We start from the raw sequence: 72,089 nt of genomic DNA on the forward strand, positions 1-72,089 counted from the left end.
CCGTAGATTCAGTCTAAATGGGCCAGGTATAGAAATTCTAAGTGGGCAGTATTTCTGCGGCTGAAGCCTTCGTTTGCGTTTCACCCTGAAAATGCAGCGTTTACAGGTGAAGCATTGTAACTGTCTCAGATCCCAGCATAATCATCTCCACTTAGTATATGGCAGCTGAATTTGATAATCAAAGTCAGGTCTTAAAAATGATGAATAATTAAATCATCAAGAGGGATCTACAAAAAATTCCTCAATAATGTCATTCTTTTAAAAAGGTTTCCCAGCTTCTTTTAATATAAATCCAAGCATCTGTTGAGATATTACTAAGAAACTCATATCAGAAATAGGACAGAACTGCTAAGCATAAAATACTGGGTGAAGTCACAAAGGAAAAGGAAATATATTATATATGCATATATATTTATATTAGTTTGGTGCAAAAGTAATTGCAGTTTTTGCAATTATTTTTAACCTTTTACACCACAATTACTTTTGCACCAAACTAATACATATTATATATGTATATTTCAAAAAAATAAAAGCAAAAATAAAAATAGTTTAATAGAAACAACATAAACAAATAAGAAAAATGGAATATTTGCAACACATTTTCAATTTACCAAAGAAAAGCACAAATGGTCAATAACTGTATAAAAACCCACTTACCTCATCAGCGATCAAACTTATGTAATACAAAATTCTATCAGCCAGCAGTTCTGAAGGTGCAGAAAGAGATGCCATCAGCCTTACTTGTGAGACTGGCAAAATTATTCGCATAACCTTCTGGAGGGCAAGTTGCTGACATACATTAAGAGCTTCTCAAGACCATTTCGTCCCTTTTATTAAAGTATTATTAATATACAATATTGTATTAGTTTATTCAACATTCACGTAACTAACAAAGCGATCACTACAGCAAGTCTGGCAGCCGTGTGCCACCACACGAGGTTATTACGATGTTATCGACTGTATTTCCTCTGCTGTATTTACATCCTGTGATTTATGGGTTTTATACCTGGAAACTTATATCTCTCATTCACCTGAAGGTCATTGTCCATATAACAACCTGTGAGTTAGTGACATTCTCAAATTTGTTTGACTTAGAATGCGGGGGAGGTAGAGTTGTTGTCCAAGTCACAGGGGAGGGGACCAGGAGTCGGGGCAAAACTGGCCTTTTAATCTCAGCCCTGTGGGCCCAGCACTCATGCTGTCCCTCCCTGAGCTCTAGCCTCCGAGGAAGAGGGAAGAGTCGGTGCAGGCTGGGGACAGTACCCTGGGGTCAGAGGGAAGGGCTTCGGGAGATGGAAGGTCTAATTAGAAAAATAGTGCTGGACAGAAGATGGTATTATTTGGGGTTTATGAGACAATCAGTGGCAGGAAATGCCACACCCAATCCATTTTTACCCAATCCATTTGTAAGTTTCAGTTTGAAGTGTTGGCATATTTTTAAAAATCTCTGCTATTGCCCTAACAGCTACCTTCTTTATATTAACCATGCTCTGGAGGATACAGGAGGAGGGGTTATGTTCATGTGAGGAGCAGTGGCATAGAAGAGAGTCAGCATCTGCAGAGGAAATGCAGAGAGCAGGGTGAAAAGTGCAGCCGAGGCAAGAAGTGGAAGAGGAGGTAGCATGGCTGAGTTTCCTGGGAGATGTGGAGCGGGGTGCACTAGCTTCCTCGGAGTATGTGGGTTATGTCTGTGCAAAGCGAGGTCCCAGAGGACGGAAAGATGTGGGGGACATCCCTGTACCTTGGGTTAAGGAGGGTCCGGAAAGGCACCTGGACTCAAGATAATATGCAGTGCATGGGTCAGACTCCTTCATGGCTCAGCGCAGACACTGGGTGAAGAAGGGACCACTGACTCTCTGAGGAAGTTCAAAGATCCACCCTTGAAATGTCTGTGAAAACGAGGCAGATAAGCCTTTCCAGAGGGGATGCATCTCAAGCATGAAGATACATTCTGATACTCGTTTGTTTGTTTTCTTTTTGCTGAAGCAGTCTGTGCTCTGCTATAAAGCTTTACGGAAAAGTGAGCTCACCCCGAGGCCAGTCACTGACATATCACGATTTCCCTGTCCTGAAACCACCACGCTAGGTTGGCCATTATTCTGGGAAGGTGACACATACACTAAACAGGATTAGTGTTAGGAAGGAGAATGTGAAGAAAACTCTGATGATCAGAAAGGGACAACTGATGACAAGTAAGGGTCTGGAAGTCTTCCTGGAGGAAATGATGCCCAAGTTGATGTTTTTCAGATATGTACAAAGTAGCAAAGTGGGAACAAGAAATCGCACACTCGCAGGCATGACAAAGCAGAAGGAATCTTCTTCAAAGCAGAGGAAGTCACACGTTCAAGGGCATGAAAGCGTGAACACTATGTGTGGATGACGGACCAAGTGTGGTTTGGCACTGTGAACAAGGCCGGAAGTTTTCGCTGAAAATGTCGGGGGCAGCCCCCAGCCTGGCCTGCTGGAGTGCCCAGTGAGGGCCCAGAGCATTTGAACAGTCGAGAGGTGACATGGGGACAGAGGGCTGGTCAGTGACCTAGCAAGCTGTCAACACCTAGACACCAGTTCATGGGGGAGAGAAGAGATGAGCCCTGGGTAGGATCCTATGTCCCTAGAAATGACACATCCATTCAGCACAGTGGCAGTAGCAGGACAGTGCAGATGTCTTTATTTATTTTTGTTTTTCCATGAAATTCTTCATACTGTTGGGTTTTCTTTTTGATTATGAAAAAAGAGACTGATGCTTCTGATGACAATGGGAATCTAAATGCTGCAGGCTGGCAGCCTCACTGATGCAAACGGCTCTTTGGGTGTCTGATCCTGTCTGCTTAGTGACAAAGATCATAGCGGGCTCCTCCAGAGGGAACCCACAGGCTCTGACGCCAGACTGCCCGGGTGTGAACACAGTTCTGCCATCAAATTGTGTGACTTTGGACAAGTCCCCAGCCTAGTCTGCCTCAGTTTCCTCAGCTGCAAAGTGGGAATCATGGGTGCCTACTTGGAAGGTTGTAGTGAAAACTAAGTAGGTTAATATTTGTAAATCACATAGAACCGACCTTGGCCATATTAGTATTTTAATAATATTTTATAAGGTTTACAAGGTGATGTCTTCGAAGGAAAAAGCTTATTTTCCCTGCTTGTGTCAAAACTGTCGATCGTGTTCAACTCTTCGTTAGCATGGGAGGTTTTATTTACATATAACATATATACTTAATTTGTATATTATAAAATTCCACATGCGTTTTTCAGATTATTAATTTCTGAAGTGTCTGCTTTCACTTTTACTTTAATAAGCACTACTCTCAGCCTTTATTTGCCCATTTAGTCAATGTTTTGACTTTCGCCTCTCACTAAAATGCAAGTCCCCTGAGGGCAGAGCCTTTTTCTGTGCCTGCTGTTCCTTGGAAAAGCGTGCCAGGCGGTCGGTCCCCTGAAGCTTCTGTCCAATTAACAATTAGGCTGTTTGAATGCAGAGTCATCCTTAGTGGATGAAGGCATTGTTTCCTTGGCCATGGGAGTGGCGTCATTACTGCCACAGAGATGTTTTCTATGTTCTTAAGGACAATGCCCACCTATTAAAATATAAGGAGATCTAGAAAGTTGAGAAACTGTCATCTGCAAAGTTTTTGCTTTATTAAAACGTACTGATTGTGTTTGATGAACAGCTGGACTCTCACCGTATGTAGAGTGTACAAGCAGAAGGAAAGTATTGGTCTTGTTTTTAAATAGCGAAACTTCCACAACAAAATCCATTGGACAGAGTTGCCGCAGAAAAGTATGCTGAAGCCAGGAGACTTGGGAGCATTGTACTAGGATGCGGGGCATGCTGGACCTGCCTCATGACAAGTGCCAGCTTGTGTGGGTCCAGAGGGACGAAGGGGCACAACCAGTAATGCATGTTTGCCATGGAAATCCTCTCACAAGCTTGTTACGTAAAGCCTTTCAAGGCTCCCGGGAAGTGGGGCCCGGGTTTGACAGACTGAGTAACTTCTAGAGCTGTGGTTCCTGCATCTCCTTAGCTTCACTCCAAGTGGAAGAGGTGTCCTTGGTGCGCCCACCTGACTCAGGGAAGGCGCCAGATCAGCGCCATGCTCAGGGGTCCTGTTTCACCCGCGTGGAGACCTTCAAACACATGGTCCCACTGAGGGACTACGGTGAGGGGAGAAAGCTATGGCTCTCAGAGCAGAATCTCTGACCTCTTCAGGGACAAGGACAGACAGGGATTGAGGAGCTCCGAGAGCGTCAGACACATCAGGTCCCTCGACTCACGTGGTTTGTCATTTTGTCCTTTCACCCGCCAGAAAAGGCAGCCCACTCACATCATGTGATACTCTGAAATGCACGTGTAATGCGGCCTGGGGGGCAGGAGCTCTGAACGGGGTCACTCCCCCAGCTGAGACAGGTGCAGGCTGTGAGGTCGCCCGTCCGGGGCAGCTGGTCGCCCGGGTGCTGAATGGAATAGTTGTCTCGCAGATTTCCTTGTTTGTTTTTATCAAGTTTGTTTGTTTTTACAAATCCCTGGAAAAACCTTCAAGCTTGACCATTGTCTTCCTTTTTACAAAAGGTGGAATAGACGTCTGCCTCGTATTCTCCAAGTGTCGTCACCGACACTCTGTAGAATGAATGAGGGTTCAGAGGTAGTGCGCCTGGCCTCACACCCCGCCCAGCACAGCACCATCGCTCTGTCTGTGGCCATAATTCTCAGCCACCGTTCCGAGCAGGATTCTGGGCTTTCTCATCTTTTAGCACAAGCGTCCCAGACCCACGTTTATGACTGACTTTTAACAAAATGGCTAAGGGTGGCAATGTTGATGTTACAGTGCCGTTGTCACACAGGGTAGGAGGCAAGCATGGTGAGGACAGACACTCTTCTCGCAATGTCCCGCTGTGGAGTGAACACCTGACAAACAGCGCTGGAGCTTAGCAGGGGGTGAAAAACCATCTGCGGGGTGCCTGAGAGAATGACATGGTTCAAGACGCCGTTTAATGTGTTCATAACCCATTTCTCATAGAAGCCTTGTCTGTAGCAGTCCCTGCTCCCCTGGCTGGACTGTGACCAAGCCGGCGAGGAAACGCCAGTACACAGAGGAAGCCAGCATTTTCTTTCCCTGGACAAGCACCCCGTATCCGCAAAGGGAGCTGGGCGGTTTACTCACAGTAGAAAAGCTTTACTATTCGCAGGCAGGCCTGGAGCTCTGAAAACACAATATTTTACTGAGGGCACAAAGAAGGAGGGAGTCAGAGAGGAAAACCATGTCTTATTTATCCATGCTTTGTGAATAACAAGGGAGTTTTTGTCACTTTTAGAACAGGGCAAAGAAACTGGGGGACGGGACAGCATAGCAGAGCCAGGAATCGTGGGTTTCATTTCACTCCGATCTGTGCTCAGAGTTGATCATCGCTCTGCGTTCACATGTCTTCATCTGCCAAAGAAGCAGGTCGAACGGGACAATTTTTTAAATGCTTCCCAGCCCTGTTGCCCTAGCACTTTTTGTTAGGACGTTAGTGTTTGCAAAGCAGACAACATGGTGGATTCTGTTTTCACCAGCCCCTGTGAAGGTAAATGATGACAGAAGTATCACATGTAACTGTGGGTTGTCTTCGCGTGAGCATTGGGTGATGGGATCAGGGGGAAAAAACGAGGTGTCCTTGTGACCACACCCCTTCTGTAAACTTAGATGTAGGTGGGTGAGCCATAAGGACAAGCTCCATGCCGTTATATGGGCTGTAGTATAAAAATACCATGTACTTTGCTCACTGATCAGAATAAAGAGGGGCAGAAAGCTCACCACCAGTCCCGGGACTGCCCGCCTCACCATCAGGCAGAACGAGGACAGGTACACGGGCCAGCACTGGCAGCAGTCTCAGGAGGGCAAATTACTTAAACCTCACTCCCTTCCTTAAACACAAAGGCAGTGATCATATTTGCCTCAAAGGTTATTGACAGTTTGGGGTGACATTTGACTCACAATAATTGTTTCCATTTACAACGATGGGGCGAAGGCTTTCCTCGTCATGTACATATTTTAAAACATATGCTTAAGAGTTGTGGAATGAGCTTAGTTCTTCCTTTCTACTCAGCAAAGAAAAATGCTTCTCATTTGTGAAGACAGATATGAATTCCATGGCACCCCCATGAGAAGACAGAGCTCCGATTCGACAATTTAATGGGAGGAGAACTTTGGACAAATACACTTTTAACCCAGCGGGCATATTGGCGTTTATGGAATTTTAGCACAGCTCATAGGAATCCAGGGTTGATCATACATAGTTGTACGAAAGCCCCTAATGAAAACCAGGCCAATGTTTGCTTGCGTTTTTATCAGATACAAATCTGAAAAGCAGTCTTCAGTGAAATAGCTCCACGGGCTCCCTGGGGTGAATCCACACCACTGATGGAGGCCAAGGTCTCCTTACGCGCGGAGGCCATGAGGTCCAGCCATGCAGAGGCTTCCGACATTCTTCCGATGTGTCAGGTAGCCGCCGGGCTGTGCCCCAGCCCCAGGCCCTCCCCTGGCTCTCTTCTCAGCACGCTCTTGCTCCGGGCTGCCTTGTCACCACCCACCCATCTGTCGTGCTCAGCTCAGACGCCGCTTCACTTATGAAGTCTGCTCTCCAGAGACAGGATATCTGTGTAGGCTTCTGGCACTTTATTAAACTTCTGGGGTACTGCTCTTTCTTTCTGTCCCCTTGAAAGAGGGATTATTTTGTATATTTTGTTTGTGTCCCCACTGCCCCTCATGGGGCCTGGCCAACATGTGTATTATGCCCTCAGGTAATAATTGGATGGACAAAGAACTGGATGGATGGATGGATGGATGGATGGATGGATGGATGGATGCAAGGACCAGAGTGAGGGCTTTCTGTGGCTTGTGTGGGCTGCAGATGGGATTGAGGCTGAGTGGGAGAAGACCTAATATGATCCCTTTAGAGTCCATAGGAACAAACTTCTTCAAATATGTTTTTTAAAAGTACTTCCCAACACAAGATTTCAGGACTAAGTGGTGTGCGGTTTGTGTAAAGGATTTATCCCCAGGGGAAGAGGAGATGGCCTACATTTACTAATCCTACATGAACACCTCTTTATGGGTACACTGGCGTGAGCACAGACTTGCTGGCTGGCATACCCGGGTTTGCGTTCCGATTTAGAGCGTCTTGGCTGTTTTAAGGCTGCCATAGTGTGTTTAGTACCACCAATATGCCGGACTGTGCTCTTTCTAAGTGCTTGCTGTAACATTTGGTGGAATCTTAAAATGCCTTTCCGAGCGAGGCACAGTTCTGCCCCTTATGCACGTGTAGAAACGCGGTTCCCAGAGGAAAGGAACTGGTGCCACGCAGCGTGTTTAGTGAGCAGGGAGCATGGCCTTGAAGCATGGCCATGATCTGAAACCTATGGCTGAGCTCTGCCACTGCACCTTGCTCCTTTGTGACTCCTGCAATGCTGCTGGACCTGGGGCCAAACTTTTGTCATTGCTATAATTCAAGGGAACTAAGAATTTCAAAGCTTCTCCTAAACACTTACTGTTTCAGTTTGTTTTCTTTTTCTTCTGGAGTGGAGATTGCCCAAAGTTGCTCTCACGCAAATACTGTAACTGAAAATAGAGGCACATTTTTGTCACATATGGAAACACTGTCAGAAGTGGCCACATTCTCAGACACTGTGATCATTTGTTTACACAGGATTGATGAGGCTTCCACGTACTGTCAGGATAACGATCTTTGATCAACTTGCCCTTACAATTGCAACTTAGCTCGGTCTGTCTCACGTTGGCTGGGAAACCTTGCCCATGCCACTGCAGAAGTGTCCCCGTGACAGTTAGCGTGGGAGGGACACGCCTCAGAACACTGGTCAGCACCGACGGTGGGATTTTGAAAGTACTAGCAAGGATGGGACTCTCATTCCAAGAATTTTGTATCACTTGATTCAATTAAAATATGAAATTCATTAAATGTCATGTCTGAATTATGGTAACAGCTATGAAAATCACGTCTTTGTCTCCAGCCCTGTGTCTTTCTAATTCACTCATGACACTGTAGATAAAATGGTCTTTTAAAATGCAAATAGGACCATTCCATTCCTGTGTTTAGAATTGATGGATAAATCTATACTAATTGATACAAAGTAATATGTTCCTTGATTTAGTTAAGCTTTAAATAAATGGGATCATCCTGATCCCAGGCTCGCTCACATTTATTAGTATTGTAGTAGCTTCTGTTGGAGGTATAAAACAACATCTTTTTCTGAATCTTGTTTGTCAGTAATTACCAGCAATTTTTAAAATATCCAAATTTTGCTCCAGTAAATCTATGGCTAAAGATTTATGTGCTAACATTTAGAAATTACATGCATAATAGCCCAAACCTGAAACCTCCAAAAGGTGCAATCTCAGCAGCTTAAGTAACTCTGGCATATCCATACAAAGAAAGAATACAATTGCTCAGAATTTTGTTGATGATAAAGTATCTAATGATGTGGAAAAATAATTATGATGCAAGGCTAATTATGCAGCAATTTACCACCCCCATATGGAATCACACGTAATAATAAAATAAAATAAAAGGCCAAACGCTGATTATCCTGATTCTGGGGGAAGAGACTTTGCAGGGCATCTTTCTTTTCTTCATTTTTTGTATTATTAGCTCTAATGCTCTTTTGTCTTTTCCAAAACTCCTTGCCTTTGGTTTTCACTATTTTGACAATTGTGGGGGGAAAGTAAAGTAAAAAAATAATGCCAGTATGAATATAATTGTTTTTCTGTCAACACTTCCTTATATCAAACTAGGGTAAAACTATTGTTTTCATGAGTCCGTGAAGATGCCTGGTTTAGTAGACGAGAGAGTAGACTCGATACACAGCGTCTCCCACTGCTGGGGTCATGGGGAGTTTCCCGAATGAAAGAGAATTGCATTGGATAAAATATTTTCAGTGGAGAGTCGGTTCCTTTTACTTTTCCCACTTCACTTCCTGTTACGACACGTCTTCATCCCTCAGTCATGAGGCGCTTTTGTCTTGAAAAATGTACTAACAGGTCACACTTCCAGGAATCGTGGACTGGAGGTTACTGTTTGCTCTTAGCTTTTTTTTTTTACCAACCCAGAACTATTTCCATCACTCAAAGGTCACCTTTGTACAATGGATCCAAATCTGAAAAATCATCAGAAGCTCCTGGGAAGATTAAAAATAAAATCCCAGAACCATCAGCTACAGCACTGCATAGCTACTCAGTCCCCTTGGGGACGTATTGTGGGAAGCTTCCACATTCTCTGATCAGCAAATGAAGAAACACCAGGCTTAGCTGCTGGGCCGGTGCAGGGTGGGTCATCCCAGCAGGTTGTGCTTTTCACGTTCTGATGAACAAGTGGCAGACTGAGGGCGCTGTGCCCATGTCACTGGAGCTCTGGCATCTGGGTCTCAGCCACAGCAGTGAGGCCATTTGCTGTGTGTTGAGGTGGCGGGTGGGGAGCCTTAGCCTCCAAGCTCAGCCTGGAATCAACAATTCTGCTCACCTAATGTCTCTTCATAGCTGTCTTTGAACTAGAAAGAGGTCTTGTTGTAGTGGAGAATTCTGAGAGATAAGTTGGTCAAACACACTGCAGATAGAGATAGGAAGCCCAGGGGATGTTACTGCTGTGGAATTGTTCCCACGTTCACACAGAGCCAATCCAAAGCATCCATCCCAGAAATAAGGAATAGGAATAGGAAAAGAAAGCATACATATCCCTTCCTTCCTGCCTGTTTTTATTTTCCTTTCCTTTCTTTTCCTTTTCTTGCCTTCCTTTCCCTTTTCTTTCTTTTCCTCTTCTTCATAAACTGGGACCACAAATTCAGAGGTCCACTATGGAAAAGCTGAATATCCACATCACACAGGAAAAGCGTGTTTCCATATAAAGGTCTTGTTACACCATCATAATATTCTTTCCTAAATCTAGTGGCTGATATGTCCTGTTCTAGTTGAGTCAAGGTGAGAGCTCTCCAAATGTGTTTCAAGGTCGGGGACGGGATGAGTGAGGAGACCCAGAGCCAGTCTCGTGGAAGCCCTGAGGCAGCCCTCCGGGTGTGTGGCTGTTGCCACATTCGGGTGCTTTGCGGAGAGGACAGAAATCCTGAACCACTAAACTCTGGCCAGGCAGTCAGAGTACAAGGATACTGCCTCTCTTTCAGAGAGCTGAAAGTACCTGTGGAAAATTTAAGGAATTAACCCATAAAGCTTCCAGTCCCTTCAGGCACAAAAATGGGAGGAGAACAGCCTAAAACTTACAGCCAATTTCCCTGCCTAGGTAGCTGTGGGCAGATGGTGAGGTGTCAGGCTCCAATACCCCCCAGTGTTCTATTTTTGGATTACATATTTCCTCCTAAGAATAGAAAATTTCTATTATTAGTTCCCATGTTTCGACTTGGACTTTAGATGGGGGACACCTTGGGCACAGCCAGGGAATATAGTCCAGTCCTTCCATTTTCTAGCTAGCAATTCCATTGAATTTTCTAAGCCTCTGTTTTTCCATCTATGAAATGGGGAACGTAAGCCTGACCTCATTCAGGTGTGAAGAACAAGTAAGATAACCAATATCTGATGGCTGGCCAAATGCAAAGTCAATTAATGTCCATGATCTCATAACCATGATAACAAAAATATATAAAATAACAGATTCCTTGTAATTTTTAGTGTGTGCATTAGTTTATAAAGCAGTGTCCAGAAAAAGTGTGGTGTTGGGGGGCACAGGGCATTTTATAATAATTTAAGGGAAATGTTGTAACGGAGACCCAGGAGGAGAAGATTGCCAGCACAAGATGGCCGGCCAGCCACAGCGACCCTCACGCAGCAGCATTCTTCTTCCAGAATAACTGCAGCATCAGTCGTTCCGGGGCTAATGAGGATCCCAGGCTGTCCAGAGGGCAGCTGGAGACAATCAGGGATGGGAGTGAGAATATGGTAAATGACCTTGGCCACAGCACATGGACACCACCTGAGGCAAACAGGTCACCCGAGACTGGGTTATTTGCTGCTGTGAAATGGCCAGGCAGAGGATCCCCAGGTGGGGGGCCGTGGCTTCTGTGCTGGCTGCTCCCCTCCCCTGCGGCGGTGCGCCAGCGAAGGCAGAAACTCATCCACTTGGAATTCACATGGCTGCAGGAAAGATCTGGGACTGTTTAGACACTGACAAACTTGTAAGTAAAGCTGATTTCTCCTTTCTCACAACAACAGTCCAGAGACTGGTGGCGATACATGACCCTCCAACTCTCCTATTCATTAATCCATCTTGTCACACTTATTTCATGGGGGGAAAAATTAGAAACATGGAGAAATGGAAAGAACAAGAGAATTGAAAAGCTGCCTATTCCCTAATACCAGGCTGGTCGCCACCTGCAAACCTCCAGAATCCTTGCTTTGTTAAAAACAAACTTATTTTCACTTGAGACTTCATAGGGTGTGTTTTCTGTCCCAAATGCATCATTAGCAAACACTCCTGTTGGAGGAGGTCACCGAGAGTATGTGACCACTGGGTGACAATCAGGGGCTCCTCACCCCCCCCCCCGGGATGGATGGTCCACCTCCCGTTCCCACACTGGCAGCCGCTTCAAGGACACAGCCTTGAGAGAAGAACATGTTGCTGAGACTGGACTGGACATACGACTGAACGCAGTTAGGCCTCTAAATACACGTGACAGCTCTGGGGGCAGGTATTCTGAGCACCTACTGTATACTGACCCTCACACGGGTTCTAAGAGTATAAAGATACCATGCCCAGGGTCTGATCTCATGAAGTTTGTGATCTAGGTAAGCAGATCGTCAGCTGCAGTGCAGGTTGGTGCGTGTCGGGATGCACTGGCAGATTCCTCAGCTGACGTGGAGGACGTGTCCTTGGGGAGGGCGCTGGAGGTGCAGAGGTGAAACGGTGGAGAGGAGAGGAAAGGTTCCGACAGGAGAGATCGTGTGGTGTGAGGTGTGAGAGTAGACCAGGTGTTGCCTCACTTTTCTGAGAGAGAAGAAGGGACAGGCCCAGCGTAAGAAAAGGACGGTGATTCCCATGCATGGCTGCCCAAGAGACTGCTCACCGCCCGTGAAACACTGAGCCCTGTCTGGACCATAGTTGTGAATGGAAAACTATTGGGAATTAGGAAGGAAGAAAGGCTGTGTCTCGTGAATCTTAAAACTGGAAGGTCCTTCAAGGCAAACACTAGCTAAGCAGGAAGGTCATCAGAAGGGATGCTAATGACTGAGTAACAAACACAGGTCAGATTTACTCTGGACCTCGGGGACTCAACCAAGAGTGTAAAATTCTGGAAGGATTAAGGTGCCATAAGAATGACCTAATGATTCCTGTACATGGGCTTGCATAGAGCTGGATTCACATGCGGCTTTGGATCACGGCTTTGGTCTCCTAGGAAGGCCCAGTTTGAAAAAACTGGGTTATCACTGGAATGACTATTTCCCCAAAAAAAGAAATTAACCCAAAGCAGTTTTGGTTAATTCTTGTGGATATTTGAAGTGGTGTCCACGTTGTCTTGTTGGTTTCCCCCCAAGAATTTTTCTGTTGTTTGGCACTTAGTAAATATTTCTGCAGAACTGTCAGTGTATTTGGATACTGTGAGAGGAATAGAAAGCAAAGTACAAATTGCCCAAAGTACAAATTGCTTAAGGATGCACTCAGGTGGCCACAGCCTGAGCAGACGGAAACATTCAGTTATGCTGCACAGTGGGACACCTGGCCCAGGTGAAGGTGCGGAAGATGGTTGCTTAATTCTTCTTTTCAAACTTCTCCTTCTCTCTGCTCTCCTCGCAACGAAGACTGAGACTTCTTGTTCACAAACACCCGTAATTTTCTGCTGCCACAGTTTGGTTTCACTTTTACTAATATCGTGTGCAAGATGTATTCTGATGAAGCAATGATAAAGTACAAAATACATCACGGTCCAAAGGGGATCGCCATAATTACTTTGAGCTTTTCTATTCTTTTACCCGTTTGGCCATCTTTTATGCATAAGGGACTAGTTGTGAGAGTGTTAGGTGATCAATCTTGACAATGATTTGCTAGAATTAATCAATCAAGTCGAAGAATGTGTAATAGGGTGCTACCTCAGAGAGATCAGTTAACCAAATGGTGCTCACAATGCCTTCTGGCAATTCCAGCGTTAAAGAAAATACGTGGGTTTTTTTTATCTGAACAAGGAGTTTTAATTTATTCCATACTCTGCTTTCTGACATATATGGTAGTTCATAACATTTGGAAGTGCTAAAGTATAAAATAAAAACTGGTTCACAAGAGTGGCTAATTGACCAGACTTAACTGGCATCAGCACCAGATTCACCTCTGCCTGGCAAGGTTGGCACAGGTGTGTTCTCCAGTGGTAAATTCAAGATGTCAAAACATGGTAATGCCGCATTCTTTTTTTAAAAATTCAAATATTTGATATCTATCAATAATGCATGCTATAGATGTATGTTACGAAGCAGAATACGTAAGTACAGCATGGCATTTATGAGTTTTTTTGTTTTGCTTTTTTTTCCTTTTTGCTTCTTTCTTTTTTTATTTTTATTTTTTAGTTTCAGGTGTAAAAAACAATGTAATAGTTAGACATTTCACCCCTCACAAAGTGATAACCCCCTTCCCCCAATCTATTGCCCCTCTGACATCGTATCTATTACAATTCCATAAGTTTTATATATCACATAATATAACCAAATACAAAGTTGTATTCATGAGGAAAGTAGAATCCAAGACCAAAATAAGAGAAAGGCCCTGTAGTGAGTTTCCATTGACATTTTTGCTAAATTTATCCTTCCTCCATCAGAGCAGAAAAATAATTTTTTTGTAAATGTCTTATTAATTCTAATTACTGTTCTATTAATTAGCATAACCGATTATTCTTAAAAATTTACCCGTAAAGCTAGTAATTCTCAATGATCAAAATGCATACTAACAAATAGGAATAACCCTAGAATTTTTTGATGTTTCCCAAAGTAAAATATTTTTTTTAATGCTCAAGTAAAATGTTGTAAAAACTGGATATCACAAATGTGGAGTCAAACACCTGGTGTCAGCTGTTCTTTCATTATGAAGTTCAGACTTAGCAAGCCGGAGGTGCTATTAGGACCCAAGAAGGATTGTTCTCATTTTGTAATAAGTTATTTGGGGACCTCAGAGGTATAGCCGTTGCACTGGATAGGCAAGCCACATCCAGATGCTGACAACGTTTGATTTAGGGCTTCTGAAAATGTGAAGGGGTAAGACGAGGAGTCAGAAAATAAGCAAAAACTCAGAGTCAGACAGGGTGAGGGGTGTGGAGAGACCAGCTGCACTCGGGGGGCCAGGTCCTCTTCTTCCCAAGTGAATCTTTGGGTTGCTTAAGGGTCCCAAGGCTCCTATGAGAGGGACGCGGTCACTCACTGCACACAGGGTGCCGTCAGGCAGGAGGACAGTCCACAAAGTGCTCTGACACCTGCTCCCACACAGGGCAGTGACTGACAGCCTGCAGCCCCCCAGCACAGGCCATGGGAAGTCGGAAGTGGGGGCAGCTGTGGGCTGCATTTGTGTCTCCTGCTCAGCAGGCCACACTCAGTAATATTCCAGAATGCTGCGAAGAGCACAGGGTTTGGGCCCTGAAGTTGAATTTTGACTCTGATTGCCTCTGACTAGGTCATGAGTTGCTTATGGATCTAACAACAACAATTTTCAGACTTTCACGGAGGTGGGATGTAATATGCTCAGAACACCTGGCACAGGCCTGACACTTGGTGGCTGTGCAGGTGGCACCAGCTGTTGGTATCACTACCTCGCTGAGCTCAGCGACTGGCCTGGCTCAGGGTCTGCTTTGAAGGTTACCGCACCCACAGCCAGGTTTTGACAAGGCGAGATTTAACTTAGCCCGGGCTTCCATTTCCCCACATATCCTGCCCAGATAGCAACAGCCACCCTGCACTGTTCCTACAAAGGTATCACCCCAATTGTGGTGACAACACTGACAGAGCACAGCCCGCACGGTTGCGTCCTGGAACCAGACTGCACAAAGGACTAACCAGACTATTAATGCGACTGAAAAGACTATTAATGGGACTGAAGACAGTGCCAACGGAATGAGTGAGTGGGTGACCATGTGAAGAAGAGATGCTGAGAGAGGTTGACCAGAAGAGACTCAGAGGAGAGTGACCAGTGACAAAACGATCAGGATAAACGCCAATCACCCAGCGACTGGCCAGGAATAGCAGGTAATGCCTGAGACATGTGCAGAGGACTTTCCGAGGAAAGTCAATGTGGTGACAAAGGAAGGGGAAACCTCTATCCAACCAGGTTGGGAACAGAAGGCAGAAGGGACGCTGCGAAGTTCAGGCCTTGTGCATTCCCTCAGTAATGCTGCCAGCGTGTGCGTTCTGGGCTCAGGCACAGCTCCTCGCACGATTCCTAGTGTCAAGAGTAGACACGATCCCCAAGTCTCCTGGTTACACGACCAGGTGAGCAAGGCCTGTGTTAGGTTTGCTTGGGGATTAGATGTAATCACGCAGATAAAGCAGCAGGCAGGCCATTATACAGCAGGTCCCTTCCGTCCTTCACATCATAACCTTGAGAAGTCAGTAAACTCCAAAAGGTGAAGACTCGGTGTCCTGCCTCTGTGACCTCCCGACCAAATCTGTAGAGAGTAAAATAGAGCTGACCCTTGAACAGCACGGGTTTGAACTGCGCAGGTCCACTTACATGTGGATGTTTGCAGTTGACCCACTCAGGTCAAACCCGCGTTGTTCAAGGGTCAGCTGGGGTCGGGAATCCACATATGCTGAGGGCTGACTTAAGTGACAGGCGCCAGCGCTCAGTGCCCCTAATCCCACATTTAATGTTCTTCTCATGAATTTCAAAATTCCCTTTACCCGGCCCCAACAAAGCTCCACCACTGCAATTCTGTCTATATGATCACTCCTCCAGCACTACCCGCCATTGACAGCTCTCCAGTGCCTTCAGATAGCTGTGTGTGTGTCTGTGTGTGTGTGTGTCTGTGTGTGTGTCTGTGTGTCTGTGTGTGTCTGTGTGTGTGTGTGAATATTTTTCCAGAGTTTAAAATTATCTGTTTGAGGCTTTGTCTCCTACAAACTATTTCACCCTCACCAGAAGCAGAACCACTGCATTTTTTTAAACTAAATGCTATTTATTTTTAATTATCAGAAGTTATTAGATTAAATTTTGTTTTACATTAGTGTTTCTTATGAAAAAGACATTTTCTGAAATTAAGACTAAAGTAGATAGAAGACTTTTAGAAGAACCACTTGCCACAGAGCCTTTGAAGTCATATAACAATTATTTTTCTGGTAATTGGATTCAGTTGAATTTAAATATTGATTGACTATTTGCTCTGTTCTTTTCGTCAGGCACTGAGCTAGCTGAGGATACAGAGATGAATAAGATTTAGCTGCATCTTCAAGCAGCGCAGATCTTAATGCATATATCAAGCATACCCAGAGCTCAGTCTAATAGGTATCACAACGTGAGCTGTGCTATGGATATTTGGAAGGCAGAGAAAGTAATTTTCACCAGAATAATAATATGAACTTCCACAAAGTGGGGGACAAATGGCCTGGGCAATGCAGACTGTGTAGGATTGGAAGATTATGGAGAGTATTCAGATTGAAGATAGGTCATGAGCTTGTATAAATACCCAAATCAACTCATGGTAATAAGAAAAGTCAAACACACTGAAATAAGGAGACACCTCAGGGCAATCTGGAGTCAAAAGCCACGACTTTTGTTTCCAATTGGCCTTGAGGGAGTTACCATCACTTTGAAAGTTGTAGTTTGTCTCATTGTGAGATCTTATAACGATACCTGTGTCGCACTGTCACTGTGGAGACTAAATAAGAGCATACGCATGTTAACTAGACATAAGTCTCTGAGCCATATGTAAATCCATCATCCCACCGCGCACACACAAATATACACACATGCAAACACACATGTACATGCTACTGTGGAAAAAGCAATTGCAAACATTACTATTTTTATGGTTGTTACTTCAGACACTACACAAACCAACCCCCACTCCCCACGTCTGGGTCAACAGCTCTGGAAACAGAACGTATGTCTGCTGTCGCCTAGTCTTCAGCCACACCCTAAAAGGAGTCCTTAGACGGATGCATCATTAACCTGCTGACTCAGCCACTGGGGCCCAGAAGCAGTGACATAAATGTCCTTGAGAAAGCACTTGGGGACAAAAGAGCCCTAATCTTAACGGTGGCTTCATAAATAACTGTGCTCTCATTTTATAGCTTCACACGCACACCGTTCTCAGTAGGATACCATCACAGAGGACCAATGACAAATTCCCGGGGACCTGGGAACCGTCACTGCATCTCACCCTCTCAGGGAAGCTGTGCTGAAAACACTCTGACAGAGGGCTCTCCTCTGGGGGCTCATCAAACCTTGCTGGTAGAGTTTGCTTGCTTTAAATATTTCCTTCCCTCGGGTACCCGAGAATAACGTGTAATTTGTAATGATAACTAGGATAATGAATGCACACTGTAGCCAGCTATTACCAGTAGTAATGAGTGTACCTTTCATCTCCCGTCAAGTAGACTGGTTAGGATTAGAACCAAAAGGCGGCTATCATCTCTCTCATTTCCTGACTCAGACAAAAGGCAAGAAAAGGTGCCTGTCTGTGCTGATGGGTGTCTGATCAAAGCAGCTGAGAGCTGCGGGAGCCACAGCCGCTGCAGCCTGACTGCGGCTTAATGCAGGTCTGCCTTTGATGTGTTGGCCAGCTAACCGCGGCTCTACTTGTGCAAAACAATAATAATCAGGGTGTAATAGAGCAGAAGGAAGGGCCATTTTCTATTTTAAAGCTGGTTCTGCAGTCTGATGAAGCTGGGAAATGCGGACTAAGTCTGTCATGTGCGTGTGTGTGTGTGTGTGCGTGTGTGTGTGTGCGCGCGTGTGTGTGTATGTGTGTAACTCATTCAATAAAATAGAAGCTACAACCTTTGAACTTTCATCAAACAACTTGGACAGTGAGCAGGCGTCAGAACGCTGGTAGAAGTGAAGCGTCCCTCTTGGAAGGTTAGAATAAAACTTAAGTAAAATACTGATAGGGTTCACATCTGCATTTTGTCTTTCAGATAAATCTACCAGTTATGGCTTAGGAAAGAAGAACTGGTCTCGGATTTCAAAGGTTTCTGGGCAAGGTTCAGATCTGTCACTTTCTGGCCACACGAATTTAGACTATTGCTACTCATGTATGAGCTCTAGGTTCATGGTCTGGTACATAATACGTGGGCTGCTTCCTATGTGCCTGGGAGACTGGGAACAGAGCATGGAAACCACTGTGAGCATGTGGTTGTAAAGGAACAGAGAAAGGTTCTGGCCAAGTGATAATATCACTGAACCCCTCTTTCCCAGATTTCAAACGTCTAGAATACATTTAATAGTATACAATTGAATTAAAGTATGAAAAGGATTTATCTCAGTGTCTCACACATGATAAGAGCCCCGTAAATGTTTCACATTTTTGCTGTTGTTTTTATTAATTACCATTTAAGGTATTTTGAATCTGGACACTGTCCCTCGGGGAAGTGCTGCCATCATTTCTCAGGACCCACAGCCTCTCAGTGCATAGACTCAAGAGTCCTTCATCTCTGTAATAAAGTTATTAAATGAGTAAATGAATAAACAAATGTGAGCAGGTGTTAAGAGCGTTTTTAAAAAGGAGAGATGAACTGTGCTCACAGAATAAGGAAAAAAGAAAAAAGGAGGGTTTGGTGATTGAGATGGGAACTGGTGAAAAGTTGGGACAATAGACTGAACCACAGTTTCCGGGTCTTGAGTGCCAGCTTGGAGAACTTCTTAAATTGTTTGGGTTTCAGGAGGCAGAATGATTGGTGTACAGAAGTGACAATCAGACTGAGGTTTTGGAAGGTTTATGTTTGAAGCAATCAGGAAAATTATTTGGAGAAGAAAGGCTGAAGTAAGAAAACCCTATACTTTTTTGAAAGAGCAATTTAAATATGAAACAACTCAGTAATTAACGTAAAAGAATGAAATTATGAAAGGAAAGGAGTGTAGCCCGTTGTGGCAATGGATAGCACGTAATAGGGACAAAGGAGGAGTCAGTGTGGGGACTCAAGCCAGAGGCAGAGACAATCCAGCCAGGGAGGTGGGAAGGGTATGTGCCTGCGAGCTCCCCCTCATCCCTCCTCTCTCCACCGATGAAGAAATGTGGAGGAAATGTACAAGAACTGACACTGAACTTTAGTTTGGGTGGATTGGACTTGAAATGCCAGTTAGAAAACCATGTGGATAGGTCATGAAACTAATGGTACCTTGGAAATGAGATACAAATTTTCGTATCATTAACAGTACCCAAACAAATAGAGTTGCATGTGCATAAAAGTCCTGACACGCAGTGTCTGGTAGAAATATAAAAGCGGGGCTGAAGAGTAAGAGGGGAGTGAAGACACAGAGAGACTCAGAAAAGCCTAGTAAATGTCAGATCCATTCTCTTGCCCCTAAAGTCCCTCCCACCATGTTCAAGGTCTGACCCACCCCCTTGGACACACTATAAAGAATTCTCCTCCAAATAAAAACAGGTCCTAGAAGACACTCAAATAGGAAGTATAGGCGACTCCTAGGTACCTGACAATGGCAGTTCAGCATATGTCTTCCTTTGTGCCATGAAGCACACACTTCTGTCCCAATCACACACCGTAGGGATAACCTACAAGGGAGATGATACGGGCCCATGACCAAGCATTGGCCAGTATCGTAGAAGAGAAGATCCCAGGCAACGCAGCCCTTCCTGCTTATCACAGAAACAGATGGGGCAGGATACCCCCGGGACTAATGTAAAGCCGTTTAGTCTTCATACTTCTGATACTAAGATTCCCACTGGACATAAAAAAAAAAAAATCATGGATGTTCACTTAATTTGCTAGCAGTGACAAACTGAATATAATCACCTAAACATACTTTGGAGATGAAAACAATAACAAAAAAGCCCCATACAATTCTACCCAGATTTGGTTGTTGAAAAGCATCCATATAAAGACTAATGTCCCAAATCAACAAAAATAGATGAATTGCTATAGTAAGATAGAAACCTAATAAAACACAAAGACAGTATGTGATCAGAGAAATATATTCTTAAGAAAAGAATAAGCAGATAGAAAGGACATGGATACCTCTCAGCTCTAACTTAGAGAATGGTCTGAGTGGGCAAAAAGAACATTCCAAGTTCTGACCACAAGACCCAACAGAGAAGACGGTGATGTTCAAAACCAGACGCTTTGGAGTCACACCAGTTAATGTTTCGTTTCTCGTGAGAAGAATGTCCACAGCTATTTTCCACGAAAGACCAGATAGCAGTTTGCACTGTCTACTGAGACTAATTTTCCCAGGAAATCTCTAAGGTGATGGCGAGGAAGTTCACTGTTTTGGAGAGAAGTTCTAGCAATATAAAAGAATGGCTGGATGGGTACCATGAATTTAACACTTAAAAATTTGCAGCACGTTTAATTAAATGATCCTCAACCCATCTGTTGACCCCAGGAAGTATTTTTAACCTTTTCTTGGAATGTTTGATTTAATGGTTGGAGGTTTCCATTTCCCTAAAGACACAGAGCACATATGTGCCTCACGCACATTTTCAATGTCTTTCCTCATCAGCTCTTTCAAACCTAGATAAACTGAGTGCAGAGGAAATAACCCACTCTTAGCTTCTTTGTTGGAAAACAAAGATAAGGCTAGTGAAACAGTCACAGTTTTCAAGGTAATAATTACCTGTACTTAACCTGATCAAATGTCTCCCCGTATTCTACATGGTACTCATTTCACAAGAAAGGTCTCTTTTGGCTTTTGAAATTCACTTCACTTTGATCTCCTTAACCAATGCACCAACCGTTGGATGTTGAATACCAAATCAAACATCTAGAAGAAAGAATGAGTCGTCGTCTCGCCTTTGTCATGAAGCACCTAAAATGTCCCGTGAAAAGATAATGCGTTTCCACTAGTAGAGAAAGTTGATAAACGGTTTTAGTAGGTCCAGAATATAAACTTTTATGTCTGGATGAACTGCTAGAGCATAAAAGTATCTTATGCAAATAGTCACTTTCACCAAAATCGGTGACAGGAGAAAGCATGGTGCTGTGGAGATGACTCTGCTCTTCTAGCCAGACTGGGCTTCCACTCAAGACCCATCTTCTGTTTTCTTTGTGCGTGACTGTGGTCTACATACTTAAATTTGCTGAGCCAGTTTTCTCGTCTATTAAATAGAGTTAATGACACTTTCCATATGCACTCCATAGAGTATACAGTCCGTAAAAGGTTGCTAATCTACAGAGAAAACGAAATTCAGCATTCTTAAAGTAGTTCATAATTACTGTGATTCTGAAATGAGTCGAGAGGTATTTCTAATACAGAGGTGTCTTTGAAAGCATCTCCCAATGAATACTAACATATTCCATAGACGGGCAAATTGTTATGCAAAAAAGAGTGAGCACACCACTGAGAGATTCTGCCCTTTTCATATTTATTTTTATGGAATGGCCATGCAGGCTATTGAAAAAAACAGGACAGGAGACTGGAGACGGAAGACTGGGCTGGGACGTGTCCTTGTGATGCCTCATTTTGTCCCTGTACCTGGCAGTGAGGAGTGGCCAGAGAGATTGGAACTGGAAACAGGAATGTCTGCCTCCAGCCCAGGTTCTGCTCTTAAAAATCTGTGTGACTACAGGCCAGTCTGACCTTTCCTGCGCTGACTCGGGGTGAGACGTCGGTGGAACTGAACACGGGGGATGAGACTAAATGGCGACTATGATAGTTGCCCGGGGAAATATCTAACCAGATGGTTAGGAAACTAGCCACCATGGAGAGAAGATCCAGCAAACACTGGGGAGGGCCTGGCTGACCACCATGCACTTAGAACATCATCTCCCCCCCAGAAGTCTATAATTTTACAACGCTAATTTCAGTGGATTTCCATATTCCTGGAGCAAAGATGTTAGGGATGGAAGTGGATAAAAATAACATCCAGATCATGGAGGGAAACAAGGACCCTCACTGTGGGTATCTGATGCCCTCCATATGCACCTTCCTCACTGGGACAGCCATGGAGCAAACGGTGATGCAGCCAGGGAGGGGGGCGGGGTTGAGTCTGAGGGGTGAGGGCTGACACGCAGAGACTGCTGGCCCCGCCGTATAGTCATTCAACAAGCTCTTACTCATTGAATCTGTTCTATGTTCCAAACCTTGTCCTAGGCACTGGGGGTGTAGCAGTTGCAGAAAAGCTCATCACCCAGCGAGGGTTGATAATCATGTGGGACATCCAGAAAAATAAGTGACATAAAAGTCATGTAAGTGTAAAGGGAAGGATTTTCCCTCTAAACAGCGACCTACACATTTGGATTGCCATGCTACACTAGTTAGTATCTGAAAACGGGGATTTCACAAGTTCTTGAGATTTATTTTTATTGAACGTTGTACTCCCTCTGCCCCACCTCTTTGAGTTTCTAATTTCAAAGGATAATTTTACACAATTTAGATCCATCCACCTCCCCAGGGACAAACTCAGCATCCAGCCGATAGTAGGGACACAATTCCTATTTACTTAATTCCCAGTTTCAAAGTGCCGTCGTTAGTAGTGATAATATGAATGGTGTTGCTCCTGGGCCACGACCTGAGCTCTCTACTTATGTTATTTTTAATCCTCACAGATGCCCAGCAAGAAAATGTTTTTCTTCCAACTTAACATGGGAGAAAACTAAGGAGATGGGAGTTAAGCACCCTGAGTTAATAATCTGTCTTTTAAAGAAGCAACAGAGCTTCGAAGACCTCTTTCCACGGGCCCTGTGACAGCCTTTTCTGCTCAGTAGCTGCTGTATGACTCTAGCTTTGCTCCCCCAACGTCTCCAGACTGCTGTCTGCTCCAGGAGAATGAGTGGCACAGCCCCTGGTCTTCTGACTTCTGGTTGTGTTTACTCATTAGAGAGGAGGTGGGAGGGAAGAAGAATTTCCTGGGCCATCTGTTTCTGCCAAGATTCAACTCTCATAGATGAGGGTCCAAATCATGCAAAATTAATGTCAGGTTGAATTTTCCTGAGAATTACTCCCTTAGAGTAAACTCTCTAAAATTCTACTGCTTTTCATCCCACCCCAAGCCCCGAGGCCAACTAATTCTACCTTGAACCTACTGTTTCCTTGATCTATGTACCCATTCACTTCTTCTGTACGTGTCCTTACCATAATCTCTCTCTCCTAGCTCCATTTCTTACGTGCACGCGCACACACACACACACACACACACACACACACACACACAACTGTTTTGCTTACAAAACAGCTCCTAGCACTCAACTTATCCATTTCCTCTAGAGATAAGTGCCGTCCATTCAATGTTTGGGTAATTATTTCAGAATTAATCATTTTGTCTGATACAATTTTAATATCACCTTGAGAAGAGTTTTGTTTTGTTTTGTTTTTTAGAGTAGCTCCTAAAAGGAAATATAAATTACACTCGGGGAAACAATGTACTGAGTTATCTCAGTTGCGCAATTTCTAGAGGTAGTTCTATAACCAGTGAAGTCTGATCTTCATTATCAAGAAAAACACCGTAGTTCTTGAATTGTTTATCATGACGACTTACAGATCACAAAAATCGGTCCTATATTTAATGTTTATGATAATCCTGCCAGGAAGGTTTCAGCAGAATCCCTAGAGCTTGGAGAGTTCATGTGACTTGCTTGAGAGGGCATAGCAAGGAGTTCTAGGCCATGGGCTTGAACCTGAGTCTGGCTCCTGCCCCAGTGCCCAGGGGCTCTGTGATATCAGCGAGGGGAACTACAGAGTTTCCACTAAAAGAATCTCCCTCATTTGTCTCAATATGCTATCATAATGTCAACGTGGCTGTGATTAACACGTCAGGTGAAAATTGTCTTTCGTTCATTCTCTTTACTCTGCGAGAAAACCAGACACAATGTATTATTAAACAAGGCTGAAACCAGTTGACAGTCAGGCAAATGATGGTGTTGGGAAGGGAGGGAACCATCTAAATCTGTGTTGGTTTGTTTTTAAAGAGGACACACAGAAAGACTCCACTCTTGGCCACAAATCTTGTAATAAATGGAGGCTGGATTAAACAGGATAAAGGAAATATGCACCTTCATTTCCAAGGTTGAGGTTCCTGGCATTGATAAGGAAGAAGAATCCTGTTTAATCCAGCCTCCATTTATTACAGATAATAGATCCCCTAGGTAATCACAGATCCCCAGCTCAGTGAGGATTCCTTGCAAAACACTCACCTCTTTACACTTTTTCTCTATTGCCACCCGTGCAGAAATGGTAAACATTCATCACCTGAGGAGATTTTGAAATTTATTTAATTAACATTTGAAAAGAATGTTATGATCCCCCCAAATAGCATACTTAGAACTGGAACGTGATCATTAAGATTAATAAGTAAGAAAGGTTCTAACTTGTAATGACGGCTTCAAGACGAGCTACCTTACCTAAATCAATCAGCTCAGGTTGGGTTTGTGTTCATAAACTCCTGTGCACACATACAAATAAAGTCTATGAAGAGAAATTCTTTTCTTCATTCTGTTTTTCTTCCTTTCTCAGTTTTCGCAAAGTATAATCCTTTCCTTATCAAAGCCTGTGATCTCCAGCCAGCTACGTATTTCTGGGTGGTATCCAAAACCACCACAAGTCAACAAGGCAGAATGAAAAGAATCTGGAATTCGCAATCAAGTAATAAGAATGTCTTGCCGAAATTTTCTGGGCATAAGCTTATTAGCACACGTTCTTCTGGAATGTCTTCTCCCACACCATCGGTCCTCTGTGCAATAAGTCATCTACTCTGGAAATTCAAATAGTCTGGGTGACCCCTAGGACTTTAATGGTGTAACATCCCACCTGAGTCTACTCAGGCTCCTCTAACAAAATACCACAGACTCGACAGCTTATAAACAACACACATTGATTTTTCTCAATTCCAGAGGCTGGATGTCCATGCTCAAGTCTCCTACAGATTCTGTGTCTGGCGAGGGCATACTTCCTGGTTTCTAGAAAGCCGCCTTCTCATGGAGGAAGGGCTGAGGGAGCTCGGTGGGGTCTCCTTTATAAGGGCACTGATGCCATTCACAAGGGCTCCACTCTCATGACCAAAGCATCCCGCAAGGGCACCACCTCTGATACGATTACAATTGGGGTTAGTTAGGTTTCAACATATAAACCTTAGGGGACTGAAGCATTCAGTGTATGGGACACGCCAAATGTTTTGTATCATCCTGAAAATGTTTTCTCATCTATAGAACAAAGACCTTGGACTAAATCATCTCTAGTCCTCTTCTAGCTGGAACTCCGTACGCTCTCAGAACTTTCCTCCTCATCCCTCATCTCCCCACCTCCTCACCTCCTCCTTCCATCTTCCCAACCCTTTCCCTCTGCCAGGCTCAGGACAATTAAATGATTGCCCAAGTTCATGTAAGTGGAAACTCTCTGAGCCAGAGTTCCAGTCCAGGTGGATGTGACTCTTCCCTGGTGATTCTGGAAAGCAGCAGAGACCCTCAGATCGTCACGTGCCTAACATGTTTGCATTTCACAGACATATTGTAAAGACCACATCTAAATTGTACATGTAGTTCTATGTTATCTCCTGGGGCTAGAACACTTTTGCAATAATTGATCCTAACAAGTTCCTGTGTGCTACCAAATCATCCCACACTGCCTTATCATCATCAAAAATATACATGCTTTTTATTTATTTATTTATTTATTAGTTTCAGGTGTACAAGACAAGGTAATACTTAGACGTTCATCATTTATATCCCTCACACTGTGAACCCCCCTCCCCCCATCCACTATCCCTTCGACCTCACACTGAACCATCACATTATATATATAAAATTATAGTTGGCATTCATTAATGTTTAGCTTCTGGTGTACAATGCCATGATCAGGTATCCACAGTATCCCTGAGGTGGTCTCCCAAATAGGACGCATGTCCATCGGATACCCAACAAAATCTTTACAACATTATTGAATACCTTCCCCAAATTAATTTTCAAAAAAAACCCTGAGGCCATCTTGTGGTTACCAGCTGCTTCCAAATCCCTTCACCTTTCCCCTTGTCCCCAACCCCCCCCCCACACCCATCTAACAACTCTCGGTTTTTTCTTTGTGTCCCCAAAACTGTTTCTGATTAGTTCATTCACATAGTCTTTTCTTTAGATTCCATATATAAGTGAGATCATATGGTACTTGTCTTTCTCTTTCTGACTTATTTCACTTAACATAATGTTCTCTAGATCCATCCATGTTGCTGCAAATGATAAGATTTCTTTCTTCTTTATGGCTGCGTAATACTCCATTGTATAAATGTACCACAGCTTCTTAATCCAGTCATCTACCGATGGGCATTTTGGTTGTTTCCATATCTTGGCTATTGTGTAAAGTGCTGCAATAAACATAGGAGTGCATACAGATAAAAATATACATGCTTTGAAATTAGTACCTATGGTTGGCTCTCCTTCTTCGGAGGCACACTAGATATAGTCTAGCTGATAATATTCACCCCACCTAACAATGGACTTTCTAAGTGGCAACTGTATACAATTAGGTGACATGAGAAGTGATATGAGGCCTGACACAAAGAATCTGAAATGATTTACTCATACACTGAGGAAGGATTTTGCGTCCTTTAAGCTCCTGCAGTGGAAACCTACATGTTTGGTTCTTCTCAGTATCCCTCCTTCCTTCTTTGGGTGAAAGCCCTCGGTTTACTCTCTGGGAAACGACCTCTGCTCCTTTGAAAGGGTTTTGGTGACACCAGAAGTGACCTTTACTAAGACACCCCTGGGCAAGGAACTGGGAGACGACTCTAACTACCCAATCACTTCCTCTTTTCAGAAGATTGGGACTGAAACTTGTTTACTTTATCTGCAAAATGGGGATATTAAGGAGTCCTTCAAGTCTGGCTGGGAGGATTTTTAGATACTGTGTGTAAAGTACTGACATCCATCCATGCTCTTCCTTTTGTGGCTTTCGCCCACAGAGCAAAAGGGGCTGACAAGCTCTGTTGTGAATGAAGCACTTTCGAGATCAGCTATGGACATGACTTCCAGGCATCCAAGCATCCAGGTAAAATTCAGTGTGAACCGTGTACAAAGATTCTTTATTCTCTTTTCTTTTTTCTTTTGAAAGCAGATTTTTACAAAGTTAGATGAGAAAGAATGAAGCATATTTAAGTGACCCCAAAGACAAGTTTTGCTCTTTTGAGAGTATTATCTGAAGCTAGCTGTGTTGAGAGGCTTATGAAAAATCTAGGCATTTAGATAATTATTTTCCCCCAGGCAAGTTTTTCCAGGTTCAGCAGAAACCGTCTGCTTTCTACCACCAAATAGCTGACCCCATCACTTAACATACGTGCAGCCAGGCACCCAAGACAGTGGGATGCACGTATTCTAGCTAAGGCCACTGAGGACGGCATCATCAGAGTCACCCTGAATTTCGGATGTGTCTAATATGTGCCATGCATTCTGGAGGCACTCTGATTACAGAGACGAACAAAACACTCGTTTCTGTGGACAAGCTACGGCTTGGTAGCCAAGACTGATAACAAAGCCAACACTGACAGGGAGCTTTATAAACATGAAGAAGAAGGAACAGAAACTCTTCTAAGTTTTCCTCCCCAGGAGAAGAGTGCTGGTTTATAAATTAAAGACACTCAGATTCAAGATATAATTCTGCTGTTTCCAACCTGTAACATTCTGGACTAAGGCGTGGGCTTTGAGTTACTTCATCTGAAAACAAAAGGATTATGGTTTTGTTTACTTATAGTTCTTAAATCGTTGATCATGAGTACGAACTATATAAAATTTAAATGGAGAATATAATGTGTGTGTGTCTAAGATGATTGTAATAAAGACCAAATATTTAAAATATTTATAGAAAGCAATTTTAAAATATGAGATGTTAGACAAAATTTTTATTGTATCAATCAGCAGTTAGATTTATCAAGTCTTTACCCGCCCTAAAATATTTTTGTTTTATTTGTGTATACACACACCAGTTGGTTTTGTTATGTTAACTAAAATAAAAGTATTTCGTAGAATTTTTGAAACTTGAAAGTTCTTCTAGGTTTGTCTCTATTCTGATTCTTGACTTTGTTGATTGAAAAGGAAATTTCCAGAACATGCAATACCTTACTGCTTCTCAGTCAGCTGACTCTTTGTCCATGTCTTTTGTCTTATTTTGACTTAATAAAAATGAATTTTAATGTAAAATCTCTGAGAAAAAGGTTTTTTTTTATTTGCACACTAATTGTATTGCAGCATTTTTCTCCTCTTGACATTCATAGCGTTAAAATCTACTTTAACATGAATATACTGTCTGTACCTTAATTTAAATTTCCCAGAAAAATCATGTTTTCTACACTGATGATATTTTATGTGCCAAGTTTATTCCATAGCCGTGCTTGGAGAACAAGGTGACCCTATTTATCTTCAGGTTTTAGGCTAAGAGAATCCGCTGCATATCAATTACTGTTGTTGAGACCACTGGTGAATACTCACGTCTTCATCTTCTAATGTGACCAGGCACGACTCTTCTGTTTTGTGGGCGTTCACTCTCAGCATGGTGACACTGGCTTTCAGGGACACGCCAGATCCAGAGAACAGTAACAGTGGAACGAACGATAGGGTAATCCTAAGAAAGGGAACCCTGGGAGTGAGGGTAGTAATGTCAGGGCAGGACTCGAGTTTACACGTCTTCCTCTTTCTCATTTACTTACGGTTACTCATATAATCAATAGTCACTGAAAAGCCGGTGAACTCTTTGCAAAATGTTCGTATGTTGACGAGTCATTCAATTAGGAATGGTCCCAAAAATGACAGAAGAGGGGTTCTAAGTGGGAGAAAAGCCACAGTTACAGGAGTGAACCCAAGGAGGACATCACGTTGTGAGGGATAAATGCATTTGGTGGCCCTGGTTTCTAAAGAGCTCGTAGCCCCATGTCCTTGTAAGTTGTTTATGTGTTTTTCAGGTTTCTATTTCAAAAAGAAATCATTGTCACTGGGTTATCAGGCTAATGTTAGAGACCTGTGCCAGCCAAATGACAAACCTGATTTCTGCTTTTGACCCAGATTGGGTGAGCATCTCACTTAATTTCAACTTCTTAAACCAGCAAAAGAAAAGAAAGAAAGAAAACATTTATTGTTCAGTGTTCTACCTGGAAGAGAAGTCTCTGAGAAAGGAGGTTTTTTTCTTGCTTTTTTGTTTTCTTTCTGCATTAGAATCCTCACCAAATTGCATATCTTTCCTTCACTGTCTTCATCCCCTATCCAAAAAATGGGGTAAATGCATGGATTCAGCTGGACCTGACTGCCTCCTTCTCCATGACCATCAAATATCTGCTCTCAAAGAATGACAATATCAGCATTTACACCACCTTCTGACCTTGCCTTTTCTCGCCCTATCTGGTGGATTTGCACTATGAAATTCAATGTATTTTTTCTTAGAAAAGATTTTGTGTCCCCTTTGAAGGATTTCAGAAAGAAGCAACTGCCTGGGCCGGATGAAGGCCCCGCTGTGGCTTTGGGGGCGTTGTAAGGAATAAGTCCCACCACAGGGAGACTGTCTTATTCTGGGCATCCTTGAGGCCAGCTCTTGCTTCTCCCGACTCATGGAAACTTCCTAAGAAACTGTATCTGTTTGGACTTTTATTTCAAATCCCAAGTTAACTAAAGGCTAAAATCTCTCCAGAGTAACGGAAAGGTGTTTTAAATCATCCCCATTATGTGTCCACTACTTTGAAAGTTCCACTCAAGCAGCGACATGCTCCTCAGTGTATTGATAAGAGCTTCTGAATGCCACCCATGAAAAGTCCTTTTAGACATGAAATTATGACAGTTTCAGGGGGAAGAAAAAACATGGTTATTCTGTGAGCACAGGTGTGCTCACACATACCAGAAAATTGAAATTCAATTCAGAAGTCAATATTGGAAACAATTTGAGCCTGGATCCAATCAGACCAGCGCTGAAATAGCACGAGAAATTACTCTGAAGATGATTCTGCCACTTTTGCAGTTCATTCTCTATGACTGGGGCCATCAATATGGAATGAACTGGAAAACTCACATTAAATTCCTGCTTATATCATCTCAGCCAGAGCAGAGGTGCATGTTTCTCCCAATGATCCTATTTAAACAAAATGTTACACATAAAGTTGAAATATTAAAAAGGAAGCAAAATTAAAAATGTGCTTTACTTATAAAAATGCAATTACAGAAAAAAAAAAACCACAAGTGTAGTTACTTTTAACTAAACAGGAATACCTAATCCAAACATAACGTATGCCTCAGACATTCTCGTGTACTGTTACAATCTGTTCTTTGATGATATAAGAAAATAGTGTTTCATGCAGTAAGTTCATTCTCAAAAAGGTGCTGTTCTCATTGTTTTAAACATTGATTTTTCACAAAACAGAAAATGCGTCATGCACCCATGATATGAGAATTGAGTAAAAGAAAGCTTCCTTTTATAAAAGGAATACTCCTTCTGCCACATAAACAATCAGTCTGTGAATTTGTTTTTAATTTGTATTTCCATAAAACCATTACGGCTCTATGAGAGTGGCTAATGTCTCTGGAAGTTGGTTGCCTAGATTCCGTTGGGGACATTGGGGCTCCCCTCCTTGTGTGTGGCCCCTGCCAGCCTCAGCGTCACCTCTCTGAGGACCAGAGAGACCGAGGGCAGCCTCCAGAGCTACTGACGGGGCTCAGGGTTCTCTGTGTCTCCTGCTCACTGGTAACCTTATGCCTCAGGTTTCAGTGTCCTCTGCTGTCCAGTTCTTTTATCCTCTGAAGTAGCGGGGTTGTGACAAGAAGCCTGTACGAGTGACTGTCTGACCCTCCAGGCTTGGCGTGCACCTGCCCAGTCTGGCTCCGCATCGGTGCAGTTACTGCCTGTCAGGCTCACACCTGGTGGGAATTACTGCTGTTAGGCGACATTCATGGGCGTTTACTTGAATAAAGCTATGACCAATTTTATAGTCTCCTCTGTTAATTATCTATGAAGGGAACGTTGTCAAAAGTGGATAAAAACATGTGGTATCCAGTGGTAATTTTTGGTGTTTTTACTTACATTTCTTTGTTTCATTTTGTTCTGTTTTTAGCTTTACATAAATTACCTTCTATCTTTCTGATACCTCAAATTCCACCCAATTTATAAATTTAAAGAGAATTGCTTCACTGGATGCACCCAGAATGGGTAGTCTAGAAAAACCCAAATATATGCAAAAGTGAACTGTCATCTAAGAGACATGGGTAAAATTGACCTCAGTGAAAGAGGAGGCTTAAGGAGAGTAAGGAGCCTCATTCACAGGTGTATGCAGAATTCAGCCATGGGCTTCAGGGATTTCAGGAGTATAAGCGCCCTGGAGGGTGGAAGATTCACCTGCCACACGTGCTATTCGAAAACAGACTTTCTCAACGAAGACGTGGGATGCTGGAGCCGTGGGTCTCACTGCGAGCTCTCTATTTGCCCCATCATCTCTATCAGATTAGGTCAAAGGTGCCACCTTGTTTGGTCCCCTCCAAATGAAACCTCCAAGGTGGAAATGGAGTGCTCCTTGATCACTTTTCTATAAAAGGAATCTTACTGCGTTCTGCTGAAGACACTGACTTTTGAGCACTTGTAGATTTAAGCTACCCTTTCTACTCTTGAGACATATGGACATCATCTGCTAAAAACAGGTTCTCAGCTCCCATGAGTCATGTCGGCTTATGTTAAGTTAAACGATTTCACCACAAGTGGCTTTTCTGATGAGAGATGTTCTTGATGTCTTTCTAGTCTGCTAAACTACCAACCCATTTCATTACTTCTTCTGCCTTTGAAAGAGCAATTGATCCATAGATCCATCTTTTAATACCTCTCCTTTGTTGCTGACCTCTGGCTCTTTATTTGGTTGAGCTCTCACCAGGCGGGAGTGGGGGACTATGGTTCCCAAGTAAATACCATGTCCATGCAGCCTGGCCAGGGAGCTATGGGCCTCAGAGCCCTATGCCAAGAACCCTGCAAGCAACTGAGCTCAGGTAGAGCACGGCTTCTGGTACTTTTAAAGTTTCCCATATGATTTTAACATTCTACAATGACTGCAATCCATTGCCCGATCGAATCCTCCTTGTCACAGTTCTTACAAAACATATTCTAGCTTTGTAAACTGAAACAAAATTCCAATAATATATATAGGTGCCCTCACTTTCATAGAGATTCCTATGTCCCATTTAATTTCCACTTCCTAAGTTAACATCTTCAGTATTTTCTCAAGTATCCTTTGCAATAACTTCAACTTGTGACAACAATAATGTGACACATGATGTTAAGTGTAACTTAATCATATTTGGAGAAAGAAACTCTTTCACGTCCCTGCTTTCCAGGTGCCAACACCTTGGACTGGGGTGTTATATATCAAGTAATATCAAAGGGTTTGATTACACTAGCTTTTGCTGAAGGAAACTAACACTGTTAATTTTCATATGATTATAGGCAACAGAAGTCTCTAGTTGTTAATATTGCAACTAAATATAACTGTTAACAATAGAACTGGTAGAAGTTTGTTTTTGTTTTCGGGTTTTTTTTTGTTTGTTTGTTTGTTTTTGTAGTTTTAAATTAGTATTTTCTTAATCTTTCTGTGTTAAGCCAGAGTGGTGAGCTATTTATGTAACATTCCTTTTACCGCCTAGTTGGAAGATTTAGGATACCTCTGTGATAGCCTACATTTTCCTCCTCAATAATAGTATGAACCTGTGATGGGAACCAAGCTTACCCTAATCAGTATGTAAAAGTTATGTAATTCGGGATCTGAAAATCCCATTGTCAGTTTTAAACTTGGTAGGTACCTTTGAAATCTAGGATGCATGAAAGAGCTTGGAGATGAAAGCCTTAAGAAATCCCTGCAGAGACAAAGGCAGGCATTTTCCCTGACTCATTTTAAGATATGGACTTCTAGGGAATTTGGCAGGAAGGACGGATGTGGGAGGGGGTTGGAATTGGAGATGATATTATACTCTTGGGTCCCAACTGTAAATCTATGTTTTCCATGAGCCTTATTGGAATCAGGCTTTGTATGGGACAGCCTGCTCCTGCTATTGCACTGGGGAGGAGGGCTTTCTCTTAGTCACACATCCCAGGGTTCGTCGGTCTTTAGGGCCCCAAAGGGTTCTCAACAGGGTAAAGGTAGTCACCCGCGGGGCCTGGGTAGCTGGGACTGAAGGGCCCCAGAGAGCATTTCTGATGCTGAGTCTGCAGACAGTGGGACAGAGGAATCCACAGACACCCGTGAGTCAGTACTGGAGGAACATCGTCCAGCAGTAAACGGTGACAGAGGACAGCAGCAAAGATGTCCACCATCACGGACTAGGCTCCTGGCCTCTCCCTAGTTTCCACCCCACAGCACAAGTTCCCACTGACTCCATAGAGAATAAAGGATGAAACCTCACTAATGACTGACGTCGACCTACAGCTGAGACTTTATTTATCTGCACTTAAAAAAGCAAAACTATTGTAATATTTCTTGCTTTTCTCTCTACACTTTTCATCTCCCCCTCACACACACACCCCAAAGTGTAAATGAGGCCAAACTCTGTTTTCTGTAAAATGTTCTGGAAAACTAGAAGTTCCCAGACCAGACTCTAAATATTTTTGTTTCTATATGTTGTTGGATTTCTTTTTTAGAAGTAGTGACAGGATTTTGTGTTTCTTTCTGTCAATTTGTATGCCAATTGTTTAGGGTTACTAAAGTCTTTCTAGATTTTTTTGTTTTCTATTATTTCCCATAATTCCATTAACATACATTTTATTTATTTTAATTATTTTATGTGTGCTGTTAACATACATGATACATAAATAGAAAGCTAAATGCATAAATACATTCATAAATACTTGCCTGTTTATTCTTGACAAAGGGATATCCTTCCGGTTTGATATCTATCCTTTGGCTAAGTTTTCAGTCATTTTTCAGATAGTTATGGAGCCACTAAATTTTGCCAACATTCAGTGCATATTTTCAGTGTTTTCACCAACATGTTATGGCACACTTTGGCAAGCATATTTCTAAAATAAATCCAGATGTATTTTTGTCTGTAACATTTCCCTGAATCTACAAGTCTAGTCATGTTTCCAAAATCAGGACAAGCTTCTGACAACACCACTTTCTTTTCTAAGGTGTGATAAGCAAAGTGATGTCCCCTTCCTCCTCCCCAAACCCACCCCTCCCCCTGCCCAGATGTTAAACCTTGTAACTTGCAAATATGTTTTGCAACAAAGAAGATTTAAGGTTGCAGATGGAATTAAGTTGCTAATCAGATAACTGGGGAGATTAAATTGAGGAGATGATCCTGGGCTAGTCAAGAGGGCCCAATGCAATAGAAAGTCTTTAAAGTGGAAGAGGAAGAAGAGTGAGAGTCAGAGGGCAGTGTGACTATGGAAGAGGAAGTCAGAGCAATACCACTAGAGGAAGACTGGGTCCCTCATTCCTGGTTTTGGAGATGGAAGGCACAATGAGCCAAGGAACATGGGCAGCCTTTAGAAACTAGAGAAGTTTACGAAAAGGATAAGGATTCTCTCCTGGTGATAGCAAAAGGAAGCACGATCCTGTCAACCTCTTGATTTTAGCCCAGGGCCACCCATTTTGGACCTCTCACCTCCAGAACTCCAGAACTGTAAGATAATAGATATCTGTTGTTTAAACTGTTAAGTTTTTGGTAATTTGCAGCAACAGGAAACTAATACGTAAGGTAAGATATTCCCTAGATTGCAGTTGGAGTAAATTCCATCTTCTATTTTCATATGTAGGTAAGTGAATACATACTACGTTTTGTAAACCATTAGTTAATATTTCTCCTATTTAATAATATTTAAACATAAACTATAGATATGAATCTGGCAAATATGAAAAGGCAGACTAAAATTGGAGGGTGCCAGATGGAAAACTCGGGAGTTTTCAGGATGCACTGGCAATCACCGATAGAAACACAAATAATAGAGAATATCTAAGTGCTTTGTTTTCCTTAGATAAATGGATTCTTAAAATGTCTCAAGTGGAAACTTAATCCTTGGAGTCCTGGGAGATAAAGATTCTAGGCAGCACTACTGAACAGTCTGAAAATGTAATAAGGAGGAAAGTAAACTAATAGTAAACTAGATCAAAGTATCTGATAACCAGGACTTGAAAGTCACAGAGAGAAGCGCTCCCACAGGAAGCTGGACGCACAGAAATCGTAGAGAGAAGAAAGAAATGCCTCCCCTGTACCTAAGCCAGATTTACCCCTGTGTTAGTAATGAGTCTGGGCTTGACTGGGCTGGTTGTAGGCTCCCGTGACAGGTAAGTGAGAATAAATCTAAAGCAACTTGTCTTACGTTTTCTCTGGCTAGGTGCTAGGAAAAGAGTGACCTAATGTGGGACAGTTCTTCTAGTGATACGGGCGACACGCAGGCACATCTTGTTCACCTTGTGATGGGGGTTAAGTAAGAACACCTTAGCCCCTCTGAGCTCCTCCATTAGCTCTTCAATTCTCCATAAATTTTCAAAGACAATCCCAAGTCTTTCAACAACCTCTCGCACAAGTTCTCTCTGCGTTAATCAAGGATATGAGTCATTTTAGTCAAGATTTTTTTAAATTGTTTTTATTGTTATTTTCTTGTTTGGTTTTGATTGGTCTTGATTGTTCGGGTTGAAAGTGAGAGAAACTTAACCCCTACCGGCTTGGGACACACACCCAGAGGCTGCAGGCTGACGGGAACAATACTGCCGTTCCCAGGATTTCTAGAAATAGACGTTTTAGGCAGCTTCGGTATTTTTATTCGCATCTTTGACTATGTACGTTCATTTTTTAAACTTTGTTTTAGATTCCAAGGGCATGACTCTTTATGTCGGGAGAATGGTCTCTCTAACTGTATTTTCTGGCTCCCCTTCAAAGCCATTTGGAATTTCAGTGCCTGGATTTGTGGCTGGGAGTCTCCCAGTTGTCTAGATGCAGGTCTCAGACACCAGATATAAATGAGAAGTAGACCCAGTTTCCATCATTTTTGTTATGGACAAACCTGGCAGTCCCTAACTGCGATATTAAAAAGTCTTAACACCATGTTCTGTCTCTGTACGTTCTACTTGTTTTCTTCATTATGTTTTAGAATTAGTTTCAAATTGGTGTTCCCTCCATTCTCTCCAGATTCAGTGATAAGTCATGACCAAAAACACAGCTCAAGAAACAGCAAAGATTTTGTTTCTTTTAGCTGAATAAGGCCCCTCACGGATGATTTCAATTCTTCCTGTCTTGTCACCACATTAGCTGCTGTGCCAGTTTAGTGGTTTTACTAGGAATGCATCATCCATTTCTCCCTTTCTTTTATTACTCTCTCTTTCAATCTCTACCCAAGAGTTCTCCAAATGCTTGGAGTCCATGTCTGTGGCTTTTTGTGTAAGGATATCAATTTTGTTAAATTTTTACCTCCCCTGACAAATAGCTACATTATTTATAAGAGAGAGATATGGATTTGTTCCCCTGAGCAGGCAATGACGTGTTGTCAGGAGGGAGGCCGGCTGCCCTGGCAGATTCTTGCCGGGTGACACGAGTTTGCTGTGGTTTTGTCATTCTTGTCTCTGTCCCTCAGCTTTCAGACTCGCTCCCAGCCCTGAAATCACGTGGGGGCAGATTCACACTAGCAAAGCTTGTAAGAGCCTCATATGGAAACCAGACTCTTTATAATGTATTTTAGTGGCACAAAGTTACCCCGCAGAGTTAACTGTGTCTGTGTCTCTACCAGTTCTCTCTAGAGAAGAGCAAAGCGCTAACTACTAGAGAAATGGTTTATGAGAATGAGACTGAGCTGAGGAAGATAACTCACTGAGTTGTGGCACCACATTATACCCTGACTGATGCTTTTCTTTACGGAGTTTCACCAGTTTGAGATAAACCTCCTAATATCAATGGGTCTATTTTCTGTGTTTTAGGCTAACCATCTCTCTGTAATCCATGTTTTACTGACGTTAGACTATAACCTCATGCTGTTATTCCTGCCTTCGAATTAGGAAGCTCTTCTTCTTCTTTCTTTTCTTTTTCTTTTTGCAGACATCTTCCCTGGATGTTGACTTGCCTACTCCAGCCTCAAAGTTCTCACAGTGTCTGGTATCCCCGCACCTTCCCATCTGTTTCACACACAGGTCCTGTCTCCACGAGTATCCGTGATATCTGTGGTCACTGTTCATCGCCGTCTTCCTCGTCTGGTTACCCAACTCTGCTGATCCTCAGGCATCAGATGACGGATTCAGGACCATCCCGGTCAGTCCCCTCGTCCAACTGTCACGCTGATGTCATTTCAAAGGAACTCAGAGCTCCACAAATGCAAACAACTCTCCAAAATTATGAGTGATCCTTTACATGGAAGGTATTTTTATTTCTTAACTACATTTGGGGTTCTTCATAACAAATGTTGCTTATTTATCTCTGTATACCAACTACCTAGATAACATATAAGGCATAACAAGTACCTGAAAAGAGTGTTTCCTAAAGTATTTTTTAAATTCTCCAGGGAGGAAATGGTATTGATTTAAATGTATTTTTAATTAGCGTGGTTTATTTATTTTGAATACTGGGAACTTAGGGCAGTGAAGATACCATTGATGAAGCTAGATATCACAGGAGGGGAGCAGTTGGTATGTATGTGTTTCTGTTTCTTGTGTGTTAGTGGAGTTTGGGGGATGGGCAAAGAGTAAAGAATGGCCTCATAGCACAGAGAAAATAAAAGCCTGATAAGAAGGCATTGTGGGGTGCAACTGAAAAAGAAAACCTTCTGTGAGGTGTGACTGTTCCGATACAACGAAAGTATATTTAGAAAGTATATTCAGACTCTTAAAATGTCCTAAAATGTTTTTGGTCACGAACACTGAATTGGACTCATATAAAATGGAAGTTTACAAAAACAACCAAATCTACCTTGATTTCCCTAATTACACCTTCTTAATAATCTTGAACCCCTGACATCTAGAGTCAATGATTGATTTTTGTTTGTTTGTTTGCATTAAATAAGCCTGATCTTTTAGAAACCAATTCTACGGGTTACCTGTGCAAAGTTCATTTTCTGTGATTTCCAGAAAACCGATTCCTGACTTACATAGTCTCCTCTTTGCTCTAACGACACTAGAGAAGTATTTAGTGAATATGCTGTGATTGTCTGACACAAGCTTCCCAGTTGGCTTTTGAAAAATCCTGTAGTTCTTTTTAAAAAATCAACTCCTCATTTTGAGAGATTTTGAAAAGGAGAGCTTCCTGGATTGTGGGTAGAGTGGAGGGAGCGGCCGTGCGGGAAGGGTCAGGACCACTGTATGACCAAGAACTGACCCTTTTACTGCAGTCTTGCTCAGACCTCTTCCCCACCTACCTGATACCATGTTCAGTAGGAATTTAAGCCCAGGGGATTTCCCTAAGAATTAATTCCTGACAGGAAACAGCAAGGTGTTTTATTCCATTTGCTGACAACCCATGGGGTCTAATGTAATTGATAGTTGGAAATTTTGTCACAGTTTTCCCCTGTTTTGCATCAGTAACTTATTGAAATGACATTCATAATAAAAAATGCAAGAAGTTATTCTTCCTACTTTTTCTCGCTTCAATTAACTCTATAGGTTAGCACAACAGCTACACAGAATTCCTAGTACATTAATCAGAAGGAAATTATTTGAATTCAGGAAGATTTATGGTTCCACTCTTAGCTTTAGCAAAAATGATTATGGTAATCCTAATATAATTGATAGATTTTGTACATTTCAAATGTGACTTTCAATAATGATTCAGTGCCGTGGTTTAAGGATTCAATCCATTCTATCATCTACCCTCCAACCAGGAATAAAAATAAAAAGAGAAATTCAGTGTAGATAAGCAAATAATACCTGTTTCTTCTTCCTTTCCTTCTGCTGCCTCCAAATCCTACTCATTCCCGGAGGACTAAAGGCCCACACTCTCCATCACACCTCCCCTGACCACCTTCACCCTCACTCAGCCTTCCCCAGGGGTCTGCAACATGAAACAAGTGTGTGAGCTCACTGCCAGTTACATGACCTGATTTTTTTCCACTATTGTTTTGATTGTCTTGTCTCCGAAGTGGAGTTTCAAGTTTCTCTAAACATTTATTCTGCCCATCCCCTCGCCCAAGATCTTCACCCCAACACAGTTTAGCTATCACTATGTTTTCAGGTGCATTGGCTTAAGAACTAAGGAAAGGAACCCACTTCAGGTCAGGTTCCTCTTATCTGTGTGCTATGAGGGCACGTGAGTAGGTTTTGTGAGAGACGGCTATGTCGCGTGCAATTTAGTCACTTCAGTCATAGTGTTCGGGTGTCTGTTTAATCATTTTAAATTATATGCTTGCAATGAACCAGGGTACTAAGAGTCAAGTTTATACGTTGTAAATTGTCCTTCAATAAAGCTGTAAAAATAATAAAATAGCCAGCAAATGTTAGAGGGTAGGCAGGTAAAGGCGATAACTATTTGGCTATTTGTCCATAACTGTTTAAACTGGGTGATGGGTAATGGGGGGGTCATTATACTATACCCTCACCTTCTATAAAGGGAATTTTTTATAAGAAAAAGTAACACAAAATCAAAAAGTCTTTTTCGGGGTTACCAACAAGCAAACAAGGAAACGATGGAGGACGATTAGTCTTCCTTGAAGAAAGGACTAGTAATAATCTGTCAGCACAACATGCAAACGCATGCTAATTGGCTGTCTTTACTGAAGATTTATTTAAGAGCTGGTTAAGCACTGTGTGCGTGCAAATTAACCAGACTACGTTTCCCTCCTTGTTACAGTCAGACAATAGCACTTACTGTCCCCAAACTAATAAGTACCAATCACTTACAGGGTTGGAAATTCCTGACCTACAAATTCTTCTTCAAATTTCTAGGAGTTAGAGGGAGAAGCCCCCTTCACTGGGCCCCCAGTTTACTGAGCACATTCATTTACACTGATTTATTCTTCAGAGCATAACAACCCTGAAAAGTACATTGTGTTGTTGTTTTTTCCAGATGGTCAGGCTCATGATCCTTGCAAAATTTAAGTTACTCTGGTAAAATCATACCAAGAATTAAGTAGCTAATTAAGCCACAGGTAGGTTGAAATGTATAACATCAACCTCCAAAGTTAGTCATTTTCCTAACATGTATCCACCCTCGTGTGTGTGTGTGTGTGTGTGTGTGTGTGTGTATACACACCCAACACCTGCCTGCTTCCTAATGCTGACCCTAAAAGGACGATAATGCCCTCCCAGCTCATATTCCTCTCACCAGCATCTCCCCACATCAAACAAATTCTCACACCTGCACGAGTACACACTCATACACAAATGTGCAAATGGAGGAAAGATGCTAATGGAATGGGTTGGTGGTGAGAGCCCCTGGCTTTTCCTTCTCTCCTGAGAAGAGCAAGCACGGCTCAGGGATCCCAGTGAGCAGAGAGGCTGTGGCTGCCGGCAGGACCGTCCAGAAGTCCTTGTCCTGGGCTGGGATGTGGCACAAGGGCCCCGCTGATGACAGGGTGAGAGCATGAGGAAATTCATTGCTAGAGGACATAAAGGCAAAGAGAGGAAAAACGTGCTCTGTGCTTTTAGGCCCCCTGGATCCGTCAGAGGAGACATCAAGATGGTGTTGGCCCAAAGGAAAAGCGCAGAGATCTCCCTAAGTTGTGGTTTACAGAACACATTTTTAGACCTGAAGAAGTTAAAGCTGGGGCTTTCAGAATGTTTTTATCAGTAGACGTTTGTAGTGATGGCTTGAATGGTGCTAGGGCTGCCTGTCCCGTGAGATGGGGACGCAGGAGGGAGCCTCAGTGAACTGGCCAGAACCAGATTGTTCTATCAGTTCAGAATCTAACGTGATAGGATTTTTCCAGTATATTTCTCCAGGTAGTAAACCAGTTTCAAGAACACAATCATTATTTATCTGACCAGCCTCTAACGGTTTATAAAACACCTCAGGCCCTAAGCTGAACAAGGATTATTTTATCTCTTGGTGAATATTGTACAATTAACTATACCTTGCTCTGCTCAGAAGAGATGGCAGGTTCATTTCCATGTTCCTTAATAATCAGAGTTTTAGGAAATTATAAAACCATTAAAAATCTCAGAATCATCACATTGTTCTTCCTTCTCTCAAACTTTTAAGGAATTGTAAGAGGAAAGTATAGACCTGGTAGAGTTTTTTAAAATAGTGATAATGATTAGGAAGAGTTGAATTCAGTTCCCCTCTGAAGCAATAACTCTTTTTTCTTAATATGTTACTGATGTGACTGACACGTATGTTGTGACCTCTCTCGGGTTGTTTTCTTAAACTTTCCACAAGTCTGGAGTTACAATGTAAAGAATCAGTAACTATGGATAGGCAGAGATCTTATACAGCAAATACTTTTAGAAAAATATCAATGTAAGTGCTCAAAACATCCCCTTTCAGCTTGATTGTGTCGACTATTTCTAATAATTTTACATTTGCCTATATTTACATGATCCTTTGTTTACATTACCAGAAGCAGTAAAATTAAATAAAAAACTAAAAACTTTGCTATTCCCTTTGCAGCTCTGGAAGGAAGAACTCAAGGGAGAGTGCTTTTGGACTCCTCTAAAAACTGCCTAAAGCTGCTTCATCTCACTTGCTTATGTACAAGTACAATAATATGCTGGTGCTTTCTATTTTTTTGTGACTCCCAGCCTTGAGACTTCTCTCTAGAGATGAAATACATTTTAAAGTACTGTTAATAATAAGGCTATTTTACACAAGTAGGTTAATCTAAATTTAAGGAGAGAGAGCAAGGAGCATGCAATACCCTCCCTCACTCTTTCTAAAACAGAAAATATTCTCGTCATATAAATGAATATCTTGATTGACATGTGTCCAATTATGATATGTGGGCATCATTACTACACAGAATGCACTGTACTTTCTCACAGTTCCCTTTTATCACAGTGTTTTCTCTTGAGTAATACTTTTGGTGTTGAGTTGAAATTTTTCTGGGCCCTTGAAATTCAAACCTAGTGTCCATATGTGTTCTCCCAGGAAGACTATCAACAAAAACACAATAGTTATTAGGAGGTAGAGTTTGATACAATATGTGTAAGCACTGTAACAGAATTAGAGTAGAAGTTGGCAAGCTTCCCCAAACTGGAGAGATTTAAACAGGGATTGAATAAATTCAGGCAAAGAGGTAAAAGACTTTTACATTAAAAGTTATGAAATGCTACTGAGAGAAATTGAAGGCTGAAGGAAATGGAAAGACATCCCATGTTCACAGACTGGGCGTGTTAAGATGGCAACACCCCCGAAGTGATCTACAGATTCAATAAACTTCCCATCAAAATCCCAGTGGCTTTTTTTGAATAAGTGGATATGATTAAATTTAAAGTAGCAGAACTCACACTTCCCTATTGCAACTGTTTACACAGCTGCAATAATCAAAACAGTATGGTACTGGCATAAAGATGGATATAAAGATCGATGGGACAGAACTGAGTCCAGAAATAAACATCTATGGCCAACTGATTTTCAACAAGAGTGCCAAGACCATCCATCCTATGGAGAAAAAAGTCTTTCCAATAAATAGTGCTAGGAAAACAGACATTCCCATCCTTTAGCCTGATGTTGTGTTGTTCAATTACTTAGCCTTCTGCATGTGTCGAGTCACCTGTTTTGTTGACACGTGGCCCTCCCTCATCCTAACAATCTCTCCCCATCTCCTTCTTTTCTCTTTCAAGGACGAAAATTTTTACACGTTACCAAGAATTCACAAGGATTAAACAATTTGCTTTAAAAAAAAAATCTCAGCATTTCCATAACTATTTTTTGGTTGATGTATTTTGAGTTTCCTAAGTTTCAGTATGAAAGCAAGCTTATCAACACTTCAACCTCAATTCCTAAGGAATGGTTATCATTGCAGTAACCTATCCCATATTTTCACAACTGGAGGTCTTAGATTAGTGAGTGATGAATTAAAAAACCTCTGATACTGTCCCAAAGTTGGGTGCATTTGGAGAAAGTGAAAATAATGCTTTACCACTCTTGAGAGTCACTAATATAGTTGGAAAACCAACAAATAAGAAAGAAAAAAAGAAAAACATGATTTTCTAAAAGGGAAATAAAGAGAAAAATAAAATTACCATTTTAAAAGTAAAAATATTCAGCAGAAAATAGAGCATTTTGCCTAGGAAAAGAAAAATATGAGTGTTTCCAATGTTATTAAGCACCTCTGTCAATTCCTGGGCTAACCTTGGGGGTACTCTGACTTAGCCAGCGTAAGATTGGGCCTGGGGGTCTACTTAGCCAGCTCCCAGGGGATTCTTAGTCACCATATGTACTGAAAGCCACTGACCTACTTAGGATAACGGCAGAAACAGAACATTTGGAGCTCTTCCTAATGTCATCTACCTCTCTTTATTTCAGGGCGACTCAGCTCTCTAGTTACGACTGGAAAGCGTGCTGCTAGTCACTCAGGTAGAGACTTGGTGTTCATGAGAATGGACAAGTACGGGAGAGTATTTGAAAAGTATAATCTTAGGGCTTCCAGGGAGGTGGAACGGCAAGTAGGTTGCAGAACCGCAAGCAAAATGAGCTGTGGAGAACAGCTTTGTCCGTCTGGGGTTCTGTGGCTCAGAGCACAAGGGGACTGAGAACCACAGGAGACGGAGATGGGATACACATTGTGTTTAAAATGGAGCTGGGTGCTTCATTAAACATTAGCTTTGGTTTCTCACCTTCCAAAGGCAGAAAAACAATTCAAGTGGAAGCATCTTTTAGACAGTCTGATTTAGTATAAAATCCACGGGACTAGATTTGAAAGCCATGGGTGAGAATCCCCATTAAACCATAAGTTTTATTGTCCATCCTCTTTGTGGTCCAAGTGTCTGCCGGGGTGACGTGCACCGCTTCTTCACCACCTCAAGCCATCGATCACCCAGGGACAAGTTCACCACCTTCTCCCCTCTTTGGGTCCTTTAGGAGGAGAGGAAGGGAACATCTGGAGGAGCCACACCCTTCAAAGGACTGACAGAGAAAAGCCACCTTCTGTTATACAACAGAAGACAGCACACAAGTGAGAGCCACAGACGTATTTTCTGGGAGGTGTTTTGTTATTGCTGCATCTTGAACATCTATTTCAATGGCATTTCTCATAATTTGTGTGTTGTCTCCAAAGACTGTCCTGGTTGGTTAGGAGAGTGTAACAACCTACACTGACATCACTTAGGAAATTTGTTATAAGAAGAACATAATGGGTGGGTTGCATTCTTTGTGGGAGCTACAAGCCAAGACAGGTTGAGAGAAACATTGGCACAAAGATTCCATAAGGGTCTTGCAGACTTAACGTCTAAGAATCTGTTATTCTAGGCTTTGATGATCTGATAAATGCTTGAGGTGCTGCTTCTTGTGCTATTGACACATGGTTATCTCATACTTAATTTGGTGTAGGGAATCCTGGAAATAGTTTCGTAAGTGGATTCTAGGTAAATTATTTTATAAAATTAAACAATTCAATTCAAATAAATTAAAATTACTGACAGACTTACTGTGTTCACTAAGAGATGCAGAGACTGCAATGTGTGTCACCTTCCCCCTACAACAGGAAAAAGGCGGGAAAATGCAAATTAATGACTTCTCTTGAATTCGTCATGGAACTGATATCACAGGAAAAGCAGCTCATGAGGGGAGAGTCGTTGACTGTAGTGAGAAACAAGTCCCCAGTGCCTGCAAACCTAGGGGAGACACTCCAGACAACATATAAGCCAGTCAAAAGTCAGCTAGATGTTTAACAAATATATTTTTTAATTAAAGTTTATTGGGATGATAATTGTCAGTAAAGTTACATGGGTTTCAGGTGTACAATTCTGTATTACATCATCTATATGTCTTAAGGTAGAGTGTGGGCTCCCACGAGAGGAGATAAGAGGTGGTCTGGAGCTCCCATGGGGTGCTTTCTCCCATGTGCAGGCTTCTCCCACATGAATCCAAATGTTACAGGAGTCTCAGTTCTTCTTGCCAACACAGTGAAGAATCAGTCAGCAAGATGATTAATATGCAAGCAGGATTTATTAGTGAGTGATACGCTCTCAGGGACGAGAACGGGCCTCGCTGAGGTGGGGGAGAGGGAGAGAGAGACAGAGATAGAGAGAGAGAAAGGGGGGAGCTCGAGGGCCAGAGAGAGCGGGTGCAAAAAAAGGGGGGGTGAGAGAGCCCTTGCCCCGAGGACTTAGTTTGCCAGGTGGGGTGAGGGAGCTACATACTGATTTGGCGGGAAAGGTGGTGCATGCTCTTCCACGGGAGGATGTGGCCTCCTAAGATGGGTGGAAGCCTGTTGACTCAGATCCTTATCTTGCTCCAGACCATCTCTCAGTCATTTGTAAAAACAGATACGTGGCTGGAGGCAGTTAATCAAAGTTAGTTTTGAGATTTTTCTGTAGGAACTATGGACCGCCTCACCAGTTGTCCTCCTCCTCCATTTTCTAACTTCTACCTGACACAAGCAGGCACTCATGTGGGAGACTGGGGGACATTTAAGAAATTTTCATGTTGCTGACTGAAGGTAGCAGTCGTCACATCCAGCTCTCTTCCCAGGCCCATCTGCCTTATCTCCCCTAAGAAACAAGAACTTTCATCTTCATGGAAAGAGGAACAAAATCTGCCTCCTGAGAGAACTGTGGGACTCCACTGCAGAGGGAAGAAGGAAATAGAAGGAAAATCTGTACCTCTGGGTGGGGCTTGGGACACGTGGTCTCAGCAAGGGCCGTAGGGTGAGTCTCTACCTTTCTCTCAAGTTTGCTGTGATCCTCAAACTTCTCTCTAAAAAAAAGTCTTAACAAAAAAAATTATGTTCATGCAAAAACTTATATACAATATAGTAGCTTTATTTATAATTATCAAAAATTGGAAGAAATCAAGATGCTATCAATGAGCTAATTAAAAAAACAATGATATATACATATAATAGAATATTATCGAGAGACAAAAAATAGAAGTTACTAATTCATGCAACAACATGGATGAATTTTACATTGTTTGCTGAATGTATGAATGCAGACATTTGTGCAATGTCCTGGGAAAGATGAAACTGCAAGAAGGCAGACAGTGACTGTCTTGGTTTGGGGAGAGGACGGCGGCTGACAACAGACGGGAAACACAAAGGAACCTGTAGGGTGATGGAACACCCTGTGCTTCGTTCCATCCTGGGCCTTCACTGTCCTTTCCTTGCTCCTCAAGGTGTGTATGGTGCTCAGACCAGCAAGCACAGCAACCCTTGGTAGAAATGCAGACTCCCAGGCCTCACCCGGGGCCACTGAGTCAGAGTCTGCATTCTAACAGGACCCCCAGGTCATCCCGCAGCCCTTCAGAGCCGGGAAACCCTGATCTCTATTATATCACATTGCCTCCAAGGGCATCAGTCTGATACACCTGGTCTGCCAATTAAGTGGACCTTTCTAGGCATGTGATGATATGGTCAAAGGGTCATGGTTGTCATACAGAAACATGCATGACGTCACACTCATGTATACACGGAATGATTCTGGGGTGAACCATGATTGTTTTAAAGTAGAGATTGCTAACGTGAGTCCGTGTCTATGGTGACATGATTGGTGGAACCACCCACAGTCATTCACAAAATCTAAAACGGAAAGCGTAGGAGGAAGGCTAGCTGCCTCCACTGCCATCTCCCAGGCCTGCCATCTGAGTCACCGCTGTTCTTGGACTTCCTCCGGTGACAGACGTGCTGTGCTGGAATTAGGGGAGGTGTGGCCTGACCACCGCCTGGCTGCCCCTCTCTGCACTTACCTCAGCTCCCCCACAGGCCTCCTTTCTATCCGGGAAGCATGACTCTTGTAACACTCGGAGGAATTCTGGCTCCATGAGGGCACTTCCCTTACCGGGCCTCAGATCCGCACTCACCTTCCTGGGCCTGCAGTGGAACTTTCGGCATCTCCATATCCTGTTTATCTTCCCCTCCAGCAACAAGGGAAAATCATTGTTAGAAAATGTCTTAATGCTGCTGACGTTGCAGTGGAATTCGGTGGTTTCCAAATTTTGCACATACATCTTCCGAAGATCTCACTAAAATGCAGACACAATCAGTAGGTCTGGGCAGCACATGACTCTGTCCCCCACAAACGCCAGACGGTGATGGCCCCTGCCCACTGGGGACAGTCACTTATATTGGTTACGATTGTAAAACCAGTAAAAATGTGGGGCTAGACATTTGGAAGCACAAAAATTCTTTAAACATATTTTGACTGTGATTACATTTTTAATAATAAATTGATACTAAACAAATATTCATGAGTATATACAGATTTAGATAAGAGTATCCTTCACATCCTTACTACAATAGGAACAATGAAATGAAAATAACCAGAATATTCTCAAAATAGGGACTTAACCAAAAAAATCATGAAATCTGAAGTCACTTAAATATAAGTTATTGAAGAAAATGTACTGGCATGTAAACATTCAAAATATAACTTAAAGAGAAAAGTAGGCTATGAAACTATGTTGGGGTTCATCTCCCATTTTATTCCTTTATCTGGATATTAAGAAATATATGGATACTAAGAAGCATTAGAAAGCTATGCAGCAAAAGTTATACCGAGTTACATCTAGGTACCTATACTCCAGGTAATTTCTTGTTTCTTTCTGCGTGTGAGTGTGTGTCTGTTTTTTTCTTTCTTTGTTTCTTTTTCAAAAACTATATGCAGAATTCACAAAAGAGTAAGTTTAATGGAAACAATAAAATTGGGTATCTGTAGAACTGATGTTATTTTTAAATTATTCTATATTCCATGTTATGTAAAGATACCATTCTATGCTATATGCTATATTATAATACCGTCTAACTGAATGGTCTGAAAATTGAAAATTCTCTTCCTGGATCCATGAAGTCTTGCTCTGGATCCCTGAGAGAAGCTCCCCCGGTCCTGCAGCCCGCAGTTCAGTTAAATTCTCAAGTCAGCCTCAGCCCTGCCCCACCTCTCTCTTCTCTGCCACTTTCTCCCAGACGTCGATTTGGATATTTGACCTAGCCTTTGACTCAGGAAATGTTCACTTGGGATAAGGGCCTCTGCTTCCTGCTGAGACCTGGAGCAGCTCCTCAGGATGAGGAGGAGGCGGAGAGCCTGGGGGGAGGGCCAAGGGACTGGGGGAGGATCGAGAGCCAGGCAAGAGGCATAGGGTCTGGGAGGATGTCCCAGGGCCTGGGAACAGGGCCGGGGGCCTGGGAGCGGATCCGTGAGGGTCTGGGAGAAGGAGTGAGGGCCTGAGAGAAGGGCCGAGGTCCTAGGCGTAGGGCTGAGGGCCAGGGAGGAGGGCCGAGTGTGGGGGAGGAAGGAAGAGGGCCTGGGAGGACGACCCAGGGCCTAGGAATAGAGCCATGGGCCTGAGAGGAGGGGCAAGTGCCTGGCAGCATGGCCGAGTACCTGGGAGGAGGTCCGAGGGCCTGAGAGGGGGCCTGAGTGCCTAGGAGGATGGCCTAGGTCTGGGAATGGGGCCGAGGGCCTCAGAATGGGGCCAAGGGCCTGGGAGGAGTGGTGAGGGCCTTGGAGTAGGTCCGATGGCCTGGGAGGAGGACCAAGGGCCTGGGAGGAGCCCCGAGGGCACGTCTCTGCCACTGATCTGAAGTCAGGGGCCGGGACCCACTATTTGCTGTGGGCAGGTTTGCACCAGTGCCAAACCTTTTCATACCATGGAAACCTTATAAATCCAATAAGCAGGTCCCTCCTGGTCGCAGGGTCACAGCCATGGATGGGGGTGGCTGAGGGGGTGGCATCATCTGTGTGTTCTGGTTCCTCATTGGTTCTCTTTAGAGATTAAATAGGGAAGCACACTGACGAAATAGGGGCCACCCTGTTAAATTTGAATTCCATAAAAATTCTGTGGTGCCCCATTCAGTGAGTGTGGAACTTCATCATCCCCAGTTCACTGGGGAGAGTCGTGGGGCTGGCCGGTCACGCGGGGAGGCATCTTCAGGGTCTGTCCTCAGTGTGCTCCTGGGTGCTTCTGCTGCGGGTTCCTACAGCTCTCCCCTAGCAAACACCACGCCAGGACACGCCCTGGAAGCAAAACGAGGTCGTGAGACCCTCTGCATTTGTGTAACGCGTGGCCTAAAGAAGTGTGTGTGTGCGCCACTGCACGGTGAATGGCAGCGTGAAGACCAGAATCGTGCTCGCGGCACGTCGACATGTCTGCGTTCCTGTTTCCATGCTGGGAAGGACAGAACAAGAGCATTTCTGCAGCATTTGATTAGAAACAGTATCTCAGCTTGGCATTGTGTTTAAATATCATGGAGTGCCTAATGCCTTAGGACTTCGGCAGGATGTGCAGGACAGTCAGAAAATGAGCCCAGAGGAGCTGAGAAGGTCACAGAGCTTCTCATCTGTGGACCAGCAATTGAGCCCAGGACCCCAGACATCAGACTCTAAGCTCACAGCTCCGGACACCACCTTGTCTCCCAGATGGGCACCAGGGGACACCACAGTGATTTGGGGAAAGAAAGAACTTTGAAACCAGAAAATGCTAGACTGACGTCAGGTGCTGTCACTCACGAACTGGCCAGTGCTGAGCAAGGTAACGGAGTTCCCTGAGTCTTTCCTCAGCTGTAAATCGGGATTCAGTCACTCCTGCGACCAGTATGCGCTAAGCTTCTACAACTGCAGAAAAGTCGGCCACGTCCCTCCTTTCGTGGACTGCACCTTCTGTCCCACAATTCGTCTTGATTGTTAAAAAGTCAACCTTTAAAACAGTTCACGGAGCTCAGTAAGCCATACAGATGGTTTCTGTCACCTACACCACATTATTTATCAGAGAGAGATTACCAGGTCATCATGCATACGTGTGCTCTTCCTAGTAAGAGGCTTTGGGAAAATCGGTGCAGCGTGGTGCTTCCACACTTTCAGTGACAGAAGATGGTCTTGTGACACGGCACGAATGGGAAGAACAGCACCAGCGAAACAAAGCCCAAGCAAGAATCTTTGAAATCATCAGCTCATCTGAGAAACATGGCTCTTGTTAGTTGCTGCTGCTCCCATTAATGGTTTCCCCTTAGACATTTTGGGTGAGTCAGCAGGCAGAAGAGAACCCTCTTTTCGTGGTGAAATGGGCAAGAGAGCATCATTTTATTTTCTTTCACCTGGTCTCCACATTGCAGTTGATAATACTGTGTTTTTGTGACCAGGTAGAAGAATGAATCCGCCCTCCTTGTACCTTTACTAAGGAGCTTAAGAGCGTTAGGATGAGAGACACTCTGGGCAGTGGCTCATGGAGGAGGACGTGTGCAAACATAGGAAAGATCACTGGGGAAATCACCATTTTCTACTCATTAGTGGCCTATTTCTCTTCCAGGAGATTAAAAGTCACAGCCTCTGCAGCTGTCTTTTTTCTACCCTCAAAGTCAACACATAGAAGTAGTTCAAAAGGACGTATCAAAAGATTCTTCCCTAGACCTGCTGGCGTCATGCTTGCCCTCGATGGGGGTTGTGGGCCCCACTCAAGCCGGTGCGGCCACTCAGCTGGCAGTGCTCTTCAAGGGAACAGAACCCAGAGCCCAGAGATAACCCCCTGAATATATGGACAGAGGATGTTTGACATGGGAGCCAAGGACACTCAACGGGGAAAGCAGTTGTCGTGCGGGGTGTCCGGCGGGACGGCCTGCGGGGTCTCTGGTCCCGCTCCTCACATAAGAACGCAGGACACGGTAAGGCCAAACAGGAACACCCATGAAGCCATAAGTAGGGAAGTCAAACCAACATATTCTCGCTGGTGGCTGGGCTGGAGACACAGGAAGCAGGATATACATAATCTGCCTAACAGCAGTCTGCACTTGCCAGCCACCATCTTCTTGCTAGCCCCCATTCTCTCTCTGCTAGCGTAGCCACAGCAGTTATATTAGTGGCCAATGGCTTACGGGTTACAGCTGATGGCGAGCTAGCCACAGCTGATGGCCATCTGATCACAGTTAATGGCCATTTACTACCCAAGCCAGCACCTTTCTATGTGAGGCCGAGAGCCTGGAAACTGCTTTTTTGGGGCTTTGTCCCCACAGCAGTTTCTTCAACAAATGGTGGAAATTTGGATAACCACATGTGGAACGTGAAACTGGACCCCTATCTCACACCACTCACAAATATTAACGCGAAATGGATGAAGGACTTAAAGGTAAGATATGATACCATGAAACTCCTAGAAGAAAACATCGGAAAGAACACCTCCTGATGTTGGCAGTGATTCTTTTTCTTTCTTTTTTTTTTTTTTTTTTTTTTTTTGCTATGACACCAAAAGCATAAGCAACAGAAGCAAAAATCAACAAGTGGGGCTCCATCAAAGCTGGCAACTGTGTGACCCAACCACCAGGCTCTGACACGTCAGGGAAAAGCATCTCGCCACAAAGGGAAAGCTACGCTGAGTGTCATGCTTCCCTGAAATAAGGAATTTATATAGGCCAAAAATGTTAAGGATCTAACTTAGAGAAAACACAGAATTCCCTGTATTTCTATGCCATCCAGTGAGATGCTGAAACCAGCTCATACCAGCTCATTAGAGCCAGTTTTTTCCATTTTCAAGAATTTTATAAATCAGTTGCTAAACACACTAATTATTGAAAATTAAGTTTTATGAACTTCCATTACATAAACCATGTTAAAAACATAGGCAGGGCGGACGGGTAGCTCAGATGGTTAAAGAACGAGCTTTGGGCAATGGGGCTGCCAGTTCGATTTCCACATGGGCCAGTGAGCTGTGCCCTCCGCAACTAAAATGAAGTCAATGAGCTGCCGCTGAGCTCCTGGGTGGCCAGATGGCTCAGTTGGTTGGAGCGAGTCCTCTCAACCACAAGGTTGCCGGTTCGGCTCCCACAGGGGATGGTGGGCTGCGCCCCCTGCAACTAACAACGACTAACAACAACGGCGACTGGACCTGGAGCTGAGCTGCGCCCTCCACAACTAAGACTGAAAGGACAACAACTTGACCTGGATGGAGCTGACGAGTCCTGGGAAAAACACACCACTGTTCCTCAAAGTCCTGGAAATCACGTTTGACTTCTGTTTCCAAATAAAGTCTTGTTCCCCTTCCCCAATAAAATCTTAAAAAAAAAAAATCAATCTTGATTAAAGTTTAAAAAAAAAACAAACATAGGCAATATCTTCTGAAAATGCACCTCCTGTAATTGTTTTAATGCATCTTAATATTTTCTCTGCTTTGTGGGTTGCTTGTGTAGTTGGTGTCTGTTGGGGCAGAAATACTATGTAATCCTGCACATCTCTTCCCACTTTTTATTCAGCAATTTCTTGTTGGTAGCTTCAAGCTGGCTGTGGTTAGAGCCTTTACACCATGGAAACTGGAGACTGAGACAACAGAAAGTATTTCTTTATGGAGAGTGGTTGTTAAAAACTGACCAGGAGTTCCGATGATGTCACATCGGTTAAAATCCTCCAAATTAGCTACACTCATGGGGCAGAAATAAGGAGCCGACTATTTTAAACAGACAATGACCTAAAATTATTTTGGTTTGCTCTCTCTCAACACCCTCTGTGTCTCTGTCTACCACATCCAAGCACCCACATACACAACATGACAACAAATGTTTTTTGACATTCTAACCTCACTACTTTGACCTTCCCTAGGATTACTAGTCCCTTTTTCTACCTAGTAAATTTCTATTTATGATTTAAGACCTAGCTGAGTTGTCACTTTTCCATGAAATCAGTTCCTCCTATCCCCTGAATGTTTATAGCTCTGTGCTACACTCTCCGAGTCTGACCCTGACAACTGTAAAACTGTGATGGGCCGCCATCACCTATCCTTCGTGTTCTCTTTCTCCCTTACTCTGCTTTACCGTTTACTTTTTCATAGCACTTAGCACCTTCCTGCCCACATAAAATTTACCTTTTTTTATTACATCTATTTTAAATTCCATGAGGGGAATTCTAACTTGCTTGCATGTGTTGTGTGCCGAAAGCAGTACCTAGCATGCAGTACTCACCAAACTGTTGCTAAACAAGTGAATTGTGTTTGCCAGAGGCCCTGTGAAGTCGGGTTCCGAAAGGGGACAAATCATTTCCTAATCCTGTGGCCTGAGCAGGTTATGCAAACGCTCTGGCGCTTATCTCATAGCTATGAGAATTAGGTGACATGGTAGCTATTCACAGGGTGCCAAAAAAAGTATGCACATTTTAAGAAAGGAAAATTGTATTAAAATTGTAATACTCAATGTATACTGATAAGAAAAGATGAATACAAATCACGTTTGACTTCTGCAATTACAAGAGGTGCTCAAAGTGGTTCCAATCAGCATCCAGACACTTCTGATTATGGTGAACTACTGCTTGAGCCACGTTGACCAAAGTGTCCACTTGTAGACATTTTTTTTGGCACCCCTGGTATAACCCTATCCAACACCTTGTACCCCCTCCATAAAGGTTCCTCTCATTTCCTGTCACTACGAGTCTTTCTTCACTCCCAGATTCAGTGTCCAGCGAAGCACAGCATGTGGCATTCTAGTTGTCATTGTGATGGGTTATCTCATCCTTCACTACTCTTCTCAGTCAGACAAGAGTCATACTTAGCCACCCTGGGACACGGAGAATCTATGCCTGGATTGTCACGGATAAAGCGTTTTGGACCATATGATGGAGCACATTATAATGAACTAGGGTTTAACCCAACTGCTGTCGTCCCCAGCAATCCCGCAGAAAAGCACTCTCATGGCGACTGACCTCGAGATGTCACTGAGGAAGGAACCAGTGAAATGCCCGATGACCTTCTTCAGATTAGTAAACACGAAACACCCAAACATCAAAAACATGTATCAAATTATTCAAATGTCAGCATTTGGGAGTTCAAGGTTGGACACTTTTTTTTCATGTTGGATGGTGAGGCAGGACATGTGCCGTCAGGGAGAGCATTAAATGTCACTCAGAGTAAATTCAATGAAACGGGTTTGTCAACGGCTCCTTTCAACCAGTAATAAAATTCACTTGAAGCATCTCTGGAGTTCTAACTCTGTTCATATCCACTCAAGACAAACCATCCAAAGGAATGGCATTACGCCTTGTTTTATCTAATAACCACAGTATTTCACTCATTTTATAAATAGTAGCATTGCTCCAGGCCCAGTAAGGATGACACTTCATAAAATGCACAAAACACATAATAAATTCCTTGGAAATACCCATTTTTATAGGGTAAAAAGATTGAAGACGAAACACAGTTTAAAGATAGTTTGGGCCCTTTTTCTTTGTGATCTTTATAGTAACCCTATGAGTAGAAACTATTTCTAAAATATTCAGGAATTCAGAAATCTCTGGGGACAATCTATGAGGCATGACTGAGCTAATAAGCCAGAGAATGATATGATGTGATTTTGAGGGTCCCATTTGCTCCCTCTGGTCTGAAATGTCTCTATTGTGTCTAAAGCAACATGTAGGGTGATTTGATTCCATTTCCTTAATTTTTATTATGGAGTATGTATTTTAAACATTGAAAAATATTTTCATCACCTTGCTTTCCTAAATGTAACAATAGTGGCTGTAGGGTTGAGACAAAGCACGATGTCCAAGGCCTGTGGTAACAAGGGTGTTGGTGGCGAACCTGATCACAGACACAAATTACCTGCAGGCAGAAGAGGAGGGAGAACGAGGGGCACTGACCGCTCATGAGTGACTGTACCTTGGTGTACTGTCTCAGGTCATCCTTTCAACAACTCTCCAAGGTAGACATGATCATCTTCACTTCTGTCACAGGACGTCTTGGCAGTCCTCTAAATTTATTGTCTATTCCTCAGACAGTAATCCTTGGGCAGACCTCTGCAGAAAACCCACAGTGAGACGAGTCTCCAAATGCCGATATTCTCAGGCATTTGAGTACCGAGCACAGAGGTTTTTGTGAGAATTAGCGTTTACACATCACCATCAATGGCCACACTACTGTACAAACGGGAGCTGTGCTACGAGTCGTGGCAGCCATACCTTCCTTTGTTAATAATGTCACTAGTATTGTTACTATTAGGATGCATTACTTCCCACCTACATTGTAAGTTGCTAGATAAAGAAGATAATTGCTTGTACAGTATAAGCATTGTTTAATGCCCAGTCCCTGGTAAGTATTTAAACATTTGTGGAAAATATATTGGATTTAAAAAGAGTATGCTTATCCGCTTTCTCATCCTTTCCTTTCTATTTGTATTAATTTGAGAGAGGAAAATTATCTCTTAATTAAACATGATCTTTAAAAACGATCCAAGGAAGCGCAGGATAATTTTTTTCCTGCTTTTTGTACATCTCAGTGGAGTAAAGGATGACTAAATCTCTCTTCCTTCACAGAACATGAAACCATAGTGCTTTAGAAGAGTCTCAACTCAGCAGTCCAGTTGACCATCACCAAATTACATGAGTTGGCAGAGAGGCTAAAACCTATTAGTTATCTTAATGAAAGTGTACTTGTATAAGGGTCTGTGGGGACAGAGCCAGGGGTGCAGTTTCCAGGCTCTCAGTCTCACATGGAAGGGTGCTGGCTCAGGTAGTAAATGGCCGTCAACTGTGATCAGATGGCCATCAGCTGTGGCTCGTTGGCTGTCAGCTGTAACCAGTGAGCCACTGGCCACTAATATAACTGCCTTGGCTACGCTAGCAGAAGAGAATTGGGGCTAGCAAGAAGATGGTGGCTGAGGTAGCAAGCACAGATTGCAGTTAGCACAGAGGATTGCAGTTAGCAAGTGAGGTTGGTTGGCAGAGAGAAGTGGACGGCAGGTGCGGATAGTGTGGTTACTGCTTCCTATGTCTCCAACCCAGCCACCAGTGAGAATATAGCAACTCCCCTATCTATGGCTCCGTGGGTGTTCCTTTTTGTCCTCACTATGTCCTGCGTTCTTATGTGGGGAGCAGGACTAGAGGCCCCAGAAGAGACCCCGCCCATCACCCTGCATGACAGGGTCATTTTAGGTTTGCATTTTCAGGATTAAAATAAGAGATACAATACATAGTTTGTAAGTAGTAAGTTTTTTGGTTAAGGCAAAAGGAAAGAGGATATTTTAGGATTCCAAGAAGAAATCTGAAATGTAAAAAAGAAAGTCTGCTCTGTGTTTCAAGGATAAACCAATTTTTTTGAGAAAAGTATGCTCTTGTCAATATTTCAGATTGACATGGTTTGACTGGCATGGCTGAATTGTAGGGAGGAAGGCAAGACTGAGACAGACTATTTCATAAGGTCCAAATGAAGAGAAGAGGTTTTAAAACTGATTAGTAAGAGATAGTCAAGATCATAACCTGGGTACCAATTGGGAAAGAATGGCAGAGAGACATGTGAGAGAGGCATTCTACAGGCACCAGCAGTCAGTGGTTGGATGTGGCGGGTTAAGAAGAGGTGAGGAGGAAAGACGCATGAGGCGAGCTCTAACTGCCATTTATACCCCACTCTCATCGGCCCAAAGCCCACTGCTGCATAAATAAGACCCCTTATATCTGCTCTGTGACCAATGAGTGTTTTAGCAAACAAGACTTTCCAAATTAACTAGGGACGATGCTTTTGTGAAGCCTGTGGAAATAAAGATTCCCCAGAAGAGAACAAAAACAGAGGCTATTTATTCAGAGCTTGCTGTAGTAGGAAGTCAGCCACCAGCGCTTTCTTTTGGCAGACAGTGGTCAACCAGAGGAGGCAGAGAGCTTCGTGGTGAAAGTAAAAGAAGAAGGAAGGCTTCCGGTGTGCGTCCATTAGAGCTCTGGGGCACGAGAAAGTTGGAGGTGGACTAACCAGAGGAGAGAGGCATCTTATGTGATTGACTTGGGGAACATTATTGACTTCCTGTAGTTGGTGCTGAGCTAAAAGCAGAGTTTAAAAAAAAAAAATGTTGGCCGTCATGGACAAAATCCAGACCTGTGGGCTGATAATGGCTGAAGAGTTGTGGTTTGGCGTCCTGGAGGGATTCCTGCAGAGTCTGGGATCTGAGCTCGCTTGTCTAATATGGCCTGACCGTTGTTTGTGTGTATATTCACCTCAAGCTACATGACCGTTCAGGTGAAGTGTTCAATTAAAGGATAATTCAACTGACTTTGGGGAACAGTTTTGTTTAATGAGCTTCTCATCGGGAATATCTACTTCTCCTCATTTTAACTGGCACAAGAGATTACTGATTTTTCAAATACAAATGATTTGAAAGAGTAAATTCCAAGAACACGATAAGACTAGCTCTCTAACCTTCATGCTTAATTCTCTTAAGAACGGTATTTCCTCCGAATCTACTTAATCCAGTGTTTCCTCTTTAAAAACACTCTTTCCAATTTTATTGCTTTGTCTGCAGAAAAGGTGGTCAAATTGGTATGAAAATAAAACAGATGTTTTGGCTGAATAAGAAAAGATATTTGTCTGCAAATGTTTATCTTTCAAGGCCTTAGGACTGTGAATCATTTTTCACCCCCAGGACTTAATGAAAATGGAAATTATCCACCAAATCCACTAGGATTAACTTAATAACGAGAAATGAACTAACTGGCACAAATAGCCATTTAGGTAATGGGACAAGATAACCCAATCTTGAACATCACATGTGATTTTTCAAAGCCATCTTGAGTTTTGAAAAAGTTCACTACAAGTCTTTCCCATTCTATGGAACAGATCATTTCGAAATTGCAGCAGTTAATTTTTTTTAGGGGGACTTCATAATAAAAGCCTGCTTATGTTCAATTATGCAATTACGCCTCCAATTCATCATAATGGTCTCAATTTATGTGACCTCTTCACTGGAAAACTGAGAAAGGAAAATAAACAACTAAAAATATCTTCATTTTCATAGGACAGAAAGTAACTTCATAAAATATTTGACTTTAAAAAAATTAAATGATATTGTCTATGTCAACATCTTATAAAATTAAAAGTGTTAACTTTTCCAAAGCATACTCATGCATATAACAGTTTTCCAAGGAACATCTATAAAATTTTCTTGGAAAAATCTGATATTACACAATGACAAATTGCATATTTTTTTATTTAAAGGTTAACATACTTTTTAGAATGTTTTTATTACAGAAGACATTTTGACATCTAACCTAAAACTAAAAAGAAAATTGCCATTCATTTAGAAAACCTACCACTGGAATAAAAGTTGCATTTTTATTGCTTCTCAGATAATGTATTTAAGCATAATGGTGACACCAAAAAACAATAATAATAATAATAATAATAAATATATAATAATGTAATATAACATAACATAATATAATATAATATATTATATATGATACATTATATATAATAATATAATAATAAAAATATATATTTTTTAATCCTGAGTTTAAATAGTTTTCTCACAGGTTAGCAAGATTTCCCATTCTCCAAGCTACTTAAGTGTTTCCATCTCCCTCCCTTTCTATTCTCTCTGCCCGGCCCCCATTCTTGGTATTTTAAAGAAATTGGCTTTGGCTGTATTTGGGTAGAGATGGTTTTAATGGATTCTTAAAAGTGCTCATATTTCTAGTCCCCAGGATACGTAAACTACCCTCTAGACATACTTCAAATATTGAAATAACACTTATTACAGTGGTACACTTGTGAAAATAGTCCAACAGCATTCTATGTTGACGTAACCATCTCTCTAAACATCACCCATTCATAATATTACCCAAATGTCACTGATATTTACATCAGTTTAATCTTCATACTGTTTTGCAGCTAATAACGATTTTTGGAAAAAAATTCTCCATTTCTACTCAGTGCACCGCCATTAACTTTGTTCTGAAATACGAATGTCACCAAACACTTTAGAATAAATGCATTTTATAGATATGGAAATTGCCTGCACACGGAACCAGCTGAGATTGTAGCCTAGGGTTTTTCAAATCATTTTTATTAGGATTTTTCATGTAACCAAAAATGCAACATTAATGACTTTTATCATCAGTTTTCTTGCTTTTCATTACTGGAGTTGAGGGAAGGAAAAATTTATTTTTTTAAATCTTCTAAAGGAATAAAGGAAACAGATATGTGAATGCCTGGAGTAAGCAGGCATTTCCCTAAGAGTCACATGTACAGAAGTTCTGTGTTCTCAGGAATCGTTTATTCTGTCAACGTTATAATGAGGCGATCTGGACAAACTTTTAACCAGGATGAATAAATGATTCTACTCATCACCATTGTTTTTAACATTTAACAATCATAAACCGATAACTCAGTAACTCTTACACTAGCTGATGACACGCATTCGCCCCAATTCTTGTATGAAATGGGACATAACTCTCAATTAAAGTACATTTCAATAGGCAAGGTACAGATTTTCCCTGTGGTACTTGCCCATGGTACAGAATAATTACAAAGAAAGGCGAAACCTTTCTTTGAACTTGTAAATAATTTTTGAACTTGTAAATAATTAACACTTCTTTTGAAAAGAGCACTCTTTTCTTATACTGTATGATCAAAAGAGAATTTTATCACCAAGAATGTGTATCAGGCAGCATATTGTTTACTGTGAGCATTAATTGTGACGTGCGCAGAACTCTCCATGTCCAGGACAGGGTTGGTATTGCTTTCTCCTTGGCATGGCCCTCGGTTCTTCAAAGAGTGTGGGCTTTGGATCCAGAAAAGCCTGGATTTAATAAGAGACCTGCCCTTTAATAGCTAAAGCTTTTTATGTTGTTGACTGTTACGACACCTCTGTCTGTTTGGGTAGAGACAGCATGGTAACTTCTGCATTGTCACATAGCAGCACAAAGTGGGGGGCTTCAACCCAGGACATTTACTGTCTCAGAGCTTTAGAGGACATAAGTCCAAAATTACAGTGTGAACAGGTTGGTCCTTCCTGGGGCTGTCAGGGAGACTCCCCGGACTCCTCCACCGCTCCCGGTGGCTTGCTGCCATCTTTGGTGTTTCTCGGCATGTAGAAGCAGCCCCATCTTCACATGCTGCTCTGTCCTCATCGTCGCATGCTGCACTCCCTGTGTGTCCATGTTCAGATTCCTCCTATTTAGGAGGACATCTGTCATGCAGGGGACCCTGCTCGCTGCACCATGTGTCACGCAGGGAGTCACGCAGGGTCTCTGGTCCCGCTCCCTACACAAGAATGCAGGATATGGTGAGGCCAAAAAGGAACACCCACGGAGCCAGATGTAGGGAAGTTACACCACTATATTCTTGCTGGCGGCTGTGTTGGAGACACAGGAACCAGGAGCAACACAATCCGCAACCCACTGTCCACTTGTCTCTGCCAACCAACCTCACTTGCAATCCGCCCTGCTAACTGCAATCCACGCTCGCCAGCCACCATCTTCTTGCTAGCCCCCATTTTCTGCTAGCGTAGCCACAGCAGTTATATTAGTGGCCAATGGTTCACTGGTTACAGCTGACGGCCAACTAGCCACAGCTGATGGCCATCCAATCACAGTTGATGGCCATTTACTACCTGAGCCAGCACCTTTCCACATGAGGCCGAGAGCCTGGAAACTGCTCTCTGGAGCTCTGTCCCCACAACATCTGTCACAATGAATTAAGGGTCCTCCCTACTCCTGTATGACCTCGTCCAAACTAACGTCATCTGCACTGATCCCATTTCTAAGTAAGGTCACATTTCTAAGGTGCTGGGGGTCAGAATGCCCACATACAAATTTCAGGAGGTCACAGTTCAACCCGTTACAGACTGTGTTCTGTAAGATTGATGTTACTGACCAGGTACAAAAATCAAATGAATAAATATTTAATAAACAAAAGAGAGAGGTGGTCAGTATATTGGTGAACAGCACACAGATGGAAACCTCACACCTGTCACTTATTGGCTGTGTGACTCCCCGAACCTTGATACTTCTCTCTACAAATGGAGAGATTTCATGCAATAAAATATGTGAAATGTTTTCCAGGGTACCTAGCACACAGCCAGCACTCAATAAGTGCCATGGAATTTTATTAATATATGTTCACGCATACCAATACAATCGTGCATTTGACTTTTTTTTCTTTTTTTCTAATTAAATATGCTCTTTGTTTCACTGGCTATATTTCTAAGGGTTAAGCAGAGACTAAATACTTAAAAGTTTTGATTAGCTTATTAATTGGTTTTGTTTAGTTGACATTCTGTGGTTGCCAAACTACTTGTCTTAGAAATCTGAGTTATTTTAACTATCATGAAAGACATTTAGCCACTCTTTTTATTAAATGTAAAACTTCAGTTTCTATAAGTAAAGAAATATCCAAATAAAATTAATATAACATTTAAAGTTTGGTATAATTTTTTCCTGGAAACATAATCAAAATTTTCTATAGTAATTTTTTATAAAAGTTTTTAAGAAACTGCTTCTAATACTTGAGAACACCAAAATTGTTCAATCAGTTTAAGTATTTGTATATGGTAATATATAGTACCTTTGAAAGATGGTATAGAGATTTGCTTATCGTGTAAAAACACTGCCCTCTGCATGGAGAATGCTATGGGCTCCCGAGAAAGTGTAATCCAGTGACCTCAGGGTCTGTGGTGTCCTGGGGCTACCCTTTCCGTCTTCTCCAAATGCTATCCCTTGGGTCTCCTTCCTGCATGCTGCACCAGTGCCTCACTCCTTCAACAATTCTGGCAATTTCTCAGTATAAGTGGGACAGAGGACTAGCTTATGCTTGCCTGAGTTACTTCCTAGAGGGGTAGCTCCTCACAACTGCAAGCTTTATCTTCTCTCCACACCATCTGAGTCTGTGAATTATCTAAATACCACGTTTCCCCGAAAATAAGACCTAGCCAGACAATCAGCTCTAATGCGTCTTTTGGAGCAAAAATTAATACGAGTCATACAGCCAATAAGTGACAGATGTGAGGTTTCCATCTGTGTGCTGTTCACCAATATACTGACCACCTCTCTCTTTTGTTTATTAAATATTTATTCATTTGATTTCTATACCTGGTCAGTAACATCAATCTTACAGAACAGAGTCTGTGATGGGTTGAATTATGTTCCCCTGAAGTTTGTATGTGGGCGTCCTAACCCCCAGAACCTCTTATAATAATAATATAATATGGTCTTATTTTACTATAAGACCGGGTCTTTATAATATAGTATAATATAATATAATATAATATAATATAATATAATATAATATAATATAATATAATATAATATATACCAGGTCTTATATTAATTTTTGCTCCAAAAGCTGCATTAGAGCCGATTGTCCAGCTAGGTTTTATTTTCGGGGAAACACGGTAAGACTAACGAAAGAGTGCGGTTGTAGCAGACATTGGACGATAAATGTTGTCTACCAATGGAAATGGATTACAGACTAAGTGCAAATAAATTATTTGAATTTGCTTTAGAGGGTCAACCTTCAAGTCTTATTGCCTGGACTGACCTCCCTTTCTCGTATAAATTTTGGGTTGGTGATTATCTACTGTTTTTCCTTGCCCTGCACCCACTATTAATTTTCCTAGTAGCAGCACCCCAGTTTCTCCTTTGGTGAACCACTGGCCCCTGTCTGCAACCCATGTGGTTTTGTTGGGGCCAACTCCATCCCTTATGTTCCAGGGGTTGTCATGGGTTCAGTCCTGGTGATAGCTACCATGTGGGCTCAAACCATCAAACTTTGTGACAGGTGTGTGACTGGTGTCACAGAGTTTCCATTTCCCTTTAGCATAGGGGTTAAAAACCCAAACATTGGTGCCAAACTGCCTGGATTCAAAACTCAGACTTACCTCAGGTGTGTGATCATGAGCAAACCACTAACCCCTCTGTGCCTAGTTTCTTCACCTGTACCCACCTCACAGGACAGCTGTAAAAAATAAACAAGCTAATAGATGTGGAAACTTAGAATGGTATCTGGCATACACTATGTGCTTGTATATCTTAGTTATCATTATGCTCTTATTAGTGGTAGTTGTTTAAACCAATTGAAACGGTCTCTGTCACTTGTAATCAAGATCTTTATCTGATCTTTAGTGCTGTTATCGGATTAAATTAATAATCTGGAAATTCCTGGAATACAGGAATCATTCAAATATTGTGTTATTTTTATTATTGTTAGCATATACTTACTCTGATCTTTCTTTTCATCTGCAAAGTATCATTATAATTAAAAGGAACTGATTCCCCATCTTCAAGAATTTCCCAGTAGCCACATTCTGTCCTCAGATTGGCTTCTGACATTGTGAGCATCCTTTTCTTCTCTCTCCCTCGATGCCAGCACCCACTGGCCAAGAGTCTTTGATTTCATTATGGAGTTCAGATCTCCACCACAAATTGAGCCATCTCTTAATATCCACGTCATCACAATACTGGGGTAACATGCCTCTTCCTACTCCAGACCTCATGTCAGAAATATACGAGGTTGCCAGTCACTGCTGTAGAATTGCGATTGGTTCTTCAGTGTATTCTGGATTTAATTCTTATGAGCAGCCCCATTTTCAGGTCACAAGCAGTAAGGACTGGAAAACAGATGGTTTCCTCCAGTTGCACACAGTGGTAGGGAGTGAGATCCAATTTCTGATCCGCCCACTAAGAAGCATCAGGACCCATAACTAAGGTGATGGAAGGAGGCCTGTCCATGCTGTTCAATCTAGATTCTGTTCTCAGTGTCTCGGAGGTCCTCACACCCCATGGTCTGGTGTCCCCAGGTCTGTGTTGTTCTTCTGAGTGTGTATTATTGACCAAACAGCACTCCTTTCTTAGTTTAAACCTACATTGCCTTATAATGCGTGACTACTTCGTCTCTTATGTTTACTTGCAGTAATATCTGGTAAAGCTGTAACTTTCTGGCTCCAATCTGAGCCTGTCTGTGTGTTACGCTGTTCTCTGTGGGGCTCTGGATGGCTTCATTTCCTGAACGCTTTGATGAGGGGAGGGGTGTTAAAGTCACTTCAGAGGCAAGAGGCATTTCAGCTGAGTGTCTCAATATAAAACTGACTCCCTGTTGCACAGCACCACCACATTTCCTGTGTGACACCTTTAAATGCTCTAATGATAAGAGCTTGTAATATTACATTTAATGACTTTATTCTCGGTATCATATGCATTACTTCGGGGATATTCCCTTCACCTAGAATTCACTTTAAACTCTGCAACAACTCAGACACACACGTGGTAACTTCCTCCTATTTTCCAGAATGTTGCTAATTTCAAGTGACCTATTCATCCTCCAGGAAACTTTCCTAACACAGTCCGGCAGAGCAAGTTCTCCCTTTGGGGCCTCTTCTGTGGCCTGGGGGTGCCTGTTACTTGCCACAGTGACATGGGTTACATATTTCAGTAATCCCCCCCCCCACCCCACTTAACCACGAGCACAACACGTCATCATGACTGTGTGTTGTGCCGAAGTTCATGGTTATCCTCTGAGGATGCCCGTGCAGGACCCTGGGCTGGGCGAGCATCAGCCTGGTGGAAACCGTGCTGCCAAGTCTGGGGGACTGAGAGTGAAATGACACACACCGCAATCAAGTTCAGGGTTGCAGATCTCAGGAGCCAACGAAGGCTTTGCGGCTAATGCTTGAACCCAATTCCCCAGTTCAACTCCATGTCCATCCAAACGCTGGTGACATCCAGTTTGCAGACATCACAGTGACTGAGGACCGAGTTGACGGAGAGAATATTCAGACAGTCAACAAATTCAGTACAAAGGCAGATATACATTAAAAAAAGATTATTATGTTGAGGAAGTGTCACCAAGAATGTCCTTAGAGCATCACAGCTGCTGACAGCAGGTTACAGAGTCCCCCACCCCCAGTCCTGGTGCCCAGAGGGGCTGCTCAGCACAGGGTTCCCCAGCCCTCACCCTGTGTTGGGTAAGCTCTTTCTCGGGCACTGGGCCTGAAAACAGCCTTCCTGTGAATTGACATACTGGAATGGCTATTTTCACCTGGAAAAACACAATAAGAAAGAACACCGCACTGCAATTTCACTGGCGATTACATTTTTATTAAAACAGTTAAGGGTTGAAACCCAAATTTTCTACAATATATAGTCACCCTAGTAGCAATGAAATTCTACCTGTTACAGCATAAAGTAAAAGTGCAAAACCAAGACAGTGGTCAGTGGGATCTAAATTCATATAATGGTTGATACAAAAAATGAATTTGTTGATTGTGTAACGGTTGGTACACATTTAAAAGTGCTCGGCCTCCTGGTGACGAACGTTGGTTCTAATAGGAAACATGTAAATGCCAATATAAAAATAACTTTCAGAGATACAGTAAGAAATGAGAAGAAAACATCAAATGATTGTTAAAAATATCTATAACTCAGGGGTGGGGACGACAACACTCTCTTAAGTTCAATTATTAACAATCATAATTCTTTGAACATGGACTACAACTATAAATCACATTATGGGTAATATTCTGTTAACTCACACGTAGTTCATAAACTATTTTTAATAGGATGTATCACTGAATGCCAAGTGTGTGGCTGAGGACCTGTCAATCATGAGTGTTAAACCAAAAATACACACAATCAGGACAGATTCTTAACTAAACCTCATTTACGAAGAACTATCATAGGATGGTGAAATGCAGGAAGTATCTTTATCCCAAATCGTAGGCAGGTCGACAGGAGCAGGGGTAGGTGTAGGTTAAATCCAGCCGCTTATAGAAACCCTTCCACACCGCTTACTCATTTAGTTCAACATCACCCCCCCAACTTGTGTGTGAAAGACCTGTGAAAAGGGAAATCACACACTTTATGAAAGTACTTATATGAATCAAGAAGACAAATAAACACAGACATATGCTTCATGATGATAAAAACCAAATGGAAAGACTTATTGTAATGCTGTTCAACTTTTAATCAAAATGCATTGTTACCAGCCTAGTATGTCTATATGTGTGTGTGTACATTATATATATATAATATATATACATATAATATATGTATGTAATCTGATTATATATAGACACATATATAATCTGTCTGTCTATCTATCTATCTATCAATCATCTATCTATCTCTTATCTGTCTAACTTACCTATCGTGCCCTCTTAGGTCTCAGTAATTATATATTGCATATTATCACTGTTCAATAAAGATATGTTAAATCATGACTGATTAAATGTGGGAATAAATAAATGATTGAATGAAATATTTTAAAAGTATCAGATTAATACCAGAGTCATCTGATTTCAAAGCACATGACCCCTCTCCAGATGCAGTTTTCAAAATAAATATATTCAGATACAGGTAGATAAGCATCTGCCATATGCAACCAGCTTCTCTCTCTCTCTCTCTTTCTCTCTCTCTCTCTCTCTCTCTCTCTCTCTCTCTCTCTCTCTCTCTCTCTCTCTCTCTCTCATATACCCTTTTGCACAAGCAGCAGGAAAAGCACAAGAGACAAGGAGCCAGCCTGTTCTTCTAATGGAAATGTAGTCATATATAACACAGAAATAATATTATAGTAATAAATGGAAATCCCAGTAACACATGTAACTATGGCAAGAAATATATATTATGTACAGTCAGTCACATGTACCCTTCTGGGAGCTCATGTACCTTTACTCAGTCACCAAACCTAGTAGAGATGGCAACTTGGGAGGACACTGATGGGCAGAATCTTCCACAATGACATTTGAAAATCATATTTATCATGACATTACATCAGGTACCAAGTTTTCAAGTAAAAGGGACCAAAATATGACGAAGCTAGCTAAAACCAAAACCAAACTGGGGGAGACCAGCTAACATGCAGGGTTTAGGTGTGTTCTTTTTCACACAGATTCCCAGTGACGTAAGGCTCAGACCGTTCTCTGTGACTCTCTGGCCCCTGATGACCCTGCTGGGTCAGCATCAGCCTGCTCTCATCTCACTGTCAGAACACTGCTGGCTGCATCGGTGCCCGGCCTCTGCCCACACCACTCATCCTAGGATGACCCACCATTATATTCAGTCGCCTTCACAAGCCTTCATGTTGAGATGCCTCAGGCCAGACATCCACTCCTGAGCCCAATTGTGGCCTCAGAGCAGTTAGTGCCTGCTGGTCATGTCTAACCTCCCCAGAGCAAAGAGACCACTGTGCACAGGGGCGCGGGCACCTATGGAAAGGAGACACCACTGCCAGAAAGCCAGCAGAGGTCCCCTTTGATCACTGTACTCTGTCAATCTTATTAAAATGGATTTGGGGTTTTTACTTTCTTATTTAAACATATGTCATAGTTTCCACTTCTCACCGGGTCAAATTTCTTCCCTCATGTAATATTTAGGATGCATCTTGACCTTATCTTTCTGGCATCATTTTCTCATGGCTCACTCCTCCTCTCTCTTCATCAATAACTCCAATCATATTATTCTGTTTCCTGTTGTTCAGAATGATATTACAATTCACATTGATATTCAGTTATATTTCATCCTCCCACGTATTTTCATTCTCAGGTCTCTGCATGTTAAAATTCTATTATTCTTTCCAGGCCACTTTAAATATTCTATCTTTTGTGAAGCCCTCCTTGAAACCCACAGGCCATAACATTTTCTTTATAAGTGTAGCCATGTTAGCAAGCTTCCAACATCACACCAACAATCCCTGTCTCCTGGGGTGTACACCCCAAAGTGGCCTCCCACCCCTGAAATGAATGGGGTGGGCTTTCATCGCCCAATTAACATGGCTGAGATGATGGCGTGCACCTTTGGAGCCTGGGTCAGGAAAGGCGTTGAGCCTTCCTCCTAACTCTCTCCTGGTTTATGTCTTCTGGGAGAAGCCAGCTATCATTCCCTAAGGACACTCCAGCTATCCTTTAGGGAGGCTCCTGTGACAAACTGAGGCCGCCTGCCAGCAGCCATGTGAGTGAGAGGCCAGTGAAGAGTGTCCTTCAGATAACTGTCACGCCTGGCCACAACGTCGTGGGAGGTGCTCAGCCAACCCATCCAGCTAAGAACCTGTCAAATTCCTGACCTACCGAAGCTGCGAGACCACAGATGTTTGTGGTGTAAGCCGCTGCACTGGAGTGTCACTTGTTCACAGATCACTGAGACAGTGGCGTGACGCCTGGAAAGTTCCTCAAGCAGCACCTGCATCAAGCAGCCTGACCTTGGACCACATGCACTAAAATGTCGAGTATGTTTGTCGAGTATGTTTATGTCTTTTGCACTTCAGTTTCGTTTTGTGCTGTTTTTCCTCCAGGAGCCCGTTCAGAACTTGGTATTAACATATTAATCACTATGTCACATAAGGACGGCTTTAGAAGATGAGGAAGAAATGAGAAGGTAGAAGAGGGTGGGATGGACGGGGGACTGCACAGACGGGAGCTTCTGAATTCTGTTTGCAAGAAAGGTGACAGGAGCGTAAAAATAAGCACAGTTACTATTTAGTTTAAGTTGATTATCTTGTGATATGTGATGTCAGTCATTCCCTGACCCTCGGTATTACAGTAGAAGTGTGACACACTTCCTCGTGTTAATAGTAATGCAAAGAAAACTTAAGGAAAAACAAAACAAAACAGAGTTACATCCCACATTTGCATTGTTCAGGGTCAAAGAGAATAAAACAGTCATACCTGCCAAGACTTGAAGTGACCAAGGGGAGAGGGGTTCAGGGAAGAAGCGTGGGCCAGGAGACATGCTTGGTGCCCTCAGATATTGGAGATTCTGGAGAGTGCTCTGGCTTTCACATCAGGAATGGAGCTTGGACCAGGCTCCAGGGTTCTTACCTGTTAAAATGAAGATAATTTGCCACATGTAACTGTAAATGGTACAACCACAGAACATTCAGAACTTCGGGTCACATGCAAATGACGGGACCCACTTTTCAGATATTTACCTGCCAAGGAGCTCTCAGTAAACGTCAGATGTCATACTTTTTCTCTTAGTCTCCAAAATCTAGTGTAACACATTTAACCATAAAGACTCAAATCACACACGGAAGCCAATTTCCCACCAGAGGAAGTGACCTGGCCCACGTGGAAAACTCCCTGCAGTGTGAGGTATGGAGCCCTCCAGCCCGAGGATAGTCACATCGCAGGGCGTGGTGAGGAGCTCTGTCTCCCTCAGGAAACTCACGTGGTTGCCAGGTCCAGGGGCATCCCAGGGCTCAATCTGCCTCCACAGCCCAAGTTCTAACCGCAGGTAAATCACACACACATACACACACACACACACACACACACACACACACAGGCTCTGAAGTTCTGAGACGCCTTCCAGATTATCTCTTTCTCTACCTCTCCTTTGGCTCCTCTCCCTGTTGTGAAATAAATTATATCCTTGGATTGCTCTGAACTAAGTCCTTTTGCAGTCATTGTCAAGACAACAACTGTCACCAATTTATTTTGTCTTAATATAGCACACTGTTCCTCTCTCTGCTTTCTTAGGCTGCTTCCAGAAACTTCTCCAGAGCCCTATATCAGATATACTGTATATCAGAAAGCCCTACACAGGAATCATCCTAAACAAAGAGAGTTTCTTCAGTAACAATAAAATTAGTGAGGCTTGTGAAAAACTAAGTTATGTGTCACCCCATTTCAATAATTGCAGTGACATTGTCTCACTGCAAGGTCTGCAAAACCAAGTAGTGAGGGGCCTGGAGGTCGCTGCCCCCACCCCGCCCATCCGGTCAGCCCCACCAGTCTCAGAGCAGGTGGTTAATGGGGGCGTTGGCAGCCTGGCATGGGTGTTAATGTCTCAGGACCCGCCCTCACGGAGCAACACCTGAAACAATCGAGTGTCTTTAAAAGAGGAGGCAGTGCCATTAGGACACTGACGGCTTCAGGTAGTGCTACAAGAAACCCGTAATTTGTCAATTAGTAAGTCTGTCTGTTCTCATACATTTCATAACCATTATGAGACACACTTTCCATCTTGGTCAGTTGGGGATTCTCTGTGTGTGTGTGTCTTTCTCTCTCTTCCTCTCTCTCATCTATCTAGCTTATCATCTATTGATCTATTGATTTATGTCCCTGCTTTATTCTCCAAACTGATTTAACAGAACAAGACAAGCATAAGTAAGGTACTTGTGAAAGGCAAGAATTAGAAAACAAAAATAAGATAAAGCAGATAAAGAATTTTTGTACAAAATAAATGTTCTGAAATCCTGGGCACTTGGTAAGTGTGGTTCTGAGCTTCTTGGAATGTGAGACAAAAGATAAATTAGCTGCTCAGGAAGATGGAGCAAGACTATTTCTGTCATGAAGACCTGAACGATTCTTCCTGCAGTTACTGCTAAAGAGGCTCTGTCTCATCCTTGGAGTAAATATGTCAGCTTCCTCAGGCTGTTTCATGAGTTGGGTTTTGTTTTTTGGGTGATTGTTTTTTCTTTTTAATGTCTTTTGTGGGGGGTAGTGATAGTTTGTGGAAAAGAGCTGATACATGTCGTACACATTCCATGTGCTGCGATGTGTACTCTTACTCTTGGCATTACTCGTATCATTTCTCTTACACTGACAGTGCTCTGACGGGGATCTCATCCCATGTGTGTAAGAGTTTGTTAGATCAGCAAATACATCCTACCACATGTGCCCTTTTTATGGAAATTATCTGGGATTTTTTTTTTTTAAATATTGATGTGTGGCTCCCATCCTCACATACGTTTTCCCTCCACTTTCACGCGCACCTTCCCACCACCGCAGTCGTTTTAAGGATTGCTTCTCGTTAGTCTTAGTGTTTGCTTTGTGCCATACCCTGTTCTAAGCCCTTCCCATGCTCTTGTTTAAACTCTTGGCACCCTCACACTGTCCTTGTGGGACAGACCCCATGATGGTCCCCATTACACCTCAAAAAACTGAGGGACAGAGAGCGAAGAACGTGGTGGAGGTCACACAGCTCGTAAATGGTGAGCTGGGATGTGGCCCTTCGCCGCTAACCCACTGTGGTACCCATCTCTCCCTGGTCTACAGGAGTCAGGGCTCCGTTCCCCACATCTATGTGTCTTCCAGCTGCAAAACACCTCTGCTCGGTGCTCACTATCTTTGCTGTGCCATCATCACTTCTATTCATAAACTGCTATCTTTAAAAAAACATGTTTTCCCACCCCTTACTCTGCTGGGGGGAAGGCATTCCAAGGCTGTGACATGGTATGTGGAAGAGAGCCTTTTCAACATGCACGTTTTTTCTTGCAATCTGCACCCAAGCCTCTGCTGTCTCAAAAAGGCGGGGTCTCTAACCTCAAGTGCTCGCTGCATTTCAGTTGCTTGTTCACACTGTTTATTCGTGTACTAGGCTGTAAGCGTTGGCCTTGGCAAGTCAGGTCCTTTTCAAAATGGATTTATGTCTATTCAAAATCTGTAAGGCCCACGTATATTGAGACAGAACCCTCAACGTCACAGGCACAGCTCAGACATATGCTACAATTGCTGTGTGTGCAGATAAATTAGAAACTAACAATGAAGGAAAAATAAAATGTTTTGAGATTTGAAACCCTGCCCTCCGCCATCACCATCACCACTACTGCGGGACGCAATGCACCACATTTCAAGATTTATAGTCTGTTCTAGTATGTCCCTGACCACGACCTCCATGGTTTCCAATTTTGGCATCTAACAATTAGCAAAACATGTCCATTATTTCACTTTGAATTTCCAGAATATTTTCTTGCCAAATGGAGAATTAAAGTCTCTGAGGTTTTATTTCAAGTCATCTCTCATGGATTTCTTGCTTTCAGAATCTGATTATAAGAGTATTAAACATATTGTTACATCCAATTGTAATCTTGTTGGCTAAGCCCTAGAATTCCATGTCCTTGTGCCAAAGGTGCCAGGACCTTGCAACCCGCTGTGCACACTGTTTGGGAGCTGTGCACACTGAAAACTTGATCTTTTTGTAAAAAGTGTCCTTTCAGACAGTCGCATTGGTGGTTTCATCAGCAAGCATCAGAGTATTTCACCGTCGTGCTGATACTTGGGTTTTTTTTTCCTTCTCTTGTTCTTACTTCATTCTAGAAAAAGCACCATATTAAAAATAAAACCTTCTTTAGTCCGAGCTTACCGGTACAGGAGGAAACACAGAGAATCCTAACTAACATGCCTGAAAGGGGCTGCCCTTTTTGGCGTTGTCCTTTTCCTTTTTTGTCACCATCGGAACAGAGCCTCTTGGACACGAAGGAAGTGTCATGGCTACTTTTGAGGGCTGTATCTGCCTTCTTGGGTCAAGATCCAACGAAGAGGCCTGCGCAATAGATAGTACTGCACAGCTCACATCTCTT

The sequence above is a fragment of the Rhinolophus hipposideros genome, assembly GCF_964194185.1.
Source record: "Rhinolophus hipposideros genome assembly, chromosome: 12".
NCBI lineage: Eukaryota > Metazoa > Chordata > Mammalia > Chiroptera > Rhinolophidae > Rhinolophus > Rhinolophus hipposideros.